The 72,089-nt window shown below is 37.8% G+C and overlaps 2 protein-coding genes across 9 annotated transcripts in view; one reads left to right on the plus strand and one right to left on the minus strand.

Annotated features, from left to right (window-relative positions):
* Positions 1 to 11,146, minus strand: part of LOC121328701 (inositol 1,4,5-trisphosphate receptor type 1) — a 166,723-nt gene extending 155,577 nt beyond the window's left edge. For all 8 annotated transcript variants that reach the window (XM_041273674.1, XM_041273673.1, XM_041273672.1 and 5 more), the window contains exons 1-2: positions 10,981 to 11,146; positions 4,633 to 4,742 (exon numbers count right to left, since the gene is read on the minus strand). In XM_041273674.1, coding sequence (XP_041129608.1) covers positions 4,633 to 4,724 — 92 coding nt within the window. In that variant the 5' untranslated portion in view covers positions 4,725 to 4,742; positions 10,981 to 11,146. The remainder of the gene's footprint in view (positions 1 to 4,632; positions 4,743 to 10,980) is intronic.
* Positions 11,147 to 14,268: 3,122 nt separating this feature from the next.
* LOC121328703 (formylglycine-generating enzyme-like) lies at positions 14,269 to 53,940 on the plus strand. The gene is given in 8 exon segments (XM_041273676.1): positions 14,269 to 14,323; positions 14,326 to 14,417; positions 15,258 to 15,332; positions 25,801 to 25,883; positions 28,986 to 29,100; positions 34,598 to 34,711; positions 44,833 to 44,892; positions 53,741 to 53,940. Coding segments are annotated over 8 exon segments (708 nt in total). The 3' UTR covers positions 53,855 to 53,940.
* The last annotated feature ends 18,149 nt before the right edge of the window (positions 53,941 to 72,089 follow it).

Genomic DNA, 72,089 nt, shown 5'->3' on the forward strand with positions numbered 1-72,089 from the left:
CACAGTGATCTCTATGGAAAGCCATCTGGGTCAAAAAAGCATTGTGTTATTTTAGAGCGAGTCAGAATCTCATGGGACAGAAAAAAAAGGCAAGCATGTTATTCTGAAATGTTTCGCTTAACAGTGCCCAACTTGCAGAAAATGTTATGTAGTGATTTTTATATAGATTGTGTGTGTGTGTGTGTGTGTGTGTGTGATATATATATATATATCTATATATATATATATATATATATATATATATATATATATATATATAATTTTTTTGTTGCGACTTGTGGAATGTAATAAACGAGAAACAAAAACTTTGAGTTTTTTTTCCCCCTTCGTTTTACAACGCCATTTCCACATTTGTTTTATTTGAAGTGTTAAGTTAAATTTCAGTTTTCACTTGCTTGTTCAGCTACAAATAGGCACAAGTAAACCTCATGTTATTACTTTATGAAAATGTGTCTGTGGCCACAGTTTACTGTGAAGGAATGAAAAAAAAAGTCAAAAATAAATAAAATTCAGTGTCAACTGTGTACTATTTCAGGAATAAACAAAAAAAGCGATCAACTTGAACTGCTATTTGGCATCCTTTTTTGTAGTTTCACTGGAGTACATTAAGGTCTACACAACGTATTCTTTACTCCTTGGATATTTATTTAGTTTAACATGTTACAGTGTAACGTCTTGCTGTAAATGAAAAAGTACACAGGGGCTACGCCCCCCTGCTATGCTATCTCCGCCTGCATTCTAAGCAATATAATTGCTTTTATTACTTTTGGAAAACAAACAAATATCCAAACAAATACTTAAATTACGAGCAAATATCCAAATATGAAAATTCTGTGTTCGTCCCAGCACTAGCATTTCTACATAATCCTGAACTGTAACCCAATGGTCCTTTATACAACCCTGAAACTACTGATACAGGTTGCTGTTACAGTCAACAGGTTAAATACCCTTGAGTAAGGTCAAAGTATGTTTACTAGAGCAGCAATTAGTGTGTTTATTAGTACGCTTAACACACAGTCCAGTGTAGCATATCAAAGTCAAACAAAAACCTTCAACATGCATGCACACCAAACAGAGACTTACACTTTTTTTTTTTTTTTTTTTTTTTTTTTTTTTTTAAAAACAGCACTATTGCAGTATACCGTTGGTAATGTAACCCAAAATTCAGCTTAGTCTTAAAATAAATAGCTGCTCGATATCCTCTTGAAAGAATCCAAGCAGTCACTGGCATTGCCTTTGAATCATCTTCTGCAGTGGAGGGCCTTTGTATGGAAATCTGGAATGACATCCCCCCCCCCCCCCCCCCCCCCCCCCCCCCCTTCTATTGAAATACAAAAGTTAAATAGAATTGCTCTATTGAAACTGAAAACTACAATGGCACAAGCAGAATTGTACTACTGAAAATGAGCATGGCTCAAATGGAAGAACGTGGGCATTTGAGAAGTCCATATTTGTACTGAAAAAGAATGTCCACGGAACAATGAGATTCAGGGAGCATGAAATGTTCCCCTAATGTCTATTTGGCAAATCAGCAGAATTCCAAATAAAAGGAAGTTGGCCTTAAACCAACACATTCCACAATCATTGAAGATCTTATTCCTCATGTACCAGTAGCAGACTGAGCTGCAGCATCAAAATAATTAATCTTCTGACCTGTCCTTATTTGTAAAAGCTGGGTCTGTTTTTGTGAACTGCCATTGTACTAGAGGCAGAAGATCTGGAAACTCCGTAACCAGGCTCACACAGAATATAGACTTGCTTAACGTTTCAGCACAAACACAGAAAAGGGGCATTTGTTTTTAGAACAAACTTCATTTTCTCGTTGTCACATGTATCAGTAGGGCTCTAGTCTACAACATCCTATCTGCCCACCTTGCTAGGAGTGTAACCATTCATTGTGCTTGGAGGATTTATTTAAAGGATGTATTATATCGTAAAGGAGGTGCAGTTTGCATTGTGCTAAATCAGCAAGACCAAAAGCACAACCTAGCTCATTGTAGTTCACCAAATGGTTCTTGAAGCGTGATTATTAGTTCTCTATACCTATCATTTAATTTGTCTTTTGATAAAATTTAAAAAGACTCCTATTAAATGTTTTTACATTATAGCCCATCATACAGTTTGTGAAGTTAGTATATTGTTACACTCCTACTCTTTGCTATCAATGACCACACACTGGTCTGGGCAGCCCTTGGGCTTACGCTAAATGAGATCCTTCTAAAAGGAATCATCATTGGTAGGGAAACAGCTGCTTGGACTCTTAAGGCCCCAGAAGCTGGAACAGTCCAGGTGTCTGATAAGGTAGCAAGCACTCAGCCTGCCCAGACACATCTTTACTAACCACTCTTGATGACATCTGAAGGAATCTGCTTGCAGAGGGAGAGGAGGACAATCATTGCAAGTGTGTTAAATCAAGACTGCTGTTCAGAACAGGATTTGAGGCAGTGGAAACGCAGCTAATGGTTCTTGCAAGGCTTGCATACTGAAACAGTGTTCGACATTAACCATGGCCCGGTACAGAGTGCAGTTTGGCCAGTAGTTATGAAGCACCACAGGGCCAACTGAAAAACCAGTGTGTCAAAAAGCAAAAGCTTAATTAATTTACAAACTTATTTAAAAACATAACTACTAACATACGCTAACTTTCCCGCCGCGTGTCATTTGTTTTACCGTCATAATCTAAGACTTTGTAACAAAGTGCTGCGTTGGTACTCGTTCTCGCAGCACATCTTTTACAAATCGGGTTTTCTGCAACTAAGCAATCAGTAAGCCAAAAGGAAAGTGCTGAAATCAATAAATCAAAGAATGTAATTATGAAAAAATATGAAGACGAACATTTAGAGTGGAGGCTTCATTATGACAGAGAAAAAAAAAAAAGTAACGTTTTGCCTTGTTTGACATCAGTTTCCCAGACTTGCAGATAAAACAGCAGCTTTATTTGTTGTGAATTCAAATTCAAATTGTAAAGCTTAGCAGGGTTCACAAAGTGTTCAAAAATGTCCAAGACGAGATTTCTTCATTCTGTACCCTATTTCCTTAGGCACAAGTTTCTTTTGTTAACTGAATTAAAATGCACGGAACTCAACGAGCAGCAACGTCACAGCGCGTATCTCTTCCAATTAAAGCAACAGTAGCATAATATTGCGCAAACCACCAAATAAGTTTTGCTGTAGTGTATTCAGAATAAAACACCTATCATATAGCAACCTAAATATTCTACATCTGTTTAATTATAACAAATAAAAAGTATAACAATTTTAGTGTAAATATTGTAACCTGGCCAAAAGAGAACACATTCCAACATTACAATAGTTTAACATTACTAATTACCACTAGCCACCAAGTACTGACATCAGATGAATCGAAGTTACTTTGTTTATTCAATAACCTGTAAATAATTAAAAACAAGGATACCTGGTTGTACTTTTATTGGTCAGTGCAAATGTTGCCGTTACTCCATCCATTCACAGAAAGTCAACAGTAGATGTTTTACATTGAACTGCAGTCCAGAGTTAAAAAATAACTCCTTTACAACTCCAAGTATCCTGCCTTTTCTTACAGTCACTGCATTGTTGTGCTTAACATTTAGTATGTTTTTATATTCACCATAACATTAAATTACCTTTCTAATTTCAATGTTAACCAAGTTTGGATTACCGCATTTCTTTCAGCAATTGCTATATACATGTTTAATGGCTGAAGTAACATATATTGACAGGCTTCGTTTAGCCACATTCATTTGAGACGTGGGCTCTCTTTAGTTACCACACACCATTAGAAACATACTGAAAATAAAAACCATCATGAAAAAAACTAATATGCTGGGCCACATAAAATTGCATCCGGGCCAGTAAAAACACTAGCTCAGAGGCCCGAGGGGCCAGTACTTAAAAATCTAAACAGACAGCCCTGCTGAAACCCTGTTAATACCTGCCATGGACCATTCTGGATTGTGTTCCGACTCTGGCTCCCCCAGGTGACAAGAAGAGTCAAAAGACTGCAACACCACTTTATTACTGCGCGTGAAAAGCACTGAACTGGCTTGAATTTTATTCCATGGCATATAAAACCTTGCCATCCAGGTTATGGCAGACCAAATCCCCCAGTCTGTCCACCAGATACAAACCCTCTGGATGAAACTTAAACGGAAATCAAAACAATTGTTCCAGACTTTTTTTTTTTTTTTTTTTTTTTAAATTCGACATTGACTCCTGTAAATAACCTTAACAGTGCAGTGCTCAATACAGTTTACATACTTAAGGACATAATGAGATCCCCCTCTTTATGGTTTTATCTTGCTTCCCACAGCTCACACACAGAGGACTATATACATATGTCTGTTTAGTTCAGAGTGGCCAGAAAGCTTGTGTGCCTACAGCTACAACTACCTTGGGTTATGTAAACAAACTTGTATGCCAACAAAGTCTGGTTTCTGTGGACAATGTATAGAACTGTCACCCAGGAATCGCATTATATTCTACAGGTATGAGGAACACTGCAGTTTTTTGGTGTGTGTGTGTGGTGTGTCAAGTAAACAGGAAATGAGTGATTAAAAAAAATGTACCTATCTTTCCAAGCAGTAACAATATATAAAAATAAAATAAATTTCATAGGAGCATTTCACAAACTTACCCTAAAGTGCTGATAAATCCATTGACCGAACCCTCTGCATACAGAGAGGCAATGTCTCCAATATGCAGAAAACTGGACATCTTGTCAGACATTTCTCATTTCACCTTTTCCTGGAAAGATAAAGAGCAGTATTACAGGCCATGCTGCAGCATTTTGGAAGACATACCCTTCCCTCAGATACCAAAACAAATGTAGAGATTGAAAACTTCCCAAATTGTTTTCCCCAATTCCTTTTGACTACATAATGTCTACTTCCAGTAGGGTAGCAAGGACATTAATTGCACATAGCCTATATTGAATTAAATACATGGCTTTGTTCATTTTTACCTTTCACAGTTCACTAAAAAACTGCAGTGATTACCCTTTTTTTTTTTTTGCATTGTCATTTGTCTTTATAATCTTTATACTTTAATGTTTGGGAACCTTAGAATTAAAAAAAAAAAAAAAGAAAAAGAAATAAATAAAAACACACCAAAAACCATTCAAGGTTATTTTACTTTAATATAGAGGTGCCTGAAGACAAAAATATTTTGAATTATTGTGGTTCCAAGGCACTGTATTAACACTGCCACACCCAGTCCTAGCATTTCAAACAGCACAGGTAGTTCATTTTATATTGCTGCTCTGCGAGCATAACTGTCCCGACAGGAACAGGTCTTGGTCCTTTGAAGCAGAGCGCTACTAAACTCCTTGCACTGAGGAGCCCCTAGGCCTCTAGTTATGTCCGTACCATATGCCACACTTCTGGAATCTGGAGACCCTCTTATCCACAGGTTACTTAATGGCAACATTCAGCATAAATTATTGTAGGCTCCCAAGTGGCACATCCAGCAAAGGCGCTCCACGTGGAAGTGCCCTATAGCCTGGGGATTGCAGGTTCGAGTCTTGGCTATGTCACAGCCGACTGTGACCGGCAGTTCCTAGGGGGCAGCGCACAACTGGCCCGAGCACTGCCCGGGTAGGGAGGGCTTAGGTTGGCAGGGGATTCCACGGCTCACCGCACAGCAGCGACCCCTGTGGCCGATAGGGCGCCTGTGGTTCTGCAGTGGAGCCTCCAGATCTGTGTTGTCCTCCAGGACTATAGGTCTGGCGGCCTCGCTGTGGATCTGGAGCGTGTAAAATGACGAATTGGCAGGAGCACGTTTCGGAGGACAAAAAACTGGCGACGACTAAATTAAAAAGAAAAAAAAAAGATTCTGGGGATATACTGCACAGTATGTCTGTCCATAGACAGCAACACATTCAGCATGCAACAAGTATGAAGTCACTAGGGTTCGAGGGTACAAGGCTTTGGCGTGGTGGTTCTGGCAGCTTCACAAAATAACTGGCACAAGGATTAATTTCTCTTCTCCCAATCGAACCTGAGCGTGAGAATCACATAATACAGTTTTGTACCAAGGATGAAGGCAATATCTTGAAGCATCAGGTCTTTATGATTCGGAAACCAAAAAGTAATTAGCCTGGGTAAGGAGATGGTAGAGGAGGGGCAGATTCATACAGGCTCCCATCAGACAGGGATGAGAAGCTACTCAAATATTATAAGATATGTACAGTGTTAAATCTACTTTACCAATTTCCAGTTATTCAAATCCCCCCCCCCCCCCCCCCCGGTTTAATTTAGATGTACTGCAAGCACCTTTGTTTTCCGCTTAAAAGTGCTTGATTTGTTAGGGGCTAGACAGCAAAGGCCTACATCATCTATGCAAGTGAAGACAAAGATTGGGGTACATTTTACAGTTGGAGATGTTAGTAACAGCACCAGGAAATGTATAAGCCTGATTTTTCATGAAATGTCACTGCAGTTTTATTAGTAGAAAAGTCTGGGAACAAGAAAAGCGGGATTCGGTTTATAAGTAAAGTTGTCTGTTTTACTATTTGCTTGCTGAGCTAGGCAATCCTGAAAGTCCTATCATCTATTTACTGGCAATCTTGATTTCTGTGTTGCCTGCAGGGCATGATACAGGCAAACAGACACGATACTGGGAAATAGCTATGGATGTCTGAAATGAATAACGTGCCTATTCAGAACTCGATTTTGCACCAATTTAGTACCATTGTTCATGTTCAAGGTCTTGCAAACTTTGTCAAAGTTTCCCTACACCTTAATTAAATATAGCAGATGAAGCATACAGGGCCCAAACAAGCTACTGCCTTCTGCAAGACTTAGCACTGCACCACTCCAGAACACTATTACACACAGTAGCGTCCCCAATAAGTCAGTAAAACAACCCGTCAAGACATTTTCCAGTTAATGTCAGATACTATCTGCTCCCCATCTTCCAGACGAACAAAATAATGTGGAATAACGTTTAAGCATTAGTTTAATAGTGTTAAGAGTTCGAAATGAAGTCAAAACTGTAGTTCATGAAAGTCCAGACTTTAGCAATTAATTTTAATTCCATTTACAGTAGTTCAGCCTGCGGAGTCAATTACTCCCACAGTGGTGAGCAACCTCAGCCAGTTCCAAGAGGTTGTTATGCTACATAAATATCAAAGTATAATAAGTTTAAATCATCCTATTTAGGGTTATGACGAATATTTCATTTAGCCATCTTGCCGATCTCTCCCACAATAGAGAGGGCACTGAATTAAAGCGATTTTCCAATGCCAAGTTTAATTATGGCAGAAACAAGATTGTCAACAATATCAATACATAAATAAACTAAACAAATTAAATTGACAATATCATGATAATACATTGTTTGAAACCAACAGCAGATTTTCCAGCATGAACAGTCAAATTTATTTTACACAGGCCTGAGGCTGTACATCCCTGCTTTATTGCCATCAATTAACATAGCAAATAAATTACCTGTATTATGGTGGAAGCTGGAAGTAAACCCTACACTATGGGTTAATCAGTGATGCAGGCAGTAACCTTGCCAACCATGTCACTGAAAGAATTAGCTTACACAAAGAACCCTGTTAATTCAGTTTTCCCCTCCACCAATCCTGATAAACCACCTTTAAACATCACAGGAAGATCTTACATTTGGATGAAAGAGATACGATGCTGGAAAAGGATTAAACCTCCGATTCTAAAACCTTTGGATCCCAAAATGTCCATGGGCGCCTGCTTTCAAAGACCCACTGGACCTCCATCCCTTTTTACACTACCATAGGCAGTGTACCTGTTCTGTATAGTGTACACAATCACAATAGAAGGAGCTACTAGGGAAATCTAGCACACATCCGTCACATATGCCTCCCTGAGAAATTATTAGAGCTTCCACTAGTGCAAACAAAAAAAACAGGATGTAGATTCTGCGGTGATGTGACATTTTACCGGATGTAAGAAACACACAGAAGAAAATTTAGAACAGTGGGCTCCATCCCCAGGTCCTGGAGAGCTACAGGGTCTTCTGGTTTTCATTTCAACCGAGCTCAGTTACTAAATTGAACCAATTACTGGCTTTAGTTAGTCAAGATGTTCCAGATCTTTAACCACTGATGACATAGAGACACCTATTAAACCTGCAAAATTGGGGTTCTCCAGGTCCAGGGCTGGAGACCTCTGGTTTACAATATCTGATCAGTCGCCTTTGAGAAGAGGCTTATTTGCAACGCTGTACCACAGAGCTATCTTCAAATGTCTTATTAAAAAGGTAGGAATGTTAGATAAGCCAAAATATACCCCAAAACAAAGGTACCAAGCAACTGTGAGGATGCAGCACACTGTTGCATTTGTCACCCTGGCCCCTCCTGGTTTTGATAAGCTGTTATGCCAGTAGTATTGTGTATTGTCTACACTTATCAAAAACCTGTAAAACACTAATGTACAGCAGAGGTGGACCTGGATTAAGGCAGCAAGGCAGTTCTATAGAAATGGTCAAACTGAATTCACAAAACCAAGAGGTTCTGATTGATAGCATCAGCATGCAAGCTGCATACAGTACTAGTGTTTAGATTTCAAAGTCTACCAAATACAACAGAATTTGGAATATAGCACAATCAAGATGTTGTGGATATTGTCAATTTTAGCCCAAGTATTCCTAACTCATCCTGCTTTCAAATCACAAGAATCCTAAAGGCTTGCTGTACATGTACACAAGCAAAACAGTTCTAGAAATAATATTTTAGTGTTCCTGCATGCAATCCTGGAAGCATAATTGGATTTTCATAAAATAAAACTTTAGTATTTATGACCCACTACGTCATAAGACAGTACAACTAATAATGCACTGCACAAACTGAAAGTAACCTATCCAGATGGGAGTATCTAACACTAAATCTTAACTACTAGTTTGGGGGCAGCTTTGAACAGGAATAGCTAAATCATGCAGATGGGTGACAATTACAGTCAAACACATCATTAGCAGGTGGGAAGTTAAATACAGTAGTTCTTACCCGTCAGGAAATGCAGGTGTCCCATGTTTAGTAAACTCATTTATATTGTCAAAATGCTACCTAATATTGTACCATAATAGCTTAATGAAGCCATGTTTGTAAGCCTTCCTTTCAGATAGTCTAGCACTCCCAATGTTATTTCACCTGCTTTAACCCAAAACACTGCTTAGGTTGAATGATCAAGGAAATTAATCAGTATTGAATTTAAGTACTGTAAAGGAGATAGTTATTTGACCCAGTAGTGTACCAGATTTAATTAACACATTTAAATAAGGTTCTCTATAACAAAAAAAAAAAGCTTGCACTTCTTTATAAAACAGCACATGTGAGACTAGCAAAACTTAAGGGACTATTTATTGTGTTAGGCTACCACTAAGGGAATGAAAGAAATGTGTATCTATAATGGATTTTTGTAAATATTGTGAGCATCAAAGAAATTCAGATAATTGATGTAAAACATATAAACACAAAATGAGGGCCATCATACTGCAATTCTGAAAATACTGCGAAGTACACAATATTGCCATCATGCTTGACTTGACACCCTGTATGCAACAAATTAAGAGTGCATTTGCAAGCAAGTCATTTGTATATTTAACAATACGTTATACCGAATTGTATTAGTCCCATGGGCCTCCAATGCAATACCAAGATTGAATTTTAGTAACACATTTGCCAGCAGATGGTATATTAACAATGCCACACTTCGCTACAGTAACGTTTAAGCCGTTATGTTGTTACAAGAAAAACAATTCCAACACTAATACATATAATCTTCTAGTTTGACACCTCAAAAGATACTGTATTTTCAGTTGGATGTAGATGGATGCGTATCACTTTAAAATCACTACAAACCAAACCTACTCGAACTTACAGCAACTAATGGTTATTACGCACATGCCATTCATTTCACAGCTCATGAATTAGAGGAGTGTTTTTATTTTATTCATATAAAATTAGGTTTCAACGAAAAATATAAATTAAACTTTTGCAACAGTATCGGCGACCTTGCTTCGCATCCATGGTAATTTGTCAGAAGGAAACGTATTTTCTTTCCATAATTTCCACTGCATCTCTTAACATTGGCCACTGGAAACAGTATCATTACCTGCTAAAATAAACGTCTATATTTTTTTTTTTTTTCAAACCAGTCAGCGTGTTGACCTGTATTTGCAGTTTTTGTCCAATACAAATGTCATATAGTTTAAATTACACTCTAATCAAACACATTTATTGACAACTGAAACTTCAGTTCCCTAAATACATGCCGGTACGTACAGTAAAACGTTTATGAATTGCAATCGCCCGCTTTAGAAGCCGGCCTGCCCATATGTCCGTCATTTTAAATTGACCAAGTTGCGCAATTATATTGGTCGTTGTGCCTTTAACACAGTTTTAATTGTCGATATCGTGATGTTATTTTGGAAAACGACCAGACCATTTTTTAGCATACAAACCTACAGTTGCACGTTTTATTTTAGGATTTATGTGCAATCGCATGAGTGCATTATTGTTTTAACATGATTAACAATGTACAATCACGACCAATTATCCGTCAAATAGTGTTATCATCAGTGTTCATCAGCGACTAGTAGCAAAAATGGTTGAGATGACCTTTGCCTACTCAATTAAGTCATTAGCGTTAGAAACGAGCTTTTCTTTGGAACTTCTTGGCAGAGCATCTAGTCTGCATTTTATATAGAATCTATGAGTGTCAGTATACATATTTAAGTTTAAAAGCAAACGCTATATGCTTCATAACAAGGTTAGTCCACATCTCTATTCTTCCTCTGAACTGGGTCGGCTGCAGCGCCAATAAATTACAAACTTTTTTCTCAAAACAACATCCCCAATCAACATAAAGCCTAAAGCACGTTAGCATTAAAAATGCACACGGCGATTTGGAGATGTGGGTGTAACTGTCTACAAACAGTACTATTTTAAAGAGGCTAGTTCGAAAATGTTTCGGGAGTTGAACATAAACGTGAAAACAAGTTTTACCTTTATTAGAGGAAGAGCTCTTCTTGAATAGCTGTGCTTCTATGGTAGTAACTGCTGCTCGTTAGTTGTGTCCCGCTTTCATTTTATTCCATGTTAGTTAAACTCCGTTAGAACAGAGGCGGATCTTGCAAGTCTTACTCGCTCCTCAGCTCTGCTCAGCTGTATATCCACAAGAGCAATGCAGAGCAATTTGGTGTCTCTTTTGCTTTTATATGAATAGGGAGTTCTGGGAAATGTAGTCTCAATAGACGCGCAAGGACGTGTAAGGTTACAGAAAGGGTAAACATCTAATACTACACACCCCAGCATGCCAGATTTCTTAGTATAGCATTTTAATCTAAACTGATTTTCTTTTTATCAGTTGTGTACATTACAGCAATAACATTTTTAGCCTTAATTATTTTCTTTGCATGTCCTGTTGTATAGTTTGCATTCTGTACACAGTTGCAGAGTCTTACAAAATATATATTTTTAAATCTCTAGTAAACTAGGATAGTTTTTCAGTCATACCAGCATGCATAACCACAGTATAAAACATTGGAATTATTATATATAAGGGGAGTAGGTTGCTTTAAACTATACTTTATGTTAAGAATATTAGACCTAAAGAGTTAATTAAGCCTCCCACTGAGGTCAGTAATACAGTTTATGATTAACTCTGTCAACAGTCCTATAATTTAGCCTCGTGCAGCAAAGCGAGTGTGTAAAGTTCAAGTGGCGTCCCTATACCAGTGTTACACAAGAAGTGAAACAATACAGTTTTGACATCAAACAATAAAGGAGAAATGTGCTTTAAAGACTTTGGATTAGTTAACTAGTTCCAGAGCAGCTCAAAATAACCCACTTAACGGAGTGCTAACCATTGCTCTGCTACTCTCACGCAGCGGCAGACTATGCGCTGCACATCATCACTCACCACAAACTCACTGGCAACCACAGTATCAGTACTCTACCAAGCAGTTTTCATCGGTGATCTGACTGAGCGGAGAACTCTCTGTTCTACACCATATTTAACACATAAATGAAGAGTTCTAAAACATTTCTCCCTAAAGCTGCTAACGCGAATCGAGACTGTTTCATTGTGTTGCTTGTAACTTGAACAAAGTGCAAACAACCTGTGAATGTTATCTGCTCAAACAAACGGAAACATCTCTGACGAGACCATGCTGTATACAGCACATAGTGATCCTGTCAGAATTTTATAAGAAAACAATTTGAGGGGTCTTTAAGACAGGAATATTATAATGAGGTTTGATAAATACATATTTACTGAAATTTCCAACTCAAGTAAAATTACTTGAACCTGCTCTGCATACACCTCTAAGGTTTACAACCACGTACTGTATTGCTAAGCAACGCAACACTGGATGAAAGAAATAGGTCAGGTGATTGATCACATGACCTGTCCTTTGCAAACATGGCTGTTGTCTATACATCGAATTGAATTAACGTGAGAAACCAACTTCCCCTGTAACCGGGGCAGATGTGCAGAGATGATTCACGGTTTAGCTCTGTCGTTTTTAACGTTCACTTTAGTTTACGCATCCGCAAATAATTGTAATTGAAGAAAAGTCGACTTCAGTTACTGATGATCCGAAGCCGCACTCGGCATCCGAAAAAGGACGAAGTTGTGGATGCGACTCTCTGAACAGAGCCGGTGTCTCTAGTGGAAGTGAAAGGGGGGGGTTGTTTTCTGAGGAGGCTGCTGTGAAATACAGAAGAGAGGCGAATGAACCGCCCGTAAAAAACACTAAGGAGACAGCAATGTCCAATCAGGTATGAACGAGCTGACTACCAACTAACCAAAGAGGATTGTTGTAAACTTGGCATCCATGCAAGTTGAGCTCACACAGCTATAATGCAATGTGATTGTTTAGTAATGTGTTGCCCTCTATTGTATATTATATTAGTATTCCAGATGAGCTTTCTGTGAGCTTGCTTGATGCAGTCATGTTTTGTGTACTCGTATTAACATCTCTGAAGAGAATTCCTCACTGGTGCAAGCTGACTTGTTGGGACTCTTCTCTGTTATTCATTTAATTAAAACATTCAAGTCAGCACCTTTACCAGCATGTCCAGATGAAACCCGGCACCAACAGGACACCACCCTACTGTTACAGTCTTTGACTGTCTTTGACAAACAACTAACGTTTCTTATTCCTGCTGTGGGGTTTGTGGTACATGAACCACACGTACTTGAGACAATGGCAGGTGTGTGTGTGTGTGTGTGTGTGTGTGTGTGTGTGTGTGTGTGTGTGTGTGCGCGCATAAGGAGTTCTGCGTAACACCTATCTCGCATATGTGCTAAAGTTCACATATCAGGCATGACCTACAAGAATATTGTTAGTATGATTGTTCTGCTTGATTCAAAGGCTCGGCTAACCAGCAGTACTACACTGGATTGGTATTATCCAGCACAGTATTGTAAAATGACATGTTCAGTTGTGTACAGCAACTGTATGGCCAGAAACACCACACATGACACATAGTGTGTGTCCATCAGTACACCTGATGAAGACACCCTATGTGTTCAATCGCGTTGTATTGTGTTTGTTTCATGTTGGGTTTTTTTTGTTTTTTTTTTAATAAATAATAAAATGTATTTAAACAAAATGCAAGAGAAATCTGACACATATAATTATCAGTGGTCAAGTCTAAAAGAATAAAAGATCTTTGAGTGTGCGATCCTTGTCTCTATGAGCATCATCAGGCAAAATGTACATGGCTTATATGTCATTGCTGTTAACCATTGTTTAATTCTGCAGAGACATTGTAAAGTGTCTTATGGGCAGCACCTTTTTTTGGAAAACGTTTTGCTGTGCATGAATGCTCGTTGAGCTAAATATTCATATATATAAATATCTCTCATATATATAATAGATATATATATATATATTATAATATATATATATATATATATATATATATTGAAATGGTATTTTATTTTCAATCTTGATTCTCTAGGTAATTTATAACATTTATCACCTATGAAAATTCCTTAACCAAATAGCCATGACTTCACAGCCTGAGTCTGAGAAGTCTCTCTATGGGTCACCAATGTCTGTAAGTCATTATTTGGTGATTTGTTGTGGGTTGTGTAGTCATCTTTTGTACAGAAGCCCTGTTTTTTTGCAAACAGAAACCAGTTCCCTAATGAAATATCAGACAGGGACTGGGAAGTTACTGGGAAGCCAGCTACGTGAGGCTCTTTATTCACAGTACTGAGGTAGGTATATTGTATACTGTAACCGTGTACCCATTTCTTTCCTTTCTATCTCCCTCTCCCAGATGGTGCTGATCCCTGGGGGAGTGTTCATGATGGGGACAGATGAGCCGGCTATACCTACGTGCACATTCAGCAGCTCTACATTGATATGTATGAAGTCAGCAACTTGGAGTTTGAGCACTTTGTAAATGCTACTGGTCATGTAACAGAGGTAAGATACCTGAAAGTACTGTGGACAGATGAATACAGGACCACTGGTGGTGGATATCTGTGTCGTGTTTTACACCCAGAAGATGATGCTCAGGACTACCAAGTTATATAGTAAGATAGGGGGAGCATAGGTAAGAAGTGACCCCACCCCCCACTAATCTTCATAACATTTTTGGGGGGTATATTGATGGCCTAAGGTAAAAAATGTCTTAGAAAAATACATAGGGGTTGGACAAAACAGGAGAAACACACTTCTTTTGCCCACCTGTCTAAACGTATCCGCCCAGAACAACTGATTTTTATTTACCTTGGAAACCGGTTATAAAGCAGAGTGAAAGCATGGTAAAGCATATATAAGCATAAAGCACAGAAAGGTATAGTAAAGCATATTAAAAAAGCATGGCAAAGCATGGTACCTAAAACAAATTGCATAGTATAATCATGGGGAAAGCATGTAAAAACTGCAACAAACATGTTTTTTATAAGAGACTTGACATGTTGAATTAAGCCTGCCTGACTGTGTTGGTCCTACACAAGTCAAAACAATGATGTTGTGCATCTTTGTCCAACCACAGTAGTAAGTCAGTCATAGTGGTGGTTAACCAATGTTTTCATATAACTAGTTTTGTGGAGGGTCCCAAAAATGTATTTTACTTAGAGCGATTACTGTTGTGTTGTGACAAATTTTATTGGTCAGTCTTATCTGCAGAACTTGTAATGATTGTTTTTGTCAAAGTGTATATTTGTATATCTCAGTATACCATGGCAAGGTATTGTAAAGTCAGAGACTATTGAAAATAGTTCCAATCCGATTGCGTAAAGCTGTTATTTTTTTCCCCAGGCAGAAAAGTTTGGAGACTCTTTTGTGTTTGAAGGTCTATTGAGTGAAAAAGTAAAGAACAAAATCACACAGTCTGTAAGTATAATATATCTTTTTTATTATTAATATTATTCACACAACTTGTTCTGTGTTGTTAAGTTTTTATAAGATATGTTAGGAACAGTGGTCCATATTCAGAAAACTTTAAAGAGCCAGTATCATGCATTCGTTCTTCATTACTATTGTCTGGCCTAGTTAGTATTTAAGTGTTAAGTGTGTCAGCAAAAATACAAACAAAATGGCTGTAATACCTGCTAAAGCTAGTGAAGGGGTGTTCATGTCATTGATCTTTTCTGTGAAAATGTGAGAACAAGACCACCTATCATCTTATTCACTGGTTGCTTCCCCAGTGACACACATTGCCAGGAATAGTTTGTATTGCAGAGGAATATATGCTGATGACTTAAACAAGCCATGTAGTTACTAGTGCAGAAACAGCAGTACATGATGATTAAGAACACACTAAATAGCCAGTAAAATATTATGCTAATTTAGAGGGTATAACATATTCCTGTAGAGGTAATTACCCCGATTTGAATTAATCTTGGCAGAGTTTCACTTAATATTTGTACAAAAGTGGGGGAAAAAAAAACAATGAGGGTCACCATATTTGTGCCTATTAGCTAAAATCTGTTAGCAAGCCACGCTTTCAGTTTGTGTTGCACTTGAGGGTGAAATTAGCCCCAATCTTTGTCATTAACCAACCAGCTGCTTCCCCTGACTGACATGCTTTCAGCCAGTAACATGCTTTGAACCAGAAGACACTGCTGAGTGCAAACAGACAATCAGTGAATGAGGCATAACCTAAAGTAGTACCAGATACCATGTTTTTTAAAATGAAAATGCACGTGTGCTATAACGTGCAATTCTTCCAAAATCCTTTTAGTTAATAAAAGTGCAAATTAGTTATGTAATTATGTTATGTAATTATTTTCTAGCTGGAATTACCTTAGGCACCTGATCTACAGAAAATAGGAGTGGGTGCCAAGCATAGTGCAGTACTCAGTTTCTAGGCCAGACCCCTTGTGCCATTCAAAGCCAGCGCAGTGCCAGGGTCTCTGTGCCATGCCAAGCCAGCGCAGTGCCAGGATCTCTCTTATAATGGTCGCTGTTGCTCAGTGGCTACCCTGGATAAACATCTTCTGATAAATAAATAAACATACCCAAATTAGCTCTTCTAGCTCCACAGTTTCTGTTTCCCTTCCTTTGGGAATTCAGCGACCTACTAACAGAGAGAAAAATACCACTGGAAAAATTTAGATAATTTTTCAGCAAATCAAGAAGGGTAAACAGTGTGTTGTGTTGTTTATTTATTATGTTATGTGGAAATTCATCAAACGCTTTCCTAACCAGTGCAAAAACACCTTTCTATCACAGTGCACTAAAAAAGAACCTATTCTACGCAGTCTATTTATACAAGTACATAAAGATAAAAAATAATTCTAGTAAATCTATTGCAGTCACTTCACAGATCTCGCAGTTGGTTATATGAAAGATGCACATCCTATGGTAAATGTGTATTCGATTTTTAATGGCATTTTTTCTCAGTTTGCTTGCTTTGCCTTCCAGGAAGCCTGTTACTGTTTTACTTCCTTGGTCATTTCACCCCAGCAATTGTGTTAGTGGCTGAAAGTGTGTCAGGCAGTAGGGGAAGCAGTCGGTTGGTTAATGACAGGGGTGGGGACAATTTCACCCTCTATGTGAAATGACCCAGGAAGTGCAAAAGCATGGCTTGCAAACAGATGCCATGCGCTTGCTACAACATGTCCTACATTTTTTAATAATCTCTTCTCTGTGTCCATGCTGACCTCTTGATGTGTTTTTAGTGAGTGACCCTTCATTGGTTATCCTGTCAGAACAAGAAAATATGGACGCCACTGTTGTGAAATATGAGAATTTCTGGATCCACCCATTTGGTCCAATTCCTGAAAGGTCCAATCATAGGCCTGGCAACCTAAAGGTTAAAGGGACCCCATAGGCTTACCAAAGCTGAGCTCCAGTGCTCTGTAAACCGAGTAACTTTAGAGTAACTTTAAATAACTTTCAATACATAAACAACAAAGGGGCACTGGCAGTTCAGGGAGAGCTACACCAGCGCACACATACAGATACCATCTCCCTATTCTTGTCATAGGCAAGTCAGCAGTCATAAAGATGCTTCTTAATAAGATCAACTAGTAAGAAAAACCTAAATGCCTGTTAGCATGAATTTAAATTATAACAAAGCCTTCCGTGTCCAGATCTTTAGCTTCCAGTCTGGCTATTGAAATTTTAATGTTTCGGTACCTGTTAAAGAGCACTTGGTTACTAATCCTATTCATGGAGAATTAAACTGCTGTTATTAATATGCTGTCTCAATAAACTACGAGTAATGGGATGGGGCTCACCACCAGGGTTGATTTTGAGTCTCTAGTATGTCAGAGTTATAAAGCACCCCTGTATCCTCAATAGAGCTCTCCGAATCATGTCTAAACTCCAGTACTCTGCTACACCATTAACTTGTTGCCCTGCACCATTCACAACAATGTATGTAAACTACCACATTTTCTATGTGGCATTTCTTAATTTTAGTATCTGAATAACCAAAGTGTCTTTCACAGAAGAAAAGGAGGGCATACGATAAAAGTGGCTGTGCTAGTAATAAGTAAGTCTACAGTAATTTGAATTTAATAGCAGACAGGTCCCTCTGGATACCAGTGTTGGAGTATAATTAGGTCTCTCTCCAGAGAGTCTCCACTTTTGTGTTAAGATGATTGAAATAATAAGATTGCACTATTGGATTCATAAGCACCTACAAACCAAGTGCCTCCCCTGCCCTTGCAACTGAAAATTATTTGTGATTGGGAGAGGCAGCATTTATATACTGCAGAATACATGCCAGGTTACCATTTGCAAAAGAAAATAATTAATCGGTCATTACTTTATTTACAGATGGTATAATTTCAATACAAGGCGGTTGCTGTGGAGATTTGAGTGGGTGCTATTTTTTATACATTTTCCCAATTGTTTAAAATGTATAATGATTGTTGTTCAACATCAATTAAATTTAAAGTATATTGCTTGCTCTATAGCTAGGTGACCCAAAATGTCAGAAGTTTCCAAGTGTTTGTAGTGTACTATTGTTGTGGTAAACCAATGTGCATAGTCGTAGCCATTTCTGTCCACAGTGTAAAAGCCCATAGCCTTTCTCTAGACAGCAGAACCTCTGGGGAGGTTCAGTAACCTCAGCACTGATCGGGTAAGACAGCCAGAGTATGTTATGCTTCATCAGTTTTGCACCATACCCAATACTGTGCACTTTGGCTCACTGCTTTAACTGTTTTATGCTACATCTTTCTGTTGCAGTGACTGTATTAAGGTAAAGAGAACATAGTCAGGTTATGCGTTATTGTTATTATTAATACCATTTTCTTTGTAAAAATATTTTACTGTTTTGGAACAAAATTAGTGACATCAAACTCATTTTACGGTTGTTATTTACTACTGTAACTAAGTTTTATTTGCTTGCTACCACAAAATACCACATAGAAGGAGAAGAGAAGGTGCCCAGAAATAACATTATATAATCATTCAAACAGAACAAAAACACTTAAAACAGCCATAAGAAAAACCAATCATGAGATGCTTGATATGCAAAGGCATGCTAGCCCATATTATAATATAATAATATCTTAATTTTTATATAGCGCCTTTCATAGTGGACAAGTACAAGTGTAGCAGATTACCTGAAAGTAAGTCATGCACATTGAGAGCTTGCTTTGAGTACCATACACATTTTTTTAATAATATAATTATTTGTTTGCAATTACATGTGCAACTACAGAGCGAATGGAAACTAAATCCCCTTTAATGATGTAAGAGTGACTGGACACTGCAATTTGCACATTAACTACTGCTGAACTACAGGATGTGTAACATGTTCTTTTCACACTTTTTGATCACACTTACTGAATAACATCAAGTACATTTCAGTTATTCACACCCCACACAGTAATATGACACACTCACGCCAGATACTGCAGCGCATTCAGAGCAAGCTGCAGTGTCACAATAGTGCCACTGTTGCACTGTAACACTAGACAATACATACAGTACAGTTATTCAACAAGCATACAGCACACAGACTTCAGTTCTCACATCCTGGTGAATTTTTAAAGTTTAAAGCGTTCTCATGCAGGTAAGCAGAGGTCCTGGACAGGCAGTTAACACTATTTTTGCTCTTTTTAATAAATCAATAATAATTGGGTTCATCTACCCTGCCACAGGAACCCATAACCTCTGCAACACTTCCCTCAATGGATTTAAGAAATCTAGCAGTATGAAAGACCACATAGAGCTACTGTGCTGTTTCTTACATCCACTGGCTAATGGTTACAGTCTGATATACCAGCTGAATCTAGAGAGAAAACATGTGTGGAAGCCCTCTTTAAGTGTTTTGGGTCTCTGTAGGATAGAAAAAAATACAGCATCCAGCTGGTGTTTCCCCCATGGGGTATTTATGAACATTACTGCATTCAATAAAAATACAGAAACTTTAAAGCAGTGGTTTTTAGATATGCACTCTTTAGATCATTAAAATAGACCCCCCACCCTGTATTCTGTAATTAATGTGAGGTTTATGTGTGTTTTGGTGGTGGTTGGCAGGGATACATGTGAGAATATGGCTGGTCTCAAACAAGGTAATTGGTGTTGATTGGGAACAGCCACACAGAATAAAAAAGGAGCTTGAGGCTGCATTAGAGAGGACCACCAGGAAGCTGGTAGCAGAGGAAGTGCTGTGAGTAAAACCAGTGAAGGCTTTGCTTAGCCTGGTGAAATTAAAGAGTGGTTTTGTTGGGAGAACGGCTTAGCCATCCTAACCCTTTAGTTAGGGAAACCAAAAGTTTAGTTAGTACTCCGAGGGGAGTTAGGTTTTTGTTTGTTTATTTGTTTTTGCATTTAATAAAAGTGCACAACAGCGCTAAAACAGTTGTGTGTCTGGGTCAGTACTTTAAAAAGACGCAAACGAACCTGAGCCGGGACTCTTGGGTACATAACGTTATTTTGCATGTATTTGGAGAACAACTGATCAGATTGATTAAACACTTCATTGCTATCTTGGGTTATATACACACTGTTGCATGTTATGGTCAACAACATTTTCAAATTGCTGATTTTGGAATTTACGGACGTGGCGGGGGATGTGTGTGGCTGACATGCTTGTTTTCTTTCAATGTAACCACAGCATTAGATCAGGAGGTTGCTGTGTCTTCCACGTGTAACTGAGCAGCTGCTGGACTGCATGTATGCGTCACCTATTCGACACGCAGCTGTGCATTTTTTAGCATCACTGTGGGATGCATTCTAGGGATGAGGGTAGTGTAGATTACGTCAGCTTTGAAACCCACAAGACAGATGTAGATGTAGATGTAGATGCTCTCTGACTGCATGACTTACTTCTTGCTGAAAAGATTAAATAACTAAGGTTGCATTTACACTGGTCCCAGTCCTGTCATTTGAAAATATTGGAAAATTGCATTTACTCATAACTGTATATGCATGAACCTGTCCCTGCAACTCTCTTTCCTGCTAGTGCAGGGGTTTTCAACCGGGAGTACCTCCTAAGGGTCATAGGGACAAATAAAAGTGAAATTATTTTCATTTAATTATCTTGAATTTTTTTTTTTATGGTTTTCTATATTGCCTCTAAACCACTGTGCATAATTATTAGATTTTTGTTTAGCAGCTCCAAGTGAACCGCATATGATAAGAAAACACGGAATCTATCATGTGCACGTGTGCGATTTCCACTCTGATGTGGGTGGGTGAAGCAGGGCTCTGGTGATTCTGTCTATGGAGAACGCTCTGTGCTGCTCATTAACTTTGCTGTTTTCAACTTGTGTAATTGAATACTAATCAGTGAAGCACAATATTTGGGCATCTTTTTAGAAGTACTGTATAAATGCTCTGGTTAATAATAATGGCAATACTCATAGTTTTGCCGTTTTTTGTTTTATTTATTAGGCCTGTCTGCATTAACAGCAATAGCGACTGGTTGAATTTGTTTTTGGTGTTTGAAATTGACACATTTCTTACTTACAAAAGAAAAACAAAGGAAAAACACGAGACTACAGAAAGTGAAAAGTGATAGTTATACCGAATCCCTTTGGATACTTTTTGTGTTGGCTTTAATAAAAAGGTTTATTAATGTTAGCTTATTATAGTTTTATCTTGAGGTTAATGTTTTTGATATTGTAAAGATTTTAAATGGCGCACAACTATGCCGAGATGGGAAGTAAATGCTAACTTGATAAACATTTACAGTGCAGACTGTTGTATTATTTATAATAACTTTGCTGAATAGAAAGCGAATATGAGTGTTTCCAAAGAGATTCATAAATACTGCCTTCTAATTCTGTGCATCCAAAGGCATGTAATTAAAAGTTTTAAGAATTAAGCCTACTGATTGGTATTTTGTCCCAAACGAGCAGTTTATCAGTCCCAAACTGTTATGACAAATTATATTTTAAACAGGGTGGGGGATGTGTTAGTCAGAGTATTCTGCCTTTTATTGCAACAGTGATACCATTCAGTCAAGTGAAAATTGTGAAGGGCTACAGTTTTATATATATGTATAGATAGATAGATAGAAAACCCCTGCCCTGGTGGATATAAGGAATACCACATAGTGTTTTTTACTGGTGTGTCTCATATGAGCCCAACATACCATTTTTGCAGGATTAATTAGAAGAGCAATCTTGATATTCACCTTCTAAAATCTCCACTACCTCCTAAAGATTCTCTTCGAACCATGCGATTTTGGCAACGCAGTCTCTTTGTATTCGGTGAGAGTGATTTTATTTTCAGTGTATGGGTACTTCCCGTTAACCTAACTTCTTTCTTTTAAGATGTTTATTTTAAACTGTAGGCTTCTTTCTGTCAAATACCGGAAATAACTAGATGTGTATGCTAGTGAGATGGCAGAGGGAAACCATGACATGAAAAAAAATGGTTTCAGTTCGGTGGCAGCATACACAGCCCCTAAAGTGTGACAGAACCCCCTTGCAGTATTTACAGCAAACTTTAGCTTTGCCGTACCGTGTTGTTATCATTTTCTTTCAACATTTTCCCAATAGTTTGGATATTTAATTCACATGTAAATAAACTAGGGAATTTTTTTTTTTACTCTGAAACACTCACCAGGTGGATTTTTTTTCTTTCTTTTAACCATTGCAGTGTGTCCAGCTCATGCTTCCTCCTGACAAATCAACCTGTAGTTTTGCCCTCTAATGGTGGCTGTTCTTACAAAATTGATGTTTGTGTTTTCTCAAATGGATGTCACACTGGACTTCTTTATGGTTGTTAATAGCAGATAGTTTGAGGTTTGATATGCTGCTTTTCTTTCAGCAAAGCCACAAGTTATGTAGGCTGTAACTGAAGTGACAGTGACATAAATACCCAGTCCACCTACTTGTGGTTAGTGGGTGATAGTAGAGACAGTTCAATAAAACTTCTGGAATGTCTGTGGTTGTGAAATAAGCTCAGTACTGTGTCGCACAAATAGTATTTTTGCTTGGATCCATTTTTTCAAAAGCACTTTTAGAGCTACAAAATCCCCAAGCCTGATTGCTGTAAGAATGTTTTATTCAGTTTTGTGCCGATGACAAAGCACACCTCAGTCCTGGCCTTTAGTCCTTGGTCTTGAGAATTGAATGGTGGTTTTGTCATGTGGACTTTCTATTTTGTTAGATGTTCCTGGAGTGTGTGCTATAGAATTTTGAGGTCTGCATATTTGATAACCAAAACCAACCAAGGTAGCTTTTGCGCTAGGGGCTGCAAAGAGCTTGTAAAATGAGATTCAGTTTAACAGCTCCAGCATAAACAAACTGTGGGGTCAGGAATTCTGAACAGGAGGCACAGCATTCCAGGAAAAGCTCCCCTCTCCAAGCCAGCAGAAGTGTGAGAGGAGAGCACTGCTTCACAGGCCCACCCCTACAGACAGCTACCAGGAAAGACAGGGCTGCTCGTCTTCTGGAATGCTGTTAGGGGGATCTCCTGCATTCTTTTTGTAAGGATGCTTGTCTGGATTCAATCCGCCAAGCCAGTTAATGAAGTGGTAACCAAATTGAATTTCTCACCTTTCATCAAAGAGTAGGGGCCATATTTTAAAAGTGTATTCTCCATTCTTTAATTAACTCCTATTTTATTTTTATTTTTTTAAATGCAAATTTTGTATTGATTTTCCAGATAATTTTTTATAACAATAATCACACACAAAATCCAGATCAACATAGGAAAATAAATATAACACACAATACAAGGACACAAACAATTACATAAACTAATAAATACATATTGAATAATAGTTAGAAAAAAAGCACATCATAAAAGAGGAAGTACAATAAGCAGTTATACAGGAGGATAGAAAACTGCAACCAGAGAGCAGGGTCCATGACAAAGGTCACCCCTGACCCCTAGTACTGTATCGAAGAAGGGTACTGTAGTATACTTAATGTGTTTTGAATGCCCAGTGTAAGGAGGGGCCCCAAACATATTCAAATGTGGGTATTTTATTTAACAAAGAGTACATTATTTTTTCAAAACTGGAAAGTTGGCAGATATCTAGAGCCCAATCCTGAAGTGTAGGTACTGAATCACTCTTCCATCGTCTCAGAATAAATGTTTAGCTGCGGTAATTGCCCATAAAATCCACCTTATTTGAAAATGTGTTAGCTGAGCTAAGTCAGGTGTTGACCCCAACATGATAAGCTTTGGAGAAAGAGGAAACTACTTTTCTAGAACTTCAAATGTGATCTGTGAAATAAATTGCTACCAGTTAGTTAATACAGGACTTGTCCATATGATGTGTGTAATTGACCCTACATCACCATTACATTCTTTCTGGGAGATTTCTGTTTCCAATTGTGATTCCCATTGATGTTTCACTTTGATTAAGGGGTCAGGGGTTTGATCTAGTTAAATAGCATACACTTTAGGGGCCAGTCCTTTTCTACCCTGCTGTCTATTGAAACGCTGTTCCACTGGGTTATCTGCTGGGCATGTGAGGGGTCGCCCTAACCACTTTGAAAGAGCACTCTGTATTTGAAGGTGTCTCAAAAATTGCGATTGTGGTGGACCATATTTCTCTGATACCTGTACAAAACTTAAAAAAAAACATTTTGTATGATCTAATATCCGCCCTATTCCACTGTTCCCAGAAAATTGTTTTACCACCTATCCGAATATCCGTATTGTGCCATATTGGAGCCTGTGGTGATTTGCAATATTCCCAGTGACCTGCTTCAAGTAATTTGGACCAAGCCTCCTGAGTGGCAGTAATTGTAAGACCTGGAAAGTCCACGACCAAGGGGGAATCCCACCTTCTGCCTCTACCTCCATATCACACCAATCAGGTCTCACCCACCCCTCCCCAATCCAGGTCTCCAAATGTTAATCTGTTTCACATGACAGCTAAAACAGGTGCTATCATCATGTTCATAGAATTTATCTTACCCCATAATGAAAGATACATTTTTCGACCATCTTGAAAAGTCATTTTCAGAAACAGTGTCTTTGTAGTTAGAAGTAATTAAAATACCCAAATACCGAATGCCCTGAGGAGACTGCTTAAAACTCAATTTAGAGAACAATGAGGAGGGGCAGTAACCAGACAGCGGGAGAGCATCAGACTTGCCCCAGTTTATCCTATAGCCAGAAAAGGCAGAAAACATGTCAGTAGTCTGCAGCAATGAGGACAGTGAGGACAGAGGCAGAAGGAGAGCTGTATAATGTAGTGATCCATTTAATGAAGCCTTCACCAAAGCCAAAATAAGTAAAGGCAACCTGTAAGTATCTCCATTCAACACAATCAGATGCTGTCTCTGCATCAGTGACAAAGATATTACTGGAGAAGGTGAATCATGCACCACCCACTGCAGATTGATTAAACGCCTAAGATTATCTGTGCTAAAGCGATGAGGGATGAAACCAGTTTGGCCTGAATGAATGACTCCTATTTTTTGTAACAAAATAAAAAAAAAATGACGAGGACTTGAATTAGTAATTTTCTAAATTTGTAAAATGGACAAGCGTTTTACCACTTTCAAAAAGTGGAAGATAATTAAAGACTGGAGTAAATGTTTTGAAAATATAGCCCTAAGTAAGTTAAGAACTTGTAACTGTTCCTTTTCCAGATCATTCTGAGCAGCTCTTATTACAATTACTCCTTTAATGTGTGTAAGGTTAATTAGCCAAGATGCCTTTATATATGTAAGCCTCAGCACTATCGACTGTACAGCAGTGTACATTATTGACAGCAAGGCAAAGGGAAACCTGATCCAAAGCGATGCTGGCTCTTACTTTTTATTTCCACAATATGTTGTTTCTGTCAAAGCATTGCTGCAAGAGGGAGCATGAACTGGATTAACATTTTTCCCATCTCACATTTTCACAGCTGATTCGAGTACTGTGTTAATGACCTGCTGTCAGAGGTATTAAACACTCTGTATTGTTTATTGTTTTGAAGGTTGCCGCTGCTCCCTGGTGGATGCCAGTGAAAGAAGCCAACTGGAGACAACCTGAAGGTCCTGATTCGAGCCTTGCAGATAGGTAGGCAACACCACAACTTCTTACATGTTTTATCTGTTTTAGAGATGTGTGTATCGCTGGTCCTCACCCTAACCCTAACCCACACGCACCGGTTAAATGCCTTTCCCATTTTGGAAGTGTTTTCTGTTCTTTCAAAGTGTTTGCAGTTTATGAAAATAATTCGACAAAGCCTGCCTGTTGTGCACTTCCAGTACTATTCTGGTCTTGCATGCTAATTTGGAGGGGAAAAAAAAATGATATAGTAAACATGGATTTTACACTTACAAACTGAATATCTAGGACTCCATTTGGTAAATCTTTGCAAGTGTTGCTCTTTCTTGGTTATCTCTCCTGGAGAGGTGAATTGTCCACCCACCCCTTCAATGGCATCTTCCTGCCATTCACAAATTGGGTTCCTTCCCTATTGACTGACATGCTTTTAGCCAGGAACATGCTTTGACCCAGAAGACACTGCTGAGACAAAATGATTTAGAAATTGAAGCAGTAACAGGCTTCTGAGAGAGAGGCATGGGAATGGAGAATTTCAGATACATGCAATTATACTGTATACATTTGAGACCTTGGTAACAAATGGAACTGCACTCTGTGTATGATTTAAGTATTGATTTTGTGTTAGCTGCAACCACTAACGTTTTAACAGTGCTCCCTCACGCAATCTTTTTATGTAAGGCCTGTGTTACATGAAAACTCTATTTAAGTGCTGGGATTAGCCTGGTTGACTGTCCCTGTACCTTCTCTAGTTCAATAATATCTTTTGTTGTAGTGAGTTTATTGCACTTGAGAAGCCACAGGGATCTGTCACCAGCTTTCTGTCTTCAATACAGTCCTAATACAGACATGTTTCATGGTAGACTTATCTGATGTAGTCTGAAGCACTGGAAATAGCACCCTGTTTTGCACGTGTCCTGGAACGATGCAGTGGCATACTGTGCCTGGGCGAAAAAACGTCTGCCCACAGAGGCTGAGTGGGAATATGCCTGTAGGGCAGGACTGGAGAACAGGTAGGGGACTGGAGCTCAGACAAAAAAAATTGGAGATTACTTAACTGGGAAGAAAACAATAAAAATAATTGCCAACCAATAAGTAAAAAAAATTAAAAAATAAATAAAAATGATTTGAGACATGGCCGATGGCAGCTACCCTAAGACTACAGGGGGTATCGAACATAGCCAATAGAGGCTGCAAAGGGGTTAATTTGAAGCTACTTCAGATGGGCAGTTTTAAAATCAATTTTCTTACTCACTGTGCAGCACACGGTGTGATCTGGTGCAGGGAGGCAGGAGCAGCTTTCACAGTGCGGTTTTGAAATATCTGCAAATTGAAACATAAAGTACAAACAAAGAACCAGAAGATCTTCCACAAAGGAAAAGGAGGACCAATGACAATATTGCTCATGCTGATACAATGTTTGATTTTAAAACCTTGTTTTGCACTGCTTTAAAGTGTAATGGATCAAAATGCCACAATCAATCTCCTTAGAAACTGGGATTGTTCTTTACCCCAGTGTAGTGCCAGACTCCTGTTTGTAAATAAAACTATAAAATGTATTTCTATTTAAACTGCTCATTTCATATCTATGTGGCTAATGGAAGTGCAAAATGGATACGATTTATAGAATTATTTTGTTAGCTACAATTACATGGATTGTCCCTAGATGGAGGCTAAAGATATAGTACTTCATATTATTTGTTCTCTGAAATTTCATCTTAACAAAATTGTTTACTGCAGTGTGCTGGATATTCTGATATTCTGATGTGGCATTTCAGTTTGACACTAAGCACTCCTCTGATGTACTTGTCAGACAGGAACATTGGAAGGTTCTCCTCTAATATTCAATAATACATACATCATTTTAGCTGTAATTGGGGGCACAATGCATTTACACCTACATACTTTTATGTAATTCATATATCTCTCTGTCTCTCTCTCTCTCTCTCTCTCTCTCTCTCTCTCTCTCTCTCTCTATATATATATATATATATATATATATATATATATATATATATATATATATATACTATATTCATCAATGTTTTTTTTTGTTTTTTTTTTTTTTTTTTTTTTTTTTTAAGAAGACTGTTAGTCGGACATTGCAGTTCCCTGTGTTTTATACCAGATTCACAATGGCATCTCACAAGATTACAACTTTCCAACTACATCAAAACAGCCAGAAAGAGGCAGTGGTTTTTATTTTTTTAGAGACCTTGCTTTGGCATTTAGTACCATTTCAGTCTTTAATATCAGTGCTGATTCCCTTCTTCAGGAAATGTTGATTTAATAGCGCTTTGTGAACTCACTTTGGACGCTCCTGTTTTAATTATATACCGTGCAGTCCATGAAGGTGTTGGTGGCTTGTTAGCCCCTTCTCACTATGGCTTTATTAAAACCAGAAGTCAGCTTTTAAAAAATGAGATATTAACTTAGGGCGTGCCACGTACTTGTATTGTCTTTAAGAAATATTTATCAGCATGTGTCCAATAAATACATTCATAACCCTGTTTCTAATTGAGTGCCTATCAATGGCAATTAGCTTCCACATTGAGTGTTTTAAAAGCTGTTTGGAAGATTATTTTCCTGTCCTGGGGCGCTGTCATTTATACTGCTGTACTGAATTATCGGTTCAGTTGAAAGGACAAGGGCCTGCCTTATGGTCTTTTACTCCCTAAAACAAGTTTCATCTTTACTGTTCTTTTAAATTTGCATAGGCACTGCAGGAAATGTAAAAATAGCTTTGTGAAGCAGTTGAATACAGAAAATGTCTTGGTGGTAACACTGTTGCAAGACAGCCATGAATTACAGTGAATGCCAAATGCATATTTAATATTGTCTAGGGGTGAAAAAAAAAAAGTTTTCAACTGCAAGAACATTATTATATTCTACCTATTGGGTGCTTGTTAGAGGTTTATTTAAAAACTGCACAATTGAGACATGTGTAGCTAATGGAAGAGTAAAGCATTGATGGAATTAGCTGCACTCACTTAACTCCTTCAGAAAAACCTAAAATTAGACCTGTATTTGATGAGGACTCACTCACTGGGTGAATGGCAATCCGAGAGCTTGGCAGTGGGTCTTGATATAAACTTTTCATTCTTTCTTTCACAGACTGTTCCCATGGGGCAACAAACTCCTTCCTAAAGACCAGCATTATGCCAATATCTGGCAAGGAGACTTCCCAGCACACAACACTGGGGAGGATGGGTACACTGAAACCTCACCAGTAAGTGACACCGCATTTAAAGGGATTGTAGCTTACAAATCCATAAAGCATACCTGCTTTGCACTCCCATTAGCTACATAGGTACAACAAAGAGGTATTCAATAATTTGAATAATTAGCTACAGCATTTCAGCGTACGCCTTCTTCAGATAGCATGGTAGAAATAACTAGGTAGACTTAAGGTAGACGTACTGATGAATGTTTTAAGAACATTATGACATAGACAGTTCTTTTAGAATTGGAAATCCATTTCAGGAGGCATTGTCTTCCAGGTTCAGTCCATGGAGGAAATAAAGCCTCAAGTTTTCCTGTTTGTCTAACATGTTAGGATTGTACAGTTTTTGTATTGGGAGAATCATGTCAGCAAGGCTGACGTTTTGAGAGGTAAAGAGCTTCGCAGCAGGTTGAGTAATCTTTTTGGTAGTTATGGCAGACTTATGGTTTCTGAAACGAGAGTGCAGGTCATTGGTGGTTTTACCCACGTACTGTTTCTTGCTATCTGAAGAAGGTGCAAGACAAAAGTTTTGGCTAATTATTAAAATAGTAAGTTTTATACATACATACATACACACAGAGCTCCAAATTGGCAACAAAATGGGCAAAGCCAAAATGGCCTTCAGTTCAATGCATTTGTAGAGGGCACCGAGGCCACCAAACTTAAGTCAAGGCCAAAGTGTAGGATTCATATATCAACCTATCTACTGACCACAGAAAGAAACAACACAGTTTAACTTAATAACAATTTATTGATCTAGAAAATGCTGTTTAGAGTCTGGAGTTTTAGGATTGAGACATTAATTAAAAACATTAAAAATATATGAATATAATTTAGATCTTTTATTTATCATGTAATCAAATAACCTACAAAATTATATCGCAACAGTCTATCGGAAGTATTATGGGAAAAGTACAAAGCGGTATGCAATTCAATATGTTAATGTAACATTCAGCAGGTTTCATTCGACTATATGAAGCAAAATTGCATAGGGTGATGCAAAAGTTTGTCCAGAGCTGTAGATTCGAGCCTGCAGGGCTCAAACCAGACATTGGCTTTTACCGCTAATCCATTGGACTGTTTTTGTTCAATTTTAATAGCATATATTCTGCTCAGTTTAACATAAACTAAACACAGAAATCTTGTTCCCACATGTAACATATACACTCAAAGTGGCTGTTTGCATGTATGGATAAAGCTACCAACTTTCAGAAGCCAAAATCTGCAAAAAAATCAGCAAATACTGTGCAGGTTCCCCAGTGTTATTTCAATGAAAACTCTTCCTCACTTCAGTTTAATAATGTTTTAGTGTTAGGATCTTGTCTACGCTGCCACTGGCTGCTAGGAAACAGGAAGACAGGTTTTTTTTTTTTTTTTTTTTTTTTTTTTTTTGAAAAGTTGTAGCAAATATCTCTCTAGTTGTGTTTGTGTGTTTTTCTATATCTGATCTGCGATATAAAATACATAATGAAAGAATATATATTTAAGATGCATTTTAGTGTTGGAGTTTCATAAAAGACTATTGTATCTTCATGCTGTCTCGCAATAATTAAGCAGCAGTATCAATTTAGCAAAGGTTTAACACTTAATTAACTGATTCATTTCATTCAGTTTAGGGGCAACTTTAAAAACCTGTTGGTTTTGTTGTGGTAAAATAAGGATAACGACAATTAAAGCCTATTCAAGTTAGCTACAGTAAATAAAAATTTTAAACATGAAAGAAAAACACTTTGTAAGTATCGTAAACATTTCTGAACTACTGACCTAGAAAATGATCAAGTTTTGCAAACGTTTTTGCAGATTGAGCCAGGCTTCTTTTTTTCTGGACTCTTCTAAGATGGCACTATTACGCTCGGTAGAAATCCATGTGCTTGAAAGGGAGGGTCGTATTCGTTGTTTGATTTGTTTTTGTGATGCGGTTACAAACAAACTATATCACTCCTCCAGTTTTATTTGTAAAAAAAATGTTGTGAAATTGTTCAAATTTCAACCTTTTTAATAACATGTTGATTGAAGTATGGGTAAGTCACAACTTCCCGGGAAATAGTACCAGCACCTCGGAGATGTCTACCGGCACAAAGTAGTACAGAGAGGAGAACTGTCAGACGAACTGGAAAAAAAAAAAACTAGTACTAGCAGGGGGGTCAAACATAGTTTTAGATTTAAACTGAAAAGAAATCTTAGATATCTGAAATAAAAACTTAAAGCCTTTTAATGAACAAAAATCATCTCAATATTTAACCAGAAATCCACCTTGGATTTAATGTTCACGCTGAACTAACTGAGTTTCAGTAGTTAAGAAAATAACAATTCAGATAAAAAAGCAAACGTGTGCTTCATTGTTTTGCTAAAATACCAAATTACTGACTAGGTTGTGAGATACCTGCCTCTAAAAACAGCATCTCTCATGTAAACTGCCGGTTGAAAGTGGAAGGGTGCAATTGAGCAGCTATCTGCTCCAGTGCGCTGAGTCCGTACTGGAATAAAATGGTTTTAAAATGTTATAGCAAACATGTATTTTCATTTTGTTAATTAATCCCTCTGAATGTTGGAATTGACAAGCATCACAATATGATAGAAATACATTGCTGTGACAGAGTCACCTTCTGGTATATTTAAAACATCTGACAATTAGGCAGTCTGTACCGGAGGATACAAAGCTGTGTCTTGTCAGGTTTTGTAGAGCTGAGGCAGAGAAATTCACTGTGACATGCAGTCATACAATCATTAGCACCAGTCACATTGTAACCCCAGGGAACTGATTACTGAAGAGGGCAGGAAAAAGGCATGGGATAAAGTATCAGTTTAAAGTGTTTATTATCCCCAAAAGGGGATGCATGTCCTGCTGACATACATACAGTGCCTATAGGAAGTATTCACCTCCTTTGGACATTTTCACAGATTGTTGTGAAATCTTGATGCATTTAAATGGGATTCTTTCCTTTGATTTACACAACCTACTCAACACTTTGAAGAGGCAGGAGAATTTTTATAGTGAAACAACAGTTAATGAAAAATAAAAATAAAAAACTGAAATGTCTTGGTTAGATAAGTATTCAACCCCCTGAGTCAATACTTGGTAGAACCACCTTTGGCAGCAATTACAGCTGTGAGTCTTTTGGGGTAAGTCTCTACCAGGTTTGCACTCTATCCTGACAAGCTTCCCAGTCCCTGCTGATGAAAAGCATCCCCATAGCATGATGCTGCCACCACCATGCTTCACAGTAGGGATGGTGTTACCTGGGTGATGTGCTGTGTTGGGTTTGCGCCAGACATAATGCTTTGCATTTAGGCCAAATAGTTATATTTTTGTTTCATCGGACCACAGAATCTTTTGCCACATCTTTTCAGTCTCCCACATGCCTTTTTGCAAATTCCAAGCAGGATTTTACATGGGCTTTTTTCAGAAATGGCTTCCTTCTTGCCACTCTTCCGTACAGGCCAGATTTGAGGAGTACCTGAGCTATTGTTGACACATGGACAGTTTCTCCCATGTCAGCCATGGAATGCTGTAGGTCTTTCAGAGTTGTCATTGGCCTCTTGGTGGCTTCTCTGACCAATGCCCTTCTTACCCGGCTGCTCATTTTGGGAGGACGTTTTTCCACAACTTTATCCCGGAGTTGTTTTGAAAGCTCCTTGGTCTTCACGACAGTATCTTTGTTTTGAATGCACTACCCAACTGTGGGACCTTCCAGAGACAGGTGTATTTAATCTGAAATCATGTGAACCACTTTTATTGCACACAGATGGACTCCATTTAACTTATTGTGTGAATTCAGAAGGCAATTGGTTGCACCTGAGCTTATTTAGGAGTGTCAAAGCAAAGGGGGTGAATACTTATCTAATGAAGACTTTTCAGGTTTTTATTTATAATTGATTTGTTTTTTCACCCCCCCCCCTATACTTCCTATAGGCTCTGTATTTTCTTTCTACCCAATTTTAAATGCATAATTCAAATGTCACCTCACCACTGCATACTAATCAGGAGGACTGAAGAGTAATGGATAACATCTGTCAAGGCAATTTCATCCTCCGAAACAAAGCAATTTATCAAGCTACTGAACCCTAGAGGCCCCAGCTGTCTTTCCCTGTGGGTCTCCTCCCAAACCATGTACCGCTGTCCCCAAACGTAACTGCGTCATACCGTTGTGTGTAGGTGTATGGAAAACGTCACTATGGGGTGACTTAAATGTGGTTATGTGTTGAGGCAAAGCAGTATCTTTTTCGATAAGGGACCTATAATCAATCTTTGCACAAATATATGAATCACACTGTGTATGACTAATAATGAAGATCCCAATGACCAATAAAATGAATACCAGGAGGATGCATTTGTGATTCAAACACAGATAAGCTCCAGTGACACCATAAGATTAAGTCTTCCTAGGACTAGAAGTAGAAGGACTTGTAATTTTCAAATTGGAGTCGAATTTTTTATAATACTGTTTTATAATACTTTGATGTTCGTACACTTTATTTTAAAACTGCATCGAATCTTTTAAAACTATGAATTAATGTTCTAATTTGTAATGTATATCTTACTTGCTTATTGTGTCCATCACTCAAACAGCTTAATTCTGTTCTCAATATAAAATATTGGCATTACAAGTTTGCTATTAGTGTACACTTTAAACACACAAAAAGTGACTGTTTTTTGTAGTTTTGCAGGCAGTAAAATGCTGCTCTGCTGCTGCATTGAAATTGAAGCATGTCATTAGTTGGCTACCAGTTTCTGAGGTGGACTCCATTTTCTAGTCGACTGTTCGGTGCTTAGGGACTGAATCTGTACAAAATGAAAACAGAACCCCTTGCCCTTTTTAAACTGCTTTCAGATGGCTGTGTGTTCTCCCTGCTGAACCACACTAATTGGTGTTGCTTTTCTTCAGTGTTAAGAATGAAAGTGTTTCAACAGTGTAGAATAAAAGAAACACGTCTGTTACTGAGGAAGGAAATGTTGTAACCACATAAAACCTGCATGTCTGAAAGGTCACGGTTTGAATAAGGGTTACTGTGTGGCTGAATGTGTTAAAAAAATAACCCGATGTGACATGTCTACACTGCACTGTGAGAACGGTGCTGTAAAAGTAGATTGCATCTTGTTCCATTATGAAATTGTGATTGCCACCTTTCCTTCTCCAGCCAACTATCCAATCTGCAACTGGACATTAAAAAAGGTCAAAGATTGACTACTGTATGCCTAGTGATAATTATGGGTTATACAGTTATCTACGTGGCCCTTGTCTGAGGTTTGACAACCGCCATTTGGAATGGATTGAATCCTAAAACGCTGCAATCGTAACTGTCAGTTTCAGTTCAAATCGGATCGAGAACTGATTCTAATAAAATATGCCTGTAACCCCCCCACTGGCCACAATACTACATTACCAATCTAATAACTATAATACTCCAGGCAAGTGGACATTTTACACTTCACATTATCCAAAATGTATCGATGAATTTGATTTGACTGTCTGCAGATAACGATCTTGTTTCTTCCCTCCAGGTGACTGCCTTCCCTCCCAATGGGTACGGTCTATATAACATGGTGGGGAACGCCTGGGAATGGACAGCAGACTGGTGGAGTGTACATCACAGCACTGATGAGACTCGCAGCCCGGTATGGACTGCTTCTTTTTCATTGAGGTAGCAATGATTGGATTCTCAGAGTAATTCCCTTTTAAGATGTTTTTCATTGAAACCAACAGCCCTGTTATTTAATGTGTTCATTTCACAACAAGAAAAGCTTTTCCCTCACCTTTACAGTTTGCAATTAGATTTTGCCTTAACTGCCCAGATGTATAGAAGGGGTATCCCCTTTCCTCAAGAAACATTTTGGACAATAACTAACCTGTTATAACTTGAATTAAGAACCAGTCAATGAATGGAGTGTGCATACACTCATAGGCTGATAATGACAATGATCTTGCATATAAGTTTTATTTTGCGGGTTGTGCAGTGACTGTAGTGGGTGTGTGGGTTTTAATGTCACTGTGTGGGTCTGACCCATGAAATGCGTTGCCCGGATTGCCTCAGTCATTTCCTGCCATGTTTGGGCAATACTGTTAAATTAAATCATCAGTGTCTTGTATTGTTTCACTGTTTTAGTTGTGTTTGTGTAAGAATACAGCTAATTGTATAGACGTGGTAGTGACTTCAGACAAGTGAGACTACAGTTCAGAAGAAAATACATAAAAATACAGCAGAGCTGATTGAAAATGAAAGTTGATTTTTGTGGATCTCAACAGACTGTTGGAAAATGAATGTACTCTAAGCAACACATTTTGTATCACTTGTATCATCTGTATCATCATGTTTTTCAATATTTAAAAAAGTTTAATTACCACCATGGCCAAAACAGACACAGTACTGCTTTCAACAATGTATTGAAAAAAATACTGTGATTTCATTCTATTTAGTTTCACCGAGTAGGCTGGCCTAAGGTTGGTGTAGGTTTAAATACACCACAGTTACCCACACTAACAAAATAGCTTGGTAGTTGAACCGATAAATCGGAGACAACTGATTTCTAGATACTTCTTTTGTGTGCCTGATTTTATAGCAGGGAGACATCTCTTACCTCCAGGGGCACGATGGAAGTGAGGGGCTGACTGACAGCTCAGTTTCATGTTTGCTCAGCTGGCTCATTTAACATTAGAAAGGATCTGAAGCCTCAACAATGTTTACCTTCTGATGCTACCCAGGGCTGCTTGTGTCAGTCTCCATGTTTTACTTTCCACACCACTGTACTGTAACACCAATTCACACTGACAAAGCCCAATGCAAGCCACTTGTGTTTTACACATCAAAGAGAGTTTGTGACACTTCTGCTCATCTAGTATCCGTTAGTGCTTTTAATCTGGAAAAGAGTAATTGCTTAGCACAGTAAAGATTATTACGTCTTCTTTGTTTTTAATTTTGCTCTGCTCTGTGCATCACAAGTCATGTAACAACAAATGATTTACATAACAGGGGACTGGGATTTTATTGTCAACTTTTACTCACTCAGACCCCTTACTCACCAGATATCTTGGGATTCCTGAATATATAATCGTCGCCTAATAATATGCAAGACATCTCACAAGTAGAATGGTTTATTTTATATTTATTTATTTTATATATATTGTGAGATAGCAGGGAGGGGGTTAAAATCCTTCCCTGCTAAAAACCTTAATTGTGTAATTGTTTTATTGTTTAGTAATCCCCTGCACCTGGTGGTAATTGTAAATTAGAGCCAGGTGCAGGGTATTTAAGAGAGGCAGCCAGTCTGTTCCAGGCTGCTGCTGAGAGAAGAGCCCGATTGTGTGAGTGAGCAGTCGTATCGAGGTATTGTGTGAGGGTGTGTTTTTGAATGTTTGTGGCAAGTAAACGGTTTAGCCGTCCTGCGTGATAGTTAGGTTCCTGTTTATGTTTAGTGAGTGCTCCAAATAGGAGCTAGGTGTTTGTTTTGTGTTTATTTCATTTTGTGTTTATTAAAAGTGCGCGTGAGCGCTGTTTCAGTACAATCCTGTGTGTTGGGTCATGATTCAGAAGGGAGAAGAACCCGTGAGAGCCTGTGTGGCGAGCAAAAAGGTGACATATATATATATATATATATATATATATATATATATATATATATATATATATATATATATATATATATATATATAAAATATATGTGTGTGTGTGTGTGTGTGTGTGTATATATATATATATATATATATATATATATATATATATATATAATGACACACACACACAGTCAGCACTCGGATATCCGTTACCTACATACACGTCGGTTGCGTTTTACCGCTCTTTTTAATTTGCAAGTGAACAGTGACATTAGGGCCTTATCGAGCAGTATATTCTGCAATTTTGAATACTGACTTTGGATACTTTCATTCTGGAAACTGTTGCAATTTTTTATCTTTTGCTAAATTGCATTACCTTTTACATTGCACGCAGTTCTGTGCATAGGTAACATTTTGATTTCATTTTGCAGTTGGTCATTAACGGGGAATTTTACACACCATGGTTTTTACAGTTCACTTGTCAGCTCTTTTGGCAGGTGATGTTTTCAGAATCATATTGTTCTCCTTTTTTATTATTATTTAGTTGTTTGCCAATGATTTTACCCCAGTTTTCTCCCCAATTTGGAATCGCCAATTTTGTTATTAAATCCTGGTTTACCGCTGCACCTCTCCTAAACTTGTTCAGAGCCCGAGACAGAGGGGGCCGGGCCGCAGTATGCCAAGCCGTCATTTTTCACACTGCGGATCCACTGCGAAGCCATCAGACCAAAAAAAACAATACAGTACATCTAAATGGAAGATTTTAAAACAGTCCTTTCAGCTATGTATTTTTGATATTGTATCTTTTTTGTGTTCCCTGAAAAATGGACAAGAGTTGTTTTTTCCAGCATACAGGTGCAAAACAACTAAAAGACTGTAAGCTTAGGGTCGAACAGCAATAAGTGTGGGAGTTTAGAGTGTGCAGACTGAAAAACACAACCAAGAACAAAAATCAATTATGAAACCTGAACCATTTCCATATGCCACTAAGACCGAATAAAACTCCAGTTGATGCCAGCCACGCTTGTTTCCATCTGCAGAAGATGGAGATTAATCCAATCAAACTGAGACCCCCCAGTCTGAATTGTGGGCTGGCAGTTCCAGATCTCTGTCTGAATTGTGGGCTGGCAGTTCCAGATCTCTGTCTGAATTGTGGGCTGGCAGTTCCAGATCTCTGTCTGAATTGTGGGCTGGCAGTTCCAGATCTCTGTCTGAATTGTGGGCTGGCAGTACCAGATCTCTGTCTGAATTGTGGGCTGGCAGTACCAAACCTCTGTCTGAATTGCGGGCTGGCAGTACCATATCTCTGTCTGAATTGTGGGCTGGCAGTACCAGATCTCTCCAGCTTGCAGGCCAGGTGATTACCGAAGGTGAATTAGTTTGTAAATGGCAGTTCCACTGAAATGTGATCTGTACAGGCAGTGTTTGAACTTTGTGGAGCGTCCGGTAGATGTTATTCTGGGAAACAGGCAGCCAGTGAAATTTTAGTACATTTGTTGTAGTACATTTTAAATATGTGCTGCATCATTTATTTGGAAGACCGCAATATAAAGATTGCAATAGTAAAAAAAAAAAAAAAAATCTTTCTTGCCGTGGTTGTGCTCTGCATTTCTTTTTAATGGCAGGTTTTTGTTTTTAGAAATAATATCAGAACAATCTTTCGACACTTCTCTCTGGAATATATTACCAGCTAAATATTTCTGCTTGTTCCTGGCTGTATAAAGAAAAAAGCAAACTTGAGATGAAACGACTTGTCCAGAGTGCCTACAAAAATGCACTTTTAAAAATGCTAACTTACAAGAGTTATATCACTGTGTTATTCCTAAAGTCAACAACAATGAATGAAAAAAACAGAACGTTTGTCTGTTTAAGCTTTAATTAATGTCTGACGCAGTTGCTAGCTAATTGACTAAAGACAGTTAGAAGAAGATGAGAGGAATTAAGTACATAGCTAACAAAATAATTTCAGTAAATCTTGTCTAACATAGATTACCATCAGTTTGGCGATCTCCTGATATCAGTTCTCACATCTCTGTGAACGACTAGAACTAAATTTAAACAAAGCTTAGTGAGCTCCAAGCTCCCTCTTGATAGGAACAAATATTATGTAAACAGTGTTTTAGCTTTTCTGTGAGTTACTTAAGTGAAGTCAAACACATGCAACACATTTTCCCCCAACATTTTGATTTGCGGAAAACTTATTTTTTGAATTTTGCACTTGTAGGTGTATTTATGTACAACTCCTCCAGAGCTGAGAGGTTTTGTTTTTTTCTCCCACAACTCCTGTTTTAAATTTCACTTACAACTTTTTTTTTCTTGTGCATTATATTATTATTTTTTTATTATTATTTGTCCTCATAGAAGTATATTGTACTGTATAGTTAACTGTGTTGTATATTATTATTATTATTATTATTATTATTATTATTATTATTACTATACTGCTTAAAAAGCGTTTTATAAACCTGGGCATCTCAGAAAAAAAAAAGATAAGGCTCCTGTTAGACCAGCAAACTGTGATTCCTTCAGAAGGAAGTTTTCTGCCAGATCCATCTTCTCCACAATGACACGGTTTACTTCAATACCAATTTACATGAGGGGAATTGAGACCTAAAACCTAGATTAAGTAGGGCAGCTTCAGGCACCTGAGCAAAACATCCAGGGTGCAATTCAGAAGTAAATCTCAACTATTACATCTTCAAATTGCTTGGATTCAGAGGTCATTTGGATGTTCAGAAACACCTTGTTAATTTTCATTGTGAAATGAACAAAAAAAACATTTTATGTTACTAGAAAGCTTGTTACGTGATATAAGTCACCTCTTCAGGGAAATCTTTTCTTAAGGGGGTGCTCATCAATGCTTCAAACTTTCATATCGGTATTATACAAGAGGGACCGGTGTTAAACTAATTTTGAAAGTTTGCTTAGCATTTTTAGGTACAAGGATAAGCTTGGCTCTTGATTGTAAAACAGTAATGTTTTCTTAAGGATCCGTTTACACTGGCAATGTTTGTCCAAATTGAACATTGTTTTCAAGTGGCCACAAAACTAAAGTAGGTGCTTTAACTGTATGTTTTTATGGTAGATGTAGACCTTTATCTCACTGCACTACTTTGCATTTGCGTTTCGTCGCAGCGACATTTGCTAAAGCAGCAGAAACCTTGTAAGACACCATGTTGAACTCACATTTTAATCACATATGAGAAATCAACCAATCACTAAGGATTTGTCAGGATCCCAGTACCTCCAATCCTGTGACCAGATGCCATCCCATGCAATATGACAAATGCAAAATGTTTCATAGTAGTTCCTCGGTACAAGATATGCTTTTGTCATTGATAATTAGTTATTACATTGTACGGCCAAACTGCATGAGGTGACAACCGGGTCATTCCACAGATTCTTTTGATGGTGCATATTGAGATTCCTGGAAGCGTTTTAGTAACAGTCCCCCAAATTATATTTGTATCCGTATCTTGGGGGGGCTGGTGCTTTGGGTAATACAGAAAGGTCTTTCTTAGACAGGTGAGGTGGAGGCTTATTAACATATATGAAATTGCTGGTCAAACCTTAGAAAAAATGCTGAGAATTGTCCGAAATTATTGTCAGCAACAGTAATAATTTCCATGTGTAAACAACCCTGAACAGCACTGTTCTCTGCAAGCCTTCTCATCTCATCCAATGTATTGCAAACAGTGCTTGAGACAATTTAATACACAAACATTATCACTAACATTCATCCACCAGCACAAGAAAGGGTCTGCTTTATTTCACGTTAACTACAGTCTAATGATGGTCGCTATTGCTGTTTTGAATTGATGATATGGCAAGAATAGCAAAAAGGTACTGTGTCACTCTTGGAAAGTGTATAATCAAGATATGTGAACAACATATTGTATTTTAAATCTCTTTTAACTCTTTATTATGAGGTGTTGCTGATTAATTAAACCAGTCAGATAGCTGCTTAAATACAATTACTAAAGCAATGTACAAGCGATAGTTACAAGACTTGGTTAAAAAAATACACGTCAGGCATTCAGAGATAATCCTGCAAAATAACTGTTTACTTGTGAGGTGCAATTTGTGGCACATTCCATTAAAGCCATGCTCATTTTTAAACTTACCTTTTTATCTCTGATTTCTTGATGTGCAGCACTTAGGAATTACATAAGACTCAGGCCGGTCGTATTATTCAAAGGAATCCAGGATTGCCATTAAGGTGTGGTAGATTTAGCAATAATAAAGCATCGACTCCATTCACTGATAGCTCTCATAACATTGTCAGAACGTCACGCAAACTGGAGTGTACATGGAGGAGAATATGCTACGGGAAAATGTCTGCTCTGTGTGACTACCGGAGAGCTGTTCAATGTCAACATTTACGTAGAATTTGAAACTATCCAAAACAACTAAACTGTGTGAATTATGACTCGCTCTGTATATATTTGCATACACAGATCTCCAAACTGCTTTGGGTTGTGGTTTCTGTGTAATGCACATGATAGTACTGTGTACTACCATAGCAAAAATACCACAGCATACTGTACACGGTATGCAAAACAATGTAAAAGGGTTCATTTATATGCAATCCATTTGGAGAGAACAGTGCATTCCCGAGTGAAGAGAATAGGGCCAGGTTTGAAAAATGTCCTCGTTCTTTGCCAGTTATTTTTAAAGCGGCCGCAGCCACGGTTTCAAAGCCTCTCATCTCAGAAACCATTTCAGGTAGTGACATTAACCATTTCAGTGCCACATTGTTTTAACCACTGGCTAAATCAGTTGTAAACAACTGGTGACCGGCTGTATTCTATGATTCTCAATAAACTTCCATTACTGGAAGTGTCCAGCAGAACTATTTCACTGCCACATTGTTATGGGACATATCTGTGAAACTGATCTTTCCCACATAGTATTTTTACTTCAGGTTTACAAACCATCAATCTGATATATTATTCCCGTTTTATTATGCCCCAGGAATGCTTTTTTTTTTTTTTTGTTCACAAAACATCCCTGGTTTAATATTAATTTAATAGTGGAAGATTTCAGTTTACGTGTATAAGTCCCACTTTTCTAAAACTGAGAAACTTGTTGGAATTTTCTGAAAAGGTCTTGCTTGACTACTTCTAATAAAACCTGTCCACAAGGTTCTTGCAGGCCCAAGAGCCTCTCTTGAGCACCAGGGCCCTGTTATCTGAATGGGGTTAAGGGAAAGCAAGCTCATTACCAGTTTAAACATTTCAATGAAAACCCTGACTACGTCACGGTTAGCTGCAGCTGTCTGGCAGTTCTGGCAGCTTCACTATGGTTTGTTTAACTAAGTAATCCAAGTGCTTAATCATTGATTGCAGTTCGAGGTTTGAAGATAAACTGCTATAAACATTGAAAGGGGATTTGTGTGAGTTTTCAGATGGAATTTTAGAAATTTAAGGGAACAGCTTTTCTAAAATGCTTTAAAACTGCTGCGGGGGGTCTTTCTAGCTGCCTGTATGCCACTTTGTTGTGCCATTTCTAAGAAGTGAGAAGGACTGGAAAATCATGTTGCTTATTTATTTAAATAATGCTTGCTTTGAAAATGTCCTGTGAGAAAAAAAACATTTACAAGTTTACTGACAAGTGTTATATAAGTTTCTGCATCTGAGGTTGCAGTTATGCTTGGCCACCACTAGGGTAACAGCAGTGGTATCTCTAGTGTGAAGTTGCTTTAGGGTAAACCATGTGACTATACCAACAGTGGTATAGCACACTGGCACAGATACATAAATACAAGTGGAAATAAAGATAACTACAAAAAGACAAAATAAAAATCAGAAATGAAAACAAAGATTTGCCAAAACATGCAGTTCACTAAAAAGGGAGGTCCCCCTGCAGGAGCCACCACTGACACCCCCTCAGTTTACTGATGCAGGATTCAAATCCCCTAAACAAACTAATCCAGAACAGTGACCCTGGTTACACGCACTGTGGCCATGTAGTTCTTTTTTTCTGTGTTTAAGATCACGATTTCACACACTGTGATCTCTTATTCTCTGGCTCATTAGTGTTCAGGGGGTGTCATCATCTTCCTGTTATCGAGAGATGGTCTGCCGGCACCTGCTGGCTCGGAATGTGCACTCACCAATCCTGTTGGCTCGGAATGTTCACTTAACCAATATCGCTGGCTCGGAATGTGCACTTAGCCAATCCCAGCTGCCATTCCCTGTAATGCAGAGCATCTGGCTATATCTTTCAATAAACTATTTACAGTCAAATGAATCGTAGAAAATACAAAAAAACACTTATTCCCATGTGCAGGGCTGAGGCCATGCCACAGAGGCAAAAAGGAGCCTTAACCATACAGCCTTAGAACGAAGAAGGACTGTACTGTGAAAATGTCTGGGGCAACTTCAGGAATTCAGAACACTGATAAATTGCAGGTTTCATTTATTTGATTAGCCACAGCAGACTATGACAAAGACAACCAGATTTTTAGATATTGTAAATTTGTAACGCTGCTTTCATTATTTATTAATTTCACTGACTTTTAGGTTAAACACACACTATCTGGCCACTTTATTAAGACCTGTACCTGGATCATTGTGTGCCCTGATCTCAAACTTGACAAGACTTAGCAGGGACTTCACGAGGTGCTGGAGTGTCTGGAGGGTTGGTAATACATTCAGCCATCAATATTTCATGCAGTTTGATGCAGAGAGATAGGCAGAAGATTGTAATGGACTCTGTGATGTTCAAGTTCATCCCAAACATTGGATTGAGATCCAGGAATTGTGTTGGCCATGGAAGATGCTTGAAGTTTGTCATTGCTCCTCACTCCATTCCCATGGGTGTATTATTGTCTTGAAAGCAGTCATCAGGGCATATGTGCCACATTGCTGGGTGGACTTAATCCACAGCCATGATGAAGTAAACTACAGCAGATTTACAACCTAAATTGCACCTCTAATTCAGGGCAATTCCAAAAGCAATAGACGGGTAGACAGGTTCTAAAGTGGCCAGGCAGTGTTAACACTTGGGAAATGTCTTACAATAAGTGACCTAAATAAAAAAAAAATTAAACAAAAAGATAAATGACAGTATGAAGTTTTCTTCCCTAGCCTGAACTTTCAAGCCTTTATGTGGCATATTTCACATCGAGAAGCCATTTGGGCTACTGATTAGTTGAACTTGGTTAAATCACTTCAAATGAATAGCACAGATTGCAAGTAAAAAAAGGAATATCAGGACTCTCTGTATAACCATGATTCTTTGATCTTTTAACTGAAAAGACAACACTGATTTAGTCAATGCAGAGCTATGCAAGATGCACTCAGTATTCCTGATTCGTATCTCTGTAATCCTTTTGGAGGCTATGATCCTGTTGTGTTGGCTACCTTTAATTGCTGGTTTGATTCGTCACGCCAATTTAGAAGCAGGATGCTGAGACCTCAATGGTTCTCAAGCAACCCTGCTGGGATGCAAATACATGTAAAATTTTAATTAATTACATTACATGTGCTAAAGCAAACACTGCTTTAATAGATCAGATTCTTTATCATTTTTACAGATGTTGTAATGAATGGAACAATGGAATACACTCTGCCTAACCCACAGTGGCAAAGCTTGTTCACGGTGTGATTCTGTAGATCATGGTCCAGCTTTATTGGATGTGGACATACATTTAGACCTGCCATAACACCACTAATTGCCAGGACTGCACTGATCTGACGTGACAGATCTGCTGGGTGTTTAAATTGTTCCTCTTCTATCTTAAAGGAAGTTTGGGTAGAAGCTTGCAGTAACATGCATTCCTGTGACATTCAGAATGTCACCCATGACCTGCCAAAGCACCTGCAATATCAGTATATGGAAGAAACATTTTGGGGATCAATTGCATAATAGGTGAATCAGTAAGGGATGTGTGTCTATTTTCTGGCCATCTCTAATAACTTAGCAATATATAAAATTCTAAAATATGTATCATGTTTAATATAAGTTTCTTTCGGTATTACAACATTGAATTTCAGTAACACTGATGAAAACAGACACAGGTTTGTGAAGGCTTTTTGAACTTTATTATTTTTTTTTTTTTATAATTCCGGTAACCCAACAGAAGCCTCTGATGAGAATATACAGAGCTTCTGTCAGAAGAGCTTATCATTAAATTTTAAAATAATTCTGCTGTTTATTCCCCTTCTCTTGCGCTTCCTTTCAGACGGGCCCTACCACAGGAAAGGACAAGGTGAAGAAAGGAGGCTCCTACATGTGTCACAAGGTAGAGGGTCTCTTGGGTGGAATGACTCCCAAACATCTCAGGAACTATAAACACTAGAACAATAGTTAAAAGAACAACTAATAACTGGTACCCCATAAGGATAAACAAAATAACACCACTGCACCAGCATTTCCTACGTAACCAATCACTAAGTTAAACACCTGTCCTGTCTCTCTCTTTTTATTTGTCTTTCATTGCTTTTTTCTCCCTTCACTTTGAATTCTACCTGTCTTTACCTCTACAATTTCCATTTCCACTTGTCCCCTTCCTTACAGACCAACTGTGCCTTATCATGCATAGTAGTATGTGAACTAAAACTGATTTCCACATAAGAGATTTAGAACGAGTCTAGTCAAAACATTTGTTTTACGTGTTTCTAGTTTTATATTTAAACATCATGTCATAAACTTTTAACAAATGTGTTTGCTTTTTTGGAAGTGAAATAACAGGAAACTTAAAAAAACAAGATTGTGAACTCCATACAGTCTCTGTGAATCAGAAACATACAGGGCCAGCAGTGAGTTTGAGAGAACTCGGTAACATACCTCTACAAGGTTCCTATAGTAATGTTTAAAATAACTGGCTGTTTGTTTTTACTTCCCAACTAAGATGGAAACATTTGCCTGCATTGTTGAATAATATATTTAATCTATTAATAGGACACCGGAGCTTAGATTTTAGGCAGAATAAATGGTTTAGCAATGTGTAATCAAAACATACTGGAACAGAGCAAAGTGTTGTAATTCACACATGTTTAAAGAGTAAGTAGCGGGGTTTGAGATCTGCAGTCTAAATCACTGCAGGGAAAAACAGAACAAGTGCTCTGGCTTTTCTGTTCCGTACCACATCATGGATTGTTATTGCTGTGCTACCTGTTTGACATTGTGGGCAACAGTCCTTACACTAGCAATGTACTTGGATACATTATTTTCAGATGATGAACAGAGATCGCTTTTCAGAGCAGGACAGGTCACGTAACACAGTGCAGTGATTACGTGATTACACTGTGACTTGTTGTGGCAGAGTGTCCCGCCCCTTTATGTTTATTAGTGTTTTATGTTGTATGTAGTGTGTTAATGTTGGTGTTTATGTATAAAATACATGGGATATAAATATGGATTACGAGCATGAGTGTTTAAAATGTATATTTCTATTTAGGCACGAGGATTGCACAGCACTTCACGTGCAGGTAAAATAATATGTGAGCACATATTATAAATTTTAATAATTTTATTAATTGCAGTTGTACTGAGACTCCAATTGAATGATTCATTAGCAATCGAGTCTTGGTACAGCTGCATGAAAGTAGCATGTTTTTACTCACTTGGGGTTGTGTGTTCAGTGATGGAGAACAGGTGTGGAGAGGAGAAAGTGCAAACGTTAAGTAAGTCATAATTTCACTCACCGTGTTTGTCTGTTCATCCGCTGTTTGTTAGTGTGTTTCGTTTAGTGTTAATTTGTTTTGTTTGTCTGTTTATTTTGGGCTCAAGTGCCGTGTCCTGTTTTGGTGTGCTGTTTTTTCTGTTTAAACCTTTTATTTTGTTTGTTGAATGCTGAGCACAGCTCAGCTTCGCCAAAAATCCACGTCTCTTTTGTCCTGTGTTATTGTTCCGGGTCTGACGTCACCCACTACAGCCATCTTTGTGACACTTGTGTAAACCACGTTGAACTCTTGAAGAAGGAGGAATCTCCTGTGGTTTCTCAGGATGCTGTTGCAAAGAAAGTTGGCATGTCAACATCGCAGGTGCCTTACTTTGTGATAAGATGTGATTTCATGATTTTTCTTTTCATTTAGAAACAAAAAAGTGTGACTGAGGTCACCTCAGCTGCCTCTTGTTTAATTGTGACAGTGCTTATTCAGGATATTTTTCCTTCTCCCAAGGTGTCCCAATGAAGCGGTGCTGACTACGTTATTTAAACAGTTGTAGCAACAGGTGGGGACGGTAATGCTCTATTTTTTGGAACCCTGCTACTGACTCTGTTATTTTTCAATTGTTCTAGTATTTACCATAAAAAATAATAATAAAAAAAAAACATATCACCAGGTCAGTCAGGAGCCTGTTGGTATTTGTTGTACCAGTTAAGCGTTAATAGCCTTCATATTAACCTATGCTTATGAAAAAAATATTTCTGACAATAACATTTCGTGGCAACAAGGCTTATTTCAGATTTATCCCACATAAAGTATATACATTTAAAATGTCTTTTCACATAATAACACAAATATAAAAGTATTTTGGAATCCTCTGCCTCTCTCTCGGCGTTCTGTCAAATATATTTTTTGGTTCTGTTGTCGGGGTAACAATCCCAACTTCTTGTCGCAAAATCCCAACTTCTTGTCGCAAAAAGCAAATACATTACTGTACCTCTGATAAATAGCAACTAGTGTGAAGTGTAAGCTAACAGAATATTTCATTTCAGGCAAATTGAACACTGTTAACACTGTCAAATAACCACGAGTACTAAAAGTACCAACCGACCTACAAAAGAGTAAGAGCAAGAGAAAGTACACTCACAAGTTGATTAGAGGTAGCCACCGAACCCTTAGAAGTCATTAAATCTAAATTAAAAACAGCCGGAAACCTGATATTCATGTACTAAATCTGTTTATATAGAACCTGTTGTAGTTTAAATGATTTTATCATCGACATTCTGATCTATGCTTTTCCATTTAAATTGCAGTTGCTGCAAATAGGCTCCAGTGGGGACATCGCTTATAATGTAATGCAACTGATTTTTTACCGATGGGTCACATAGAGAGAACCACATTTCACCACACGTTAAGGCTGCATTTATAACACTTTATGGAAATACAGTGAAAACTTATTTATACTTCCACTTTGTTCACACAATGCAGTCAATAAATCTTTTGATGTATGAAAGGCTTTATTTTTGTAATTGCATCAGTGATAGCACTGTGATGCGTTGTTCGTATATGGTGAATAAACTTGAGTTCTCGGAGGAGAACATCCGCAATTCAAAGTCACAGGTGTTTCCTTTTAACTATTAAACTGTTAAACTATTAACTATTAAAGTAAACACTATTAAAAATAAGTATTTTTCATGAGCAGCACGGGTTATATGAGAAAGGTTGTCAGACTAATGTGTAAATGTATATAATGACACCTGTTTCTTTAAATTGCTGTTCTTAGGTTTTGAAGTCTTTCTTTGCCCTTTTATTCAAGTTTTCATGCTGTTAATTTTAAATGCATTTCTTAAGCACTTCCAAATCTTTTGTATCTTGGCAAGTCAAGTATGACACATGAAGGCATCAGCTAAAACATTTGTCTACTTTTACCTGAAGTTATTACATTTCTTAGTATTTCTAAAAGTAGCATCATTGAGTGATTAATAATAGTTAAAGGTGCTTATTTTACCTAACAAAACAGCAAACTAAAAGCTACGCAGACTTGGCTATGATAACTACCTCTCCACACAGCTGGCCTAAACTGGATCATGAGTGTGCTCCATGGTGGATTCACAGACCTCACCTATCCCTGTCCCCTGGGGTGCCATGCCATTTCAATAGGAAGATAGCCTACAAAGCATGTCACCCTTTTCTTATAGTGGTCTATATTGTATTTACTAAATATATATTTTCCCTTTTAAAACTACTTAATCCGACTGAAGAAAAAAAGAGATTTTCTGGGACACCTCTCTAGTGTAACAAGATGTGTCAAGACTGAAATTAAAATGACATTTATAACAAGCTGTCATCGAGTTTGGAATGTCTGTGATCTTGTTTTCTTTCAAGAGGAAGTCAAAGATGTGATTCATTTTTTTATGTTAATTTTTTTTTTCTTTTAGAGCTGATGTGGAAACTGGCTTTGTTGTTGTGGCTCAAGATAATAATATGCAAATATGAGTTAGAAGGGTGTATCCAACTTCAAACAAGGACCAGGGGTCACAAATGGAGATTAGATAAAGGGGCATTCAGAAAAGAAAATAGGAGGCACTTTTTTACAAAGAGAATCGTGGGAGTCTGAAACCAACTCCACAGTAATGTTGGTGAAGCTGACACCCTGGGAGCCTTCAAGAAGCTGCTTGATGAGATTCTGGGATCAATAAGCTACTAACAACCAAACAAGCAAGATAGGCCAAATGGCCACCTCTCATTTATAAACTTTCTTATGTTCAATGACACTTCATTCCCCTTATCAACCTGCAATGAAAAAGATGTCTCAGTTATTGAGGGGTACCGGTGGAGTCATCTATCTGTCATATATATTTCACACTTTCCATTTTCACATACTCTTTCCGTACTGTGCATGTAGATCATATTTACATTGCTAGCTCTAGGTTTGTATTGGTAGCTCTGCTGATGGATCGCTACAGTATGTTGCTATGAGGTTAATTTGATCAACCTCTACCCCACCGGGATGAGCCATAGCTAGGTAATAGAGCATTTTACCGGGTTTCCCCAGTGCTGTAACTTGCGCTGAAAATTCTAACTATGGCTTATCAGATTACAGGTTGATCAAATCAACTCCCATGCGAAGAACCAGGCCACTTTGCACAAAGATACCAGGGCTGAGCAAGCAAGCATGTGGTTTTGTTCAAAAACTAAAAGAAGACTGTGATAGAGATCGAATGATTCTTGGGTGTTAGATCTCCCTCCTGACCTGTGAGAGTGCTGTGTAAAGGCAACAGAGTATCCTGGACTAAATGGCATGACAGTTTATTCCTGTGGGTAGGTGGAGGTCTGCCACCTAGAAAAGAGGCAGCGCTACAGTACCCGAACTCAATGACCCAGATGGGAAACGGCATGGCACTCGTGGATTGGAGAAGTGGATGCATTTGTTAACCAAGGTGTCATGAGGGAGAGTATAAATAGGGGTTGTAGCAAACTAATTCGTTCCTTTGTAAATCGTTAGAAAACAACTTAAAAGGAGACCCTGCATCTGTGAGAAACATGAGTGTTGTGTTTGTTAGTCTGTCCAGTAGCACTGTCTATTTGTCTGTTCAGTAAGATTACTAACACGACCCAGAGCTGTAGCTACAGGCCACAACAAACTCGGACACCAGCACTTCCCTGTTTCACTACGGACTGTCTTTCAACACGAGCACTTGATTCACACACTGTTAAAACTGTGTTTGTGTTTTGTGTTACGTGTGGGTGAAAAAAAAAAAGACTGGACTTTTAGTTTCTGGTCACTTCCATCATTTATTATTTACATTATTTGCCATAAGGCTCTGGATATTGTCAATTATTCAATAAACACCCTTGCACCTGGATATCATTGTATGTTTATTCAGCACTGCATTGCATCATCTGTATTCACTCCCCACTCTGTCACAAAGACACACTGAATTTATCCAAGTCTATTAACTTACAAATTTTGGCAGTTTTCTAAGTCAAGTCATGAATTAAATGGTCTTAACATTAGAATCCACTTAAGTAACCTCTAATATACAAGACTCTTGACAACATCCGCACACAGTATAATCACATCTTGGAACTTGTTAATGGGTTCTTGAACTTTTATTACCGGAAACAAGATACCTATTATGTTGTAGTGTTATGCAACAATGAATCTTCAAAGACCTGCCAAGATATAGTATTTCAACAGACTATACAGTCATTTCTAGTCATATCAGAAGGAAATAAAACAGCAACCTGCTCTCCATTTGTTGACAACAATTTTAATTATGTCTAATACTACAACCAATTATCACAATGGATTATCAAAAATCTCTGACATACTTGTAAATTAAGCTTTGAAAAATCGTCCCAGAATGTTTGGCCTACTTTATCCACAATCTGTGTTTAAACACAATTTGTATTGCACATTTGTTTTCCTTAGTAAAATCCATAATGTATTTTTTTCAAACTTGAAGTAAGGTCAGGGGAGGCGCATAAGGATGACAGATTGTTGCACCGATTCAATGCTTGGGTTGAAAAACATTATTACTGTGTGTATTTTTACCTGTTTGAAAATGTATTTTTTATAGTTTCAAATGTGAAATCTATCTTAAGTGCAGCATTTCTATAGCAGCCACTGCCTGTACAAATGATCTGTGTGATCAGTGCAGCGTCTGGAGCACACGCTCGCCTCGGGAACTGAAGATTAGGCTTCTTTCACCTGGTGAACTGAGGCAATGGATGTTGCCAAAACTACCAATCGCCAGCTCGACTTTGGATCCAACTTTTTGGAAGTGTTTTGACAAATAACAAAAAAATTAATAACTATGATTTATAATAACTTGCTTTTTTTTTTTTTGTACAAACGGGTCTTAAATACAGTAACCTTTGGGAAGACTGTCTCCTTTAAGAAATCAAATTTAATCTGAAATGTAGTTTATAGCAAACCAAGTTAATTCCCTTAGTGTGGCAGTTTGACCTTGAGCTGGGCAGAAATAGAAGTGCTTATTGCATTTCAGATTGGTATCTGGGACAATATGCTCTGCTCTCCTTTTTTTTTTTTATAAAGATAAGAAACTCTCCAGATGCTTACTAAACCCTTGAAGATACAGACATATAATTTAGTAATATGCTTTTTATTGCAACTCAACTGTCTTGAGTCCATAAATAGAACATGAGGGGTGTATAGGCAATATTCATTTCTCTTAAACAATATCTGGTCTATGTAACACCAATAGAATTAATAATTGATAATGTTTCCTAGCTCTTTAATAGCAAAATACAGTGACCATATTCATAAAGTTATGACACAAAAGCTGTTTTTTATGGTTTATTTAGTAAGTCTGGTTTAAATATGTACAGTTGACCCTATCTCTTATGATAATTCTTGTGAGCACTTGGGATGCCTGAACAGCTTCAAGCCACCATAAAAAAACAGGGTGGTGCTGATTCGATATTGCAAGACTACAAGGTGTTTTAATTATTCTGCAGGATCCCCGAGTGGCTCACCTGGTAAAAGCACAGCCACGTGGCAGGGCAGGGTGAGTCATACAGTCAAGTGAGAGCAGCAGACCCAACTGGCCAGGCACCTGCAGGGCTGCCTGCAATCCTCTATCTGCTCTCAGGTTTGATCAGGTTTAACAGAAGTAATATCTGAACTATGGTTGCATTTGAATTAATCTCACAAACCCTAACTAATGTAACTATCGTATTAAATTCAGTTTCTTTTTCTATAATATTGCCATATAATCCAACACAACATGCTTTGAAACAAAAGGTTATTGGTAGATTTAATAGATTTTTTAAAAGAAATTCTGATTTGTCTTATCCAACGCATAATGTAGGCTTGAAGTGCGTATCCTAGCAACGCGCAAATCTACCGTACTAGCACTAGAAGCAGCACACTCACACGCAAGGTTTTAATGCAAACCGACAACAGAAGATTTAAAACTGGGTACTAATTTCATGCATCGATTAACCAAAATATAATTGAAGCTCGGTAAAATTTAAGGGCAGTTGATCAATAATTGATGCATCCATTAATTGTTGCCCACCTAGTTTCCATAGAAAAATAAACGATTTAGTGAGTACTCTTGGGTTAGTGAAATGTTATAGGGAGCCAATGGACCAGAACATGAGAATACATTAAATAATCACAGTTCGTTTTACACATTGCTATTCCTTGATATAAGGGGTTTATTATGCCCGTCATATTCACGTAAGGTGAATCTTTTTCTGGGTTACATGCGCCCAGATATGATAAAGGTTTAACAAGAGAGTAATGAATGGAAATCCAATACAATCTGTGGTGATGATAGGGTTGCTAGGTGACTGTCTTTAGCTCAGCCTCTCTATTTTGTGTGCTTAATAGTGGCCAAACGGTTCTTACTCACTGCTGAAATGTGATGTGACAGTACCCAATGACCCGTGATCTAATTTAACTTGGTTGCTATGGAAAAAGTGATGAAAAACATTCTGCTATACAAGTATAAGCCAGCTGTATTCCACTAGTCTATATATGGTGCTGTATATGAAGTTTCTATAGTTTAATGATCTGTGCATTTTTCTTTATAAAGCAATCAATCGATTGTGTCGTCATTCTTGATGTTAAAATGGCCTACTTATTCCTAGATCTAGCCTCTGGTTGGTTACCAAAAGAACCACTTGCCCATGAATCTGTGCATACAGACATATTTGTGGGTCATAATTTCAACTTACACACTCATATGGATAGCATTGTTCAAAGCCTGTTCTTAACTAATCTTCAACAGGAGTCTAGAGCAGGTAGTTTTTGTTGCTTTCCAGCCAAGCCCCAGGCATACCAGTGTCTAGAGGTTTGATTATGTACCTCTTGCTGCTGTCTGTCATTCAGTTTGTGGTGAAATGCAATTTTGAAGTGGTAATTTTTAGATAGAAAAAGAAAATTGTCTTCAAGTTAAACTAAAATGCAGAGCATGGTACAGTACTCAGCAGCACACTGCAGTAAAAAAATCATAGCTCTTGGAGCAAAAGCACCTCAGTCCTGACCTAACCTGCCAGCTGCCATTCAATCCTGGGTTTTTATCAACCTGACACTGCTAGTTGTGCGAATTGGGTGGTGGCTTTTACATGTGATGTTCACTAGAGGTTAAAATGATCCTGCTTTTCACAGCAGGAGGTGAATTAGCTTACACTGTAACCCAGCCCCACCCACAAACAGTGCTCCCCTTTTATAATGCCATATTCACCTGGCTGTTTAACGAGCATGGGCGTGCTAGTGGAATGACATTGTGGACCAAATTGGAGCCACAACCATCCCATCTTTAACTGGCTGTATAAAGGGCAAGAAATGTTACTGTTTTATTGTTTTTTTAGGTTTTTTTTTAAATACGGTAATTAAAATAGAGCCACCTGTCATATGTGGTCACTTTTTTATATGGTACTTTAAATATTGGTTCTAAGCAGGTTTATTTGTATTTAAATGTTAACGATAGTCTTTGTGTTCAGTCTTATTGTTACAGGTATCGCTGTGTGGCTCGTAGCCAAAACACCCCCGATAGCTCCGCCTCCAACCTGGGCTTCCGCTGTGCCGCCGACCAGCTCCCAGATTACCTGCAGTGAAGGGTCAAGGACCACACGAGGAGCACTGCAATGCATCTATCGATCTGAACAACAACCACGAGGCAGGCCTATATTCTAAACTTCTTTTCAGGATCTGTACTTTGAATAGTTTCTGTTTTGGATAGGATCAGCGAGTGCTTTCCTCACTCACCCCCCTTGGAACTGTGGAAGGAATTATTATATAAACACATGTGCACTATCACGTACGATGTAAATGACTGCAGGCCTTTCTGTAATCTGCAACTTGATAGTGTGATCAGATTGGCAGGATGTCAGAAGTCTTTGACTGCTTGTATTTATCAATTTTAGTAATGATTTTGTTGTTATTGTGTATTGAATAAAATTTAAATACAAAGAAGAAAGTACTATGTGTTTGTTCTGACTGTAATAGGAATGCAATTCGGTTTGGTTTCTTCTTAACTCTTGCAGCTGCTTTTGACAACCAATCGGTTTAGCAGACTATGTGCAAGGTAAGACAAATGCCTTAGTTTTGTCCATGTCTATAGGGTTTGATAATTGAACTTCTACATCTACTACAAATTACTGCAGTCCTCACGACTTGGGTGATATATTGCATATGGCATGTATTGCATATGGCATATTCTACTTAAAAGCAGATTAATCCATTACATGTACTGTTATTGACAATTCAGAATATGGGGATGCATAGATGCACCTGTCTGTATGTCACGCATATATGTGCAGTGATGAAACTTGGTAAGGACATTCTTTTGCGCAAGTTGAGTCATCACTTTGTACATGTATCATACTGTATCTGTATCATAGATATTTGCCTTCTTACTCTTTGTGATGTCAGAAGAAATTCCTGATAGTATTGTAAACACTAACAAGCATATTATTGACATGCCATAGCTGTAAATTCAAAATTAAAGCCATCAATAACATGAAAAAGTGGATCACCATGGCCGTAACCATGTAAAAATTGTTTAACAGACAGATGGACAGCTGTCCTTATGCACAAACATTATATAACTTAACTCTAGCTAAAGAAGGTCCTAGTTTCATCTCGCCAGACAAACGCCTCTAGAATATGCTTCATCCCAGTTATATAAGTAGTTCCCTAGATACTGTATATGTAAAAATGTAATTGCAACGCACAGAAAGACAGTCTCCAAATAACCCCTGATTATGTTACACACAAAAGCTGAGTGATAAAGAATGTCTTTAGAAAGTTCCATCACAATTGAGCAATCATTTAAATAGATATATGAAAACTTAAATGACACACAGGAAGTAGTCTGATGGCCAGACACACATACTCCACATAACCCAAGATCATAATTTTTTTACAACAAAAAGATCCTTAGCAAGTTTCTTTGGAAAGCAATACTAAAAAAGAAGTGTGACATACATGGGTACAGTAACTCCTTACAGGATGTGCATCCTTAGTGGTGGAGAATAAACAGCTGAATGAAAACAGAATGAAACTAAAGGAAAATAGCATGGGTTGAAGTCTTCCCTTTCTGAATGGGCATTACTGACAAGACCACATGCTGGTAGAGATTATACAGAGCTCTTGATGGGAACATCTCCTGACATGTTCTCACGGAGTAAATCTCAGCCCTGTGAAATGCTTGTAACCATCAGTAAATAACAAGTGTTTACAGCTGCCAAACAATATTGAGCTGTCAAAAGGCCACTTTGCAGACTGCTTTGTTAGCGTGGAATTGTCATAATATAGAACTATGACCAAAAGCTTTGCATCACTTACAATTTTAGGACTGAGACATTTAAAAAATATGAACATGATTTAGATCTTTTATTTAACATCATGTAATCAAAGAAACTACAAAATGAAAAGTCTACCGGAAGCCATAATAGTAGTACAGTATTTTGTTAGATTTTGAAATGTCGTATTTTTCAATTTTTGTCAGTTTTTGTGAAGCATATGAAAAACTACAAAGCGGTATGTAATTCAATATGTTAACGTAACATTATTTAGCAGGTTTCATTCAACTATGAAGCAAAATGTGTTAATTCTAGGTGATGCAAAACTTCTGACAATAGCTATAGAACTATGTGCTCCATTCTCTTATGTAGTGATATTGGAAGCAGTGGCTATTACATGATTATTGGTAAATGACCATGGTGACTGTTAGGTGACCCATGCCAAAAGAAAGGTCAATTTCTAGAGCTAATGACTGCTTCAGAGGATATTAACGCTTTTATTTATTTATTTTTATATGAAGATTTTTTTTTATGTGTTTTTAGGTAATATTTTGGTCTGGATCGCTTAGGCTTCTCAAAATGTTTTCAGCTTTTACAGGACTTGTTGGATAATGACTGGTTGAAGCGGGTTTATACTTTTTTAAGGCCCCTGCCTTTGGGCTCCAAATATTTTTCTATCCTGTTTTTCACAACTGTATTTTTACAACACCTCTGCAATGTATAAGTGACATCTGCCCTTGTAAAACAGTAGGAATCTATAGCACCTGCTAACTGAGCTCCTGCTGTAGGCCCTTGATTAATATCTGTCAGATTAGCCATCTTGCTCCATAAATTGCAACACAGAGATCCAGCTTTCATACAGCGATACCTTAGGGCAGCAGCATTAGAACATTATTACATTACATTCTTACATTATTTTCCAACTTTATCTTTTTAAAACAACAAGGCAGATGACAGACAATTTTCAAGGACTCAATCTATCTTTATTTTAGAAAAAAAAAACTAAATACAAATTCTTTTTAAAAGTATTTTTCAGTGACTGCACAGTAACTGAGCCCAGACTAATCTTCTAATCTGTGTGAGGCTTCTGCTTTATACCTGTGATGATGTGTTTTAAATAAATCATTTACATTATAAATAAGCTGGGTTTGTCTGCATTTGTGGTTTTAAAGCTTTTAATCTCACTAACGGGACAGAATGCGTAATGGCAATGTATCACACAACACTGCCTGTTGCACTCTTACCCCCTTAACCTCGGCCATCGGCTGCAGCCAATCGATGAGTTCTGGGTTGCAGCATCAGTATATGAGGGTGGAGGCTGGGCACGAACAAGTGACCCTGCAAACTGCAAGCGAGCATCTTACCACTATGCAAATGAGCTTGGCTCATCTGCATTTGTGGTTCTAGAGCTTTTAACCTAATCTCACTGATAGGACAGAATCTGTAACAGCACTGCTTCTTGCACTTGATACTTCCCATCAGCGGTGCTCACCAATCTCCCCTACAGATGTGATAGCATACAAAGAATGCATTATTAACATCCAAATGAACTGCTTTAAATTAGGAAGACAGCTACACCGTGTCGTTTTCTACAGCTTTCATAGCAGGCTGTATTGCTTTTTTGCAAATAGGAGTCTGGTGAGTGTCAGAAACATGATCAGTCCACTTGAGTCTTCAAAACTAGATGGTAAGCTGGAGTCACAGACTGGCTCAATGGGGTGTTTATACAAGCCTGCATCAGTATAAGACAGAGGTGTCCAACTCTGGCCCTGGAGAGTCCCTAACCAGCAGGTTTTATAGGTGTCTTTTCATCCTCAGTGGCTAAAGATCTGGAACACCTGTTAATCTTGACTAATTAAGTCAATAATTGGTTCAATTAAGTAACTGAGAAAATGGTTGAAACGAAAACCAGCAGCCACAGTAGCTCCCCAGGACCAAGGTTGGAGACCCCTGGTCTAAGACATGCTGCTACTCGGCAACACCTCTCTAGCACAGACAATGCCTTGTTTTAGAATTCAGCTTCTCATTTTGATACCAGGCCACAAGCTCCTTCACTGCACCTCACAGCATTCCTTATTCCTTGAGGTTGAGTCCTTCATTGATAGGGTGGCCCATTCAAATTGGTGTTTCATGATGATTTCCCTCTGAACATATTATAGTATAATAAAGTCCATGCATACCTATTAAACACTGGATAGTGCTGAATTTAGAAACACTCAAAGGATCTTAATAAAGTTGGGAAGCAGCTAGTTGGTAAATTCAGTTAAGAAGTCATTGAAGGGGTGGGGACAATTTCACTCTCCAGTCAGTGCAATGCTAACTGAAAGCCAGGCTTGTTAACAGAGATTTCTTTAACCAGGTGTAATACCACAAAATAAAAATACATGTTTACTTCAACATGTTTCTTTCAGAACTGGACATCTGAGACATGTATAACGAATGAATGGACACCAGCTGGGAGAGTTCTGGGGTTATTGTGTTAGCTACAGTCACACTAACCTGCCTCCAGTCAGTCCTGTATTATTCTGAAGTGATGTAAGCACCAGGTCCCACTGTGTATTTCTGAAAAGCCATGTTTGAACCTATTTCAAGAGCCTGAATTTCATAGGCGATCTAAAGAACCATCATCTTTCAACGGGCTTGTCTGCCAATGAAAGAAAAGACTAATGAATAATGAGGTGCAAACAGGTACTCAAAGCATTTAGGACTTCATTTACCAGATTAATAGTTTGTCAAACTTCAAAGCACTGGAATTAAAAACTTTTACATAAAATGGCCAGTGTTTCTATTGGCTTAAGTTGTATTATTTCATTATTTCACAAAAATGTGCTTGGATTTTAAATATATTTTAATATTCACAGAAAATGTGTGTGTGTGTGACATTGACCCCTGATTTGTTACATCATGTTACAGCTGAATAGAAAATATACAATGTACAGGCTACATAAATAGATTAAACCTTAAAGGTATATTACTTTAAGCTGAAATGGCTATAATGGTTTATGATGGAGGGCAGAAGTTGTGCCAAGTAACAAGTATACAAAAGTATTCATAACGAGTACTATGATTTCCCCCTGTGTAGTTTAACTATGGCCACGTTACAAACTAATGTTATATGGATAGCAGAGAAGCCAGTTTTATCTAGTTCTGGCAACAAGCAAGATGTTATCCTATTAAATTTGAGTTTCTGTTCGAGCCATTGATTGGAATAAGGTACATTTCCACACATCAACTTTTGGAAAATGCAGGGCCTAAGGCAAGATAAGATAATATTTGAAAATGCTGCTATAAAGCAATAAGCACTGACTGCTTGACTGCAAACAACCTCCAAGCAAGACCAAAAGGTGAGGTGGAGGAGAGAAGAGCAAATACATAGGCTGCATTGAGTGGTAAGGCTTAAATGAGGGCTAACCATTATTTTAAAATCATTTTAACTTATAAGTTTTATTAACCCTTTGTGGTCCTATGTCAGACCAAGTCCAACATTACAATTTCCCCTTTCCAGTCTGATGTCATACCCTGTCCGACATCATCAAAAAGACGTCAAGCACAGGTCTCTAGTCGTTTTTTCTACAGAAAAAGAAGAAAAAACCTTTCAATGGCCGAGCGAGACGAATAGGAGCCGAGAGAATCCAAACAAAAAAAAAAAGAGGGGGGGGGGGGGGGGGGGGGGGGGGGGGGGGGGCGGATCTGAGCAATACACATAGCCCCTTCACCACAGAGATAACACAGACATAAACAAAAGAAGATAGGGGTCGGGCTTGGCTGGAGATGCAGTACTGAGTGTCCTGTTGATATGCAGTGCCTTTTAAACCTGTTTTACTGTGACCAAAAAAACTTTTAAACAGCGAGTGTAAAATAAACTACATGTGTGAAAATAAATTAGACCATAACACAAGAACCTGGAAGCAGCAGAAACTGTTCATACTGTATATATAACACTGTCTTTGAAATGTCTGCATATTCCAAACTGAAGTATAACATGCAATCATAGAACCAACAGATCTTCAAGGGGAGGCAGTGATAATGGAGCAAGTGCTTGAGGTAAGAAAATGGATTTTAAGCCTTGTTTAGCACTCCTTTAAATCTCTGGTCATGTTTATTACTGGCTGAAGTTTGAACTGTATTTGATTGACTATCTGGAAAAGCTTTGTGCAGCTGTGTGAGGGGAGGTAATCTGTATGGCTTGGGTGCTTGTTTACAGTATTAGTGGGGGTCTGTCTATGGCATTCTTCAAAAATTTTACTGTTTTATTCCACTGTATAGACAATATTGTTCATCAGCAGACAACACTTAGCTGACTTAATTGGGTCATGCTAAATGGGAGCACTACTGGAGTCCTTAGGCAAGCATTCAGACTGCAACAGAGCTTGAGTGTGTAGCAACAATGAATGAACAAGCTGGTTAGTGCGCTGGTGTTCTGAGTGTATCATTGCATTGTAATAGTTTCAGGGGCCAACTATGGAAACCTGGACCAATGTTTTGCTAATCATTCGTTTTTGAGTCGATTGAACCTGCTTGCTGAGGAAGGGGATGCAAGGGAATGAGGGTTTTGCAGGGCAAATGCAGCTTTACTGCAATACCAGGTATTCATTAATGACACAGAACAGACGGTTACAGTGTAGAATGCTAATTGAAGCTATGAGTAGAAGTACTTTTAGTCAGGATTGCTATTTAAAAACAGGATTTTTATTAGAAGAAAAAACAGTTCAATTAAAGCATTTTGACGTTAGGCCTCGCCTTTCAAGACAGTCAGTTTTGCAGATGAATTGACATCTCAGCCCCACTGATAGGCAGGGAGGCAGTTTGATCATCAGCCCCCTTGGAAAGACCAAAAATTAGAGGAGGTTGGGGAAGAGAAAGTATCCTCAAACGCACGCCACAGGCAGCAAAGAGAGGTTCAAAATATACAGCTTGACTAGTATTAACAGCTGCCATTGACTGAAGGATGTTGAGAAAGCAGGCGTTAACTCCCTAGTCCAGTCTTTGCTTGACTTTTGGAGGCGGTTGAAATGATTTACCTGCCAATCGCGTGGTCGCATATTTGCAGGCGAGTTTCCTGCTTGAAACTACTTTATCTAAAGCAAACAAAGACACTTTTAAGTTTCTGACAGGATGGGGTCATACTGTAGTAAGGTTAAGTACGATTGATAAATCAGTTTTACGCTTGCCACTTAAGCAACGTAACTGCAAGGCTTTGATCACTCGAGATTAAAATGTAGGTGATGGCTTCAGATTTATAAAATGCTTGGAACCCATTATATAGAGGGTGTCCTGTAATCTGGTATAGAATTAATACGTCTAGCTATTTCTTTCAGGTGTGAAATGCCTTTAAGCAAAGAGGAACGAATACAAATCATTTTAATGTGTGTTACAGATAGTCAGCAGTGTGTTGATGCCTGATTTAATATCCTAACTGGCAAAATATGTAATTGCCTATGATAACTGACTAATAGGACACCCTGTACATAAGCAAACAGACTGCATCAGATCTTAAAACAACCTGTAGTTCCCCATTTAGTTTAAGATGAACTCACTTTTTATTTCTGTTACCAAAGATTTGGTGTAAATGTGTTATAGATTATGGAGCTGGAGCACAAAGCAATGGGTTTTTCATCTGAAAATAGATCCACCTTATATACAAAGTGAACCGTTTTCTAAAGAGCTCTTTCACATGGAATTAAAAAATAACTAGAGGGTCCATCGCACAAAGAGATATCAGGCATCTGATTAAATCTAAGACAAGATTTTTTTTTTTAGACTTGCAAGGGAGATTTCCAAACATGTGTTCTCTATATGTAGTTATTATGTGGCAAGTGCTTTGAGCTTTTTAAAAAAAAAAAAAAAAAAAAAAAAAAAAAACATTGTGACTGCAACAGAATCCATCACCTGTCACAGCTTGTTGTTTATTACTGTGAAGGGGAACCTTTGTGACATTTGTTCATTGAAACTGTACCATGTAGGACAACAAGAGTTGGAATCCCAGTGGATTGCAGAGAGACTCAACTTGTGATATAATGCAGGCTGAACAAATACAAAGAAATACAGAGAAAATAATATGAATTTGTACATCTAACTAGCAAGTTACAAAAAAAGCACAAAGGTTACATTTTAGAAACCCAATGCAAGTGGATTTCTTGGCCTTTTTTTAAAATTATTTTTTTTATAATCAGTAATATAATCTGATAGGTTTCACAACCATTTGCATGAACAGAAAATAGGAAATAATCTTTAACGACTGCTTTTAGAATCTAAATAATTACTGGGGACCTTTTTTGAAAACTACAACACAAAGAATCTAGTTAAATCATGACACATTTCTTCTTATGGTATATATTACTAGAATCCCTATAGGCTGGTGCAATTAAAAACGAACCTTTGGGTATTCTTCTAAAGTAACTGGTTTTATTACATTCTCTTATAGTCCTGCCCTACTTCTGAAAATCATTCTTAAATTCACCATCCTGCAAGCTTGTTTGAAATTGTCATATTTTTGTCTAGTTCTAGTTCTGGTTTATTTTTTTAGTATTAACTTTGATATGTGGGTTCATTCTCCATGGGGATTGCTTGCAATAAAATGAGGGCACATTTGGTGTCACATTGAGTAAGTTCTGTAACTTTTTACTAAAGTACATCGAGGAGAAGAATAATATTTACTTTGCTCTCTGTCACACTTTGATGTTAAATGGACCTAATTTGTGGTGCTTATAATTCTGTCACTGTTACCTGTGCTGTGCCCATTCCTACAATACATATGAGCACTCTACTCATAATGCAGACCAGTGCCACACTGCAACTCTGTTCTTGCAGGCTTCGCTACATTTACACATGACATTGCACGCAAAACAGGCCTGGAAAAGTTGGTCTCCTTTCCCTCGCAGTCTCTGAGAGACAAGTTTTCATTGTACGACTCGTCATGGTGTTGAAGACAAGAGCAGGAGTCCGACCTACAGGAAGTAGACATGCAGTCACATCCTAGATAGATAATCTCACTGGGATCCTGATCAGCGCCAGGCCTGCTTACATGCTCTGGAGAGTATTGTGAAACAAAGACATTTCCATTCGTGGTTATACTGGTCTGCCACTGTTTTATAGCAAAAAGAGTGGGGGGTAGAGTTTGTGGGATTTACTATCTAAAGTTGTGCTTCCAGTGGGGATCTCAGTCATTTTTTCTATAAAATTATCCTTGGCTTGACTGGCACAGCAGGCGCTTGACAGATGGTTTGGATAATGTGGGTGGTCCTTACAAAGATCTTCCAAACACTCACTAAACAGCATGCACAGTACTGCAGATGTACATTTTACAGGCCAGCGTCAAAGGTGTTTTATCTCTTTCGTAACAAAGGAGTGAAAAAGCTTTAAATCAATGTTCTTGTTAATGTGAGCAACATTATCTCAAATAGAACATATTTAGCAAAGACTAAACTAGTTTATCACCATTCCACTTGATAATTATTTACTAGGCAAAATATACATTTCATTCACTACAATTCAGATATTAGTTTTTAATACAAAGGATGTAACTGCTGCTTCCTGGTACCTTATCACTTCTTCTGGTGCAGGTCTGCAATTAGAACATGCGACACATAGGATTTGATTCGGAACCAGGAAAATAGAGCCTTGGTTATCATCCATTTAATGATAAACACAGACACACAAATGACTACATTGAACAGGCATAATGGGCTGTTTTAAAAGGTTTGGCAGAGCAGTAATATACAGACGTGTTTATAAAGGTTTCTCTCTTTGAAGTTCTAGATGTGTAATGCACACTTCAAGCAATTGCAAAACAGAGCCTGGTAATATATTTTATAGTTCCAAGTAGCTCAAGCAATATGATTCAAAAACCTATAATACACAGCCTCCATCTGACAGCTGTACTATAATAATTAGTGAGGTGCAAATGACAGTGACACAAAGCTGCATAAATGTATCTGACAGACCTGTAAAACTTCATAATCATTTGAAAACCTTGACCATGATAATCCTTGGTGTATTTTTAAAGAGGAGATAGCGATCTAGTCAGGGATAACAATATATTTAGTGAGCAAGTAGTCTGAGTGATGTTATCCGGCAACAAACTTCCGATCCCCAGTTGTACTGCTTTCCTAGACAAAGGAGCACATTTTAGGGGACCATTCTACTTGAGAGCGGTCTGGCTTGTTAACATATTGAGCATATTTTTAAAGAGTAAGCAGGAGTCTGAGTGAGGCAATATGGGCAATACAATCCCCACCCCTAGTCTTGTTGTAAACTGTATGTCACCATTTTAAATGAGTTTCAATACTAAAGTCCCATTAGATTTGAGCGGGCCTCTACCTGTGGGATAATGACCGCTCTACTTGGATTCTGATTGGCCGAGACAATCCGTGAGGTTTATAATGGAGAATAGAAGTAGGAACTTTGAATGGAGATTAAACAATATTCAATGTCCTAAAAAACCCTGCAACTGTAGCCACAGTAAGCTGTAGTTTTCTGATCCTCAAACAACTTAATACATAGTTTCCCTAAATACAGTCAGGAAACTAATCTTGTACGCTGTTCAATTAACAGATGTGCAGAAATGACAGCCCTTATTATCAGTTAGGAAGCGTCTCATTTGAAACTGCATCTGTGTCTCATTCCCATCCCTGGCAATGCAATTTAAACAGAAGGGACTGGCATCAATCCCCATGGGTCTAGCAGTCTGACGTCAGATAAGGTTAATCAGGAATCTATTAAAAGATAACAATCGACAGGGTAAATTAGAAAGGCTTAAAAAGGAAACTTGCGCTGCTTATTAGCTCTACTAAGGTCATATACAGTACTTTTAGGAAAGATACTGATCTGAACAGCTCTAAAAAAACCAAAAAAACCCTGATAAACTGTAGCACACAGATGGCTATGTATACTACAAATGGCCATATGGAATGAGGTATGCTCAGTGGAGAAGGTCCACCTTGGTGAAGGTACTGTACATGTGTGTGTATCATTACACTGCTAATGTTACCGTTGTGATTTTGTGAAATGTGCTCTTTTTTGCACTGGTATAGCCATAAATGCTACATGTCAGCACACTTGTTATCTCTCTTGAGATACACTGAACCCCTGATTCTAATTTTTTATCTGTTACTGTGCTACATCCGCAGAGAATATTAACACAGCTCTATTCAAAAGTTATTTTCTTTTTCTTCAGAAGTGTGTTACTAAACTAAATGAACAGGTTTAATTTGGAAACTAACCATAGATATGTAACATTGTTGACCAGTATAGTCCTGTGTCTGCTGGAGATGCAAGAAACCATTGTGTGTCTTGCATTTTTGTGTTTAAAATCTAAATGACCACATCACTCTAATAAAGTACCTGCTTAGTCAAACAGAGATATGACAAGCATGCCTGTGCTATTTTAACAGGGCGGAGAATGGGTCCAAACTAGCGACCCGGCACACAGCAAGCAAGCATCTTAACCATTATGTAAAAGAGAGAGTCTGCATTGTGGATATAGAGCTTTTAACCTCTTCCCAATGACAGGAGACAGAATTCATAACGACACTGCATAACACAGCATGGACCATTACAATACAATGGAAATAAGTTCTGCTCAGTCAAAAATACATTTTTTATAGATACTCAAAGTTATTTAGAAGTATTTGATTGCTTTTTAGCTTCCACTGGTATTTGAGTAATCCTTATCAATGCAGTTTTCGGGAATTATTGCTTACTCTATGACGCGCCATTGTCCTCTTTTAAAAACACTGAAATTTGAACTTTAACTAAACATTTTGATTGAATGCATCCTTCATCAGTGCAATCTAGTCCAAATGGCTTCATAACTGACTGTTTCTACATTCATTTATTCATGTTTGTTAAACATTCAAAGATTTTTTTTTTTTTCTGCACTTTACACCTTTACAAAATGGCAATACATCGCAGCAGGTCTTTGGGAGACAGCAGACATTTGAGTCTATTTTATTGTACACTATATATTGTATTTCAGTCGATTTTTATTGTATACAGTCTATTTTACTTTATATTTATGCTGCAGGTATTCCCCCTCAGGGTGATTTATCCTGGAGAGTGTTCGCTTCAATACTGAAGTTCCTTGCAGGTGGATTTTCCTCTCATGTCAAGAGGACTTATGCACACAAGTATGGATTTGGTGCCCTCTGGTGCCCTATCCTTGTAAATGCATGCCTATGTTATAATAAAGTGATAATCTTGCCCCACTTACAGAAAACACCCCTCTTTCCTTTTAGCATTAATATAATAAGGAAATGAGCTGAATAAGTCCATAATCTGGTACTTCCTGATATGGAGGTTGATATTATAGTAGATTTTCAACCATTAATATCTCTTCGGTGGTAGGGAGTAGAGTGGTGGCATTGCCTCTTTAAATCTTTAAGTCTTTCAATAGGATTCATTAGTATTTTAAAAGATAAAAAGGAGTCAAAGCATTAAAATGATGGTGTGGCAGGGCAGTAGGAGAGAGCCCTGCACATATGAGAGGGGCAGGGAAAAGCTCTTCCTGTAAATAAATGTTACTCTAGTTATTCTATTATGATTGTAGAAATGTATTGTTTGTTTATTTAAGAATGGGGTACTCCCCGCCACTGTGCATATTTTGTATTTGCTTTGTATTGTTGTTATGATTTATTATGTATAAATATGACGGCAGAAAGCAATGGGTGGTGTTTGTTTGACAGCGTGGATGGGAAGCCCCATCCCACAAAACCTTGTGCAGAAGGTGGCCATCTCCTGATTTAAATAATGGAGATGGACACTTTCTGCATGAGGTTTTGAGTACATCTATAAGCATCAATAAGTCTCACCTGTAGGGTTGCAAATGAGTTGTCCATGCACCTACAGGGGAGGAACAGTATATTTCAATTTCTCAGACCCCAAGACAGTGTGGTTTTATATCATGGGTGTGCAGTGGTGTTTGTAGCCCAGTAAGAGGTTCTCTCTCTGTTGCCTGTGGCTAATAATTCAACCACTGAACAGAAACAGTTTAGCTTAACGGAAGACCACTGACTTTCTAGCACTGGTAGATGTTAGTGCTAGTGTTAATAAGATGTAATAACATGAGATTCAAACCCTTTGTTAGCAGTCATTTAAAAGAAATATAGAGGAATATTTAAATTGCATAACCAGAGATGGATCTTAATACCCCCACTCTATCCTTCTGGTGTTTGCCTTCAATAAACCAAGTTATTAACATTATTATATCAAGAAAGGAAATCAGTGTTTTTTTTATTTTTTTATTCAGTGTGGCTGTATTTAGATCTGTCGCTGTTTAGATTATTAAAATAGACCCCACAATCCTGAACATTTCTTAACAAAAAGGTTTTTAGTGTATCACACTATCAGGTTTAATCCTTTTGTAGTTTTCATTTTTCGAGGTCTGTACTTAATTGAAAGTATCTGAGAGCAGAATACCCTTATTATTTATGCACTATTATACTTAAACGTTACTGTATTAAAGCACTTAATTATCCTTTAGATTGGGCTTGACTATCTAATTATAACGACTAGTGATTCATTTTATCAGAGTAATATACATAATAAAAATGTACTGCATTCATAACGTTAAAACCGTATAAGATGTCCTTCACGATAACTCCCCACTGTTTCCCCGTTTGCACCGCACTTTAAATTAAATGTCTAATACATTCTGCTGTAACCTAAGACTGAAACATAAAGATTAAATTATGATTTGAATATTTTCTGTAGGATTGCGCCCAGCAGTTAAATAAATCTTCAAAATCAACTCAATCCAGGTCACATTTAACCAAGGCAGGCTATTAAGCTGGTTAGAACATGTTTGCTTAAATAAAATGACAACGGTTCTAAATTGTCTTTCATTTCTCATATAAAAAAGCATTATTATCCTGTTTATTCAGTAGCCATGACAAGCTTGTAAGACTGTAACCTTGAACGTAAGGTTGCAAAGATATAACTGCCCGCTGTTTTGTGTAATTGCTTTTGCTTTACATGAATTGTGGAGCTGTGAAAACTCGAGCTACAGTGGAACCATAAATATAGCATGGGCTTGGCCACACACATTTTACTATCACAACTCGTTTGTGAGCTGTTACTAGATTTAAAAAAAACAATAAAAAAACAGAAACTAAACTGTGAAACCCTGTAGACTTACAGTAGTACTCTAAATTATACAAGTGCAAAGACGCATAAAGGATTTGTTGAAGGCTTGAGACAATTTCTTTGTGTAGACCTAGGTAATGCAGAACTATCAGAAAGAAGGCATGCAAATAGAACTTTCTTAAACCTGGTATATTACCTTACTGGATAACATTTTACAGTGAAAATACATTTTTTCTATAATACATAGCAAAAAAAAAAAAAAAAAAAAAAAAGAACTGTGGGGTCCCCACGTGTCTAGAAAGCTCTCTGGTGAACAGGGTGTGGCACACAGTCTGGGGAGAGCAAGTTAACTTCCTGGCACTGGGATTCCAGAGGGAGCGTTGTTTTGGCTGGGGCTCTCAAGTTCCCTTGGTTGTGGGATCTGAAGATGCCCAATGACCTTTCTCCTGAGCTGTTGTGGGGAATTTCTGTGGTGAGAGAACATAACTGGACTTTGTAAACCGGTGAGAAAATAGGAAGCATTTTTTTGGAAAAATAAATCCACTCAACAGAACAGTATGCCCATATGTAATATGTGTATGACTTTCTCTTGATAAGATGCTCAAAGTAGTTAATTATTTATATTATTAGTTTTGTCTTTTTGAATAGTTGCAATACTTAAATCCCCCTATTCAATGCATGCAAAGATTTCTCCCATTCTTCTAAAAGGAATACAACTGTTTTAAAATTAAAGACATTTAACAAGTAAAAACTTCATCTTCTCCAGTATTTTAATCATATTAAAACATTTTTATTTACTTCATAAAAATAGGGACAAATATTCCTAAGGTGAAATATTCATGACCATCAGCACAAAATCATCTCATCAGTTTTTATAATGAAGTCTGGAACCCGACTCCGAAAATAAGTTTGGGTACCAAATAATTTTCAGTTTAATTAGAAAATATGAAATTATATCATGAATAAAAACATTTGATATCCAATGGACACTGGTACTGTAAGATATATTTATTTAATACTATAGCCTTATATTTATTTGATAATAATCTGATTAAATATTCTATTTGTACAGCATAATAAAAACCATGCACAGCAGTCAAGCTGAATTGGTTCTCATAAGTTAAACAAGCAAAAAAATAAAATAAAAACATTGCCATAATGACTTCATAGAATATATTATATTGTAATAAAAGGGAGAAATCATGTGTTATAGTCTTTGGGGGTATGTAAAGAAATATATTTGTTGAATTATTTATCCTGACGAAGGTTCTCCGTAGCATTGTAGCATCAATCTCTTATTTTAAATATTTTAAGGGTTATTTTTGCGCTTGTGAAATATTAATATCAAACCCAAGAGCTGAGCCCTGAAAGGAATCCCCTAGGTCAGCTGGTCCTGAAGCTCACTGCACTGACCTCCATCAACACTAACCAGCTTCAGGTCACCACTGCTAACCACCTGCCAATCAGAGTCAACCAAATTATAAACAAAACAAAACATCTTATCTGGAACATTGGGACAATGAAACTAAATCCCAAAATAAACTTGATTGTTATCAGGCCCTAAAAAGAAACTATACCCTTGCAGAGTATCTCTCCACTGTCAGAGATACAAAGCAGAGACAGATCCTGACCAAGTACACGCTCAGTGTCCACAGCCTGGCCATAGAAAAAAACTGACATAGGCAGACGTGGTTGCCCAGAGAGAACAGGCTCTGTGGTCACTGTGAGACAGAAGAGGTCGAGACAGAGATGCACTTTCTCCTACACTGTGAGAAATACTCCTGTATCCTTTAATAAAATAGAAAATGCCCATCCACTTTTTCCAGACATGGCAGACCCAGAAAAACTAGTTGTACTCGTAGAGGAGGGACATACAGCCCCACTGGCTGCTCAATATGTACCGCCTGCCACAAGTAAAGAGGCACACAGTGACACTCTGCATAAGGAGCACAACTTGGGAGGAGAGGAAATAAATTATAAAGGATCCTTGAAGGCTGTCCAGCTGGACCGTTTGTGTTTTGTGTTTGTGATTTGTTTTGTTTCAACCTTTTATTTTTGTACTCTGTGAGCGTCTATTTTTGTTAAAACATTTTATTTATTTTGTCAAGTAAAAACTGCAGTTATCTGATTTGTTTTTGTTCCTGCATTCTGGCCTGACGTCAACACTCTGCGTCATCCTGTCACAAGGACGTTATTTAGAGATATCTCTAAATGATTTATAGATATCTGAAAAGTATTTAAAGATATCTCAAAAACATTTTGAAATATATTAAAACGATTTGAAGATATCTAAAAATGCATTTTAGATAACTCACTTAAAGCTTCGTTTAATGATATCTGTAAATCATTTAGAGATACCTCTAAATGTATTTTAGATATCTTAAAATGATTTTGAGATATGTTCAAATATTTGAAGATATCTATAAATGAATTTGAGATATCTCTAAATGATAATTTGGCTTGCCATTGTATCCCTGGTGTGTTGTGCATCTTGTTGTTAACCTACATGAAATTCAAAACATTTGTTACAAATGTACTGTAATTGAAAAGTTTATGATTTATAGCCATTACCCGACAAATTATACAACAAAATATTTGACTAAGGTGTTTTTTACTATCATGAGACAACAAACCCTGCATGATAGAGATGAGATATTTGTATTGAAAAAAAATCTCAGAAACATAAGAACATAAGGAGAAGAATGTTTTCAAACGAAAGGAGGCCATTCGACCCATCTTGCTCGTTTGGTGTTAGTAGTTTATTGACCTCAGAATCTCATCAAGCTTGAAGGATGCCAGCGTGTCAGCTTCAACAACATTACTGGGGACTTGGTTCCAAACCCTCACGATTCTCTGTGTGAAAAAGTGCCTCCTATTTTCTGTTCTGAATGCCCCTTTGTCTAATCTCCATGTGTGACCCCTGGTCCTTGTTTCTTTTTTCAGGTCGAAAAAGTCCCTTGGGTCGACATTGTCAATAACTTTTCAAATTTTGAATGTTTGAATTAGGTTGCTGCGTAGTCTTCTTTGTTCAAGACTGAATAGATTAAATTCTTTTAGCCTGTCTGCATATGACATGCTTTTTAAAACCGGAATAATTCTGGTCGCTCTTCTTTGCACTCTTTCTAGACTAGACTACATGTTTTAGGAGTAGCAATGCCAAACAGTGTTTGGTAAATTAATTTGAACAAGCAACAAACATTACAGACAACTCAATGACTGAAGAGGGACTTGAACCCTTGACCATCAGATTAAAAGTCTGATGCTCTAACGACTGAGCTCCTCCACCACCAGTATTATAAAACAATACATAACTTCCAGTTAGCTTCATACAAAGTTGTGTTTGAAGTGTTTAAACTGGTGGCCTCTTAAAAGCAAAACTCCCTTCTAAAATGTACTTTCAAATAAAAATAAGTTTATCATATCGACATGCGGCCTCACTAGTGTATAGTTATTATTTGTAATCTACACTTTTAGCCATATACCCAAGCATTCTGTTTGCTTCCACACACTATTTGGTTGGTGACACCAACAAGTCTATTACAACAGCAAGGTCTTTCTCTTAGTGTGCCTGTGCCAGTTCTATACCCCTAGTTTGGTATTTGGATCGTACATTTTTGTGACTGGCATGTAACACTCTTATACACCTTTAAACAATGTTATAGTGAATGCCAAGCTTTATTATTGAATCAATTTAAAATCACTGTAGGATTAAAGTGTTGTGAGAGCCCAGTGCAACATTTTGTAAGATAGTTTAAAGAGTGTAACAGCAGGGGGCACTCATGAGCTGCATTCGTTTTCCTCCAAGTGATGCCTAACTCCAACAGACACCTTAAGCTTTTGCCAAATAATTTTTTTCTGTTTATTAAAATCCAGAATACAATCTAAATTTAATCAAGTGTATTAGCAGCGAATTAGGCCTGTGTCTTCAGGATATTTTAAAGGAAATTGTAACACATTCAAAGTGCACATTTTCTTCTGTTGCAACGGATCTGTGTTCAATGGTTCTCATATCTAAATTTGAAATCTAACCACTTCTCTTTGAATATCTTGGAATCCCTGAAAAAAGTATTAGCCTCAGAAGAAAATAATTTCAATTAGTGACAAAAGAAAAAGATAAAGGCATGCAGTATTCACAGTGGTCAGGGGAGCACAGGTTCGCATCCTGGCTGTGTGAAGTTGCCGTTCTTCATTTTGGATTCCACAGGGATCATTGCATTAGCTCTGGCACTCCTGCAGGGTAGGGACTGAATTACCTCATGATGGAAACGATGTATACGTGCAGGCCTGCCATGCCCTCCTGGAGCCGGGAGCTCACTGACATCCACTCAAGCTTCTGTGTGCAAAGAGACAATCTGCTTGCCAGAAGAATCAGAGGAAGCCCAATGCCTTTACATTTTCCTGTAATGATTGGGCAAATCCAATAAACTAACCTGAAAAGTGAAGTGAGGGGCTAAACTGAACTGAA

The sequence above is a fragment of the Polyodon spathula genome, chromosome 16 (assembly GCF_017654505.1).
Source record: "Polyodon spathula isolate WHYD16114869_AA chromosome 16, ASM1765450v1, whole genome shotgun sequence".
Lineage (NCBI taxonomy): Eukaryota > Metazoa > Chordata > Actinopteri > Acipenseriformes > Polyodontidae > Polyodon > Polyodon spathula.